This window comes from Pollicipes pollicipes, unplaced genomic scaffold (assembly GCF_011947565.3).
Source record: "Pollicipes pollicipes isolate AB1234 unplaced genomic scaffold, Ppol_2.1 Scaffold_4002;HRSCAF=4701_pilon_pilon_pilon, whole genome shotgun sequence".
Lineage (NCBI taxonomy): Eukaryota > Metazoa > Arthropoda > Thecostraca > Pollicipedomorpha > Pollicipedidae > Pollicipes > Pollicipes pollicipes.
The window spans coordinates 29,744,303-29,814,804 of record NW_023596420.1 but is presented as its reverse complement, the minus strand read 5'-3'; the positions used below and the strand labels follow the sequence as shown (position 1 = coordinate 29,814,804).

Below are 70,502 nucleotides of genomic sequence, written 5' to 3'. Positions count from 1 at the left end.
CGCCTCCAAATTAGACTTCGCTTATCACGGTGAAGGAGAATGCGCCGGTGCGGCTCATTAAACACGCGCTCGGGTGGGGGTCAAATTGACCCCTCGAGGTTTTTCCCCGGAATGGTTTCCTAACGGCGCGATGTTAGCCGCACCAAATACTGATGACTGTAGACAATCGAATAGCAAACCGTGCGGTGACAAAAAATGACTCTTACCTTGTAAGGTCGCTGACCTACGGCAGGTCAAACTCAGGCCATGCATTCGGCGAAGTCAATTTCTAGGGAATCGTCCAACCTGATGGAGCAACGGAGTGTTAGATGGAGCCATACATCTCTTTAATGCTTTCTTAAGCAGCATAACAACTGAATGACCGAATTCTATTGACCTAGGGTCAGGTATGAAGGTCAAACCAAGGTCAAAACAGACCTGTTTTATTATTCTAGGACTTAATGTATGGGGTTGTTTCTGGTTCTCATTTCCAATGTATTGATAACAGGAACAGCATCAGACATCTTCCACGGACTTCTTAAAGCTCAGAATAGGTCACTGGCATAAAATGACCCGAGTCAAGATTTCGTATTCAAGAACATATTGCCTAGAGTAATCTTTGTCGCTTATTCAAATGCAAAAGTCAAAGCAGTCTTCTATGATTTTGGTCACCACGACCCTCGAAAGGTCTGACAAGGTCACTGACCTTAAATAAACATGTGGCCTTTTGCTTAGAGCAGGTATCTGGGGTGTGGGGACAATTTGAAAACCAATTTGGAATTTGACCTTTTTTGACTTTATTTGACCTGAAGGTCATGACCTATGGAGCTCAAAATTTAACCTAGGTGAGTTCACGTACAGGGTAACACACCGTGTGAATTTTGTGTCTACAGCCCTCTTAGGAGTCAAATTGACCGTCCTACCCGAGCGAAGAGTATCCAACCGGCCATCCGGGCGCGTGTTAACATATATCAAACTCTGAGTCAAAGGTGCAACACTAATCGACCGCAAAGGGTGACATGCATGCAAAATGTTTTGAGCTATGCCGAGGAAACCTGAAAGACCGACATCCTGAAAACCGAAAACCAGGGAGCCAATAAAACTTCACGAGCATGTAACATTTTCTGACGTCGCTACAATCCAGTACAAGAAATCGCTGTTCGCAGTGCTTTGATAGCAATTGCCAAAACCGCATTCCATTCAAGTTTACAAACTAAGATGCCACAACTATTTGAAAGCCAGGTTGGATTGTTGGAATCATACAAATGATAAAATGACACTGAGAGGAATATATATATATATATATATATATATATATATATGTATATATATATATATATATATATATATATATGTGTGTGTGTGTGTGTGTTGTGTGTGTGTGTGTGTGTGTGTGTGTGTGTGTGTGTGTGGTGTGTGTGTGTGTGTGTGTGTGTGTGTGTGTGTGTGTGTGTGTGTGTGTGTGTGGGTGTGTGGTGTGTGTGTGTGTGTGTGTGTGTGTGTGTGTGTGTGTGTGTGTGTGTGTGTGTGTGTGTGTTGCACTGCTATCGCCGTAATCACCCCATTTCGCGCAAGACGTTTTGCTGGCGTGTATTTTCAAGGGATGTTTTTCGACCTTCTTTTTACTGATGTATATTTTCCAGATATGCCTTTGGACCTTGCTCAAACCCCAGGGCCGGCCCGACCTCCGATCCGGGCGATTACGCATGTGTCAACGTTTGACCACTGGCTAAAACGAAAATCTTAAACATATATAAGACGGTGAGCTGTTCCAACCAAGAGTACCCGCGAGGCATAGCTGGGCGCAAAATAGCCTTGATACTGATGCACCCTTAAACATTAAATACCAACACAAGCGTGATGCAGGGGCTAATCGTGGTGATGTATGTCTTTCTTAAGCCCCAAAATGGCTTTTACTCACAAACTGCAAGGAATGAAAAGTGACTGTCCGTAGTTTGACTTCACCTGACATGTGAGGTTACTGGAGATCTTGAAGAAACAAGAGATGCGCTACCTGGATTTCACAAGCGATGCATACGATTTTCGATCCTTTTCAATATCCGACGCCAATAAATGCATGGGTTTTAGAAATATAAATGGGACTGTTTGTAAAAATATGCGCCATTCAACCGCTCTAGTTTGGCTAAAAACTTTACCAATCCTTAGGTAAGATGTTGCATTTTTAGTGTCATGTTAATGCAAGGCTACATCATCTGTTTGTGTTACAATGTGCATGGCTCACATTTGCAGCCCACTGGGCAAGGTTCAAAGGGCAAAGATCACATGACACGAACCCTTGCCATTAAGGAATGTGGCGGCTCCTTTCGTGTTTAATGACTGGGATAGGTTTTTATGGTTTTAGGAGGAGCGCCCAATACAAAAAGATGGTTGCTGCTAAAAATTAGCTTCTGATGAGGTAACGATAATGGCAGGGCGGTAGTCACGAACGCTTCATTTGCACAGCCCGATGAGTAACTTACTCCATTATTTTTAAAACATCTCACTTGCTGTTGTCTCGCATGGTCTGACGTAAGGTAGTGCTGTGATTTAGCCTTTCGTTCTGGTAGCCGGGGTCAACGGCGCGTGTCAAATATTTAAATGATGCGAGGGTAAAACTCTCTTCATCGGCAGGGACGGGCAGAGAAAGGCTTCTCGAACGGGGCGAGGGCACACGAAACATCCGCTGTTTGTAATTACGGCCATCATTTAACCCCACAGGGATCCGATCATAGCCATCAGCCAGGAAATGATGTAAACGCTATATGGGGCTGTAAAACGTAGCGTTTCTGTCCCAATTACGTGCCAGGGACCGGTACCAGCGAGTTTAAAATAAAATGATTACCCAGCTTGTCGCTGATATCCTACTTCACGGAACCTGAGGGATGTAGGAAGATCATGTGCCGCACTTGCTATAGCATTGCAATTTCTGTCTATAATAGCCTGGTCTGAAATCCACCAATATGAGCGTGCAGCTTTCCAGCAGCATTGCCAGGGATGCGCAAGCATGTCACATCAACATCTCTGCTTTTGGGGCTCAAAGCGGGGACCGAGACCGGGGTTGCCGTGCCGCAGCATTGTGCGGCACGTAAAACCCTCCCTGGTCCTGTCTGGCAAAAGTACGGGGGCAAAATGAGCAGCGGCGCATGACGGTGCAGTCTGAGTGATGGGTTTAGGTTGTACGCAACGAACTAGGCTTGGCAGACACCCTGTACCCAGTGTTACCAATACGAACCATGTAAAGCAGATCTAAACAGTAAAGGAAAGAGCATGACAGTGATCTTCGCTGTGTTTGTACAAATAGTAGGATCCGAAAAAGCAAACGCATCGTAAGCATCAGTGACTTACGCCATTTACGCCTACAATAATTTCAAGTCTGCTCGGAGGACTGCGTTGCAAATGACTTTCGAGAGTCTGCTCGGGGGACTTTGCGTTGTAAATATGTCATAAGACATCAGAACTCTGGCGCCCAGAAAGTGCGAAGTAAGCAATACATAGGATGTGCTGACTCACAGATGCCGAAAGCCTTCAGAAGACCTCGTGAGGGCTTTAAAGCGGTGGCATGGTAAGTGTTTAACGGTAAAACCTTGTGGTCGTTTGGATTAAGCTGGAACTTAGTCTTCCCCCCCCCTCTCCCTCTCTCTCTCTCTCTCTCTCTCTCTCTCTCTCTCTCTCTCTCTCTCTCTCTCTCTCTCTCTCTCTCTCTCTCTCTCTCTCTCTCTCTCTCTCTCTCTCTCTCTCTCTCTCTCTCTCTCTCTCTCTCTCTCTCTCTCTCTCTCTGCCCTATCTCCCCCTTCTTCATCTGATCTCTCCTCCTATATCGCACCCTCTCTCCTCTTCTCTCTCCGCCTCTTTTCCTCCGACTTTCCCACACCTGCTTCAGCCGGGCCGGTCTTCTCTGTCATCGTGGCCGCCTCTCCACAATAGTCCACGCTGTCTGAACCATGACGTCGACGGTGACCGGCCGGCGCCCGCTGCAGCCCGGCGCCAGACGTCGCTGGCTGGAGTGTCAGTCCCCGCCGGGCCACCTGGGTGCGCTCGTGGTACTGCGGCCACGGCGCCGCCGAGTGAACAAGGAGCATGTGCGGGACGCGCGCGCTCCGACAGGCCCGGCCGCCGGCCGCCGGAGCGGCGCTGCGGTCTGTCGTCGGGTTTGTCTGAACTGGCTGGTTTGGACTGCGGCTCGGCGCTCCTTTCGTCGCGGCGGACGACTGAGCGCGGCTGCCAGTCCGCCGCGGGTACAGTATCGAGTGATGAGGTCAAGAGCCCGGACGTCGAACGGACTCTCAATGGTGGTTGTGTCAAAGTTGGTATGAGTAAGCGCCTACGCTCGTGAGCAGCGACAGCTCCGCCGCGGGTACAGTATCGAGTGATGAGGTCAAGAGCCCGGACGTCGAACGGACTCTCAATGGTGGTTGTGTCAAAGTTGATATGAGTAAGCGCCTAAGCTCGTGAGCAGCGACAGCGCATGATATCTCTGTGCGAGGTTTTGCTATGAATGTTTATTCACAAATATCCGTAAATACACCAGTGTGAAAACCCAGGAGCATTTATTTTCCAATTTTCATAAAAATGGAGATAGCTTTCCTACATCAAAACTGCGCTTTTTCGTTATATTCCCATCTCACCAATGCGTAAAAGGTGGTTATGAGTAGCATAAAACGTGAAGCTGTGAAGCGGCCAGTAATATAAAGGTTATTGTAAGGCAGAATCGGCTATTCGAAATACTTAGATTGTTGTTTTGAGGGGGCCAAGCATTTAAATTTGGCACCTGAGGCCATTTCGAATATTGCACAATTACGCATTGGAACAGATCACTTTCAAAACCATGATTTGCACTGCGAAGCCACTCAGATATTTGTGCGAATTTAAAAACTCATCTGTCAGCCAGCGTAGCGTCTCTGTAAATGGCACCCACCACTGACCAGCGCGGTTTTGCTGCGTGCTGAGCAGGCACGTATAGCCACATCCGAAGCTGTTGGTGGTTATGCTACAAAGTCCTGCTGCGTCTGTCGCTAAGCCAGTGCTGAGTGGTCCAATTTCCACTCCACGGCCTTGATGACGTGCCAGGGTCGGTTTCCCACGCTGCTTTGCAGTGGCCGTCTGCACCTGCCGTGTTCGCCCTCGTGATTGCAGCGCGCTCGTTTCGCTTTGGACTGCCGGCGGTTTACCCGTTGCAGCACCGCCGCTGCCGCCGCTGCCCACACTGGCACAGGTTCACATGAGACGCGTGCGTCGGACACACATACTGCGTTTAGGTCCGGGGTGCAGCCCCACCTCGCAGTAATGACGAACGGTGAGAAATATTTCACGGTAATAGTTTGTAATGTGTGTTGGAACGGCCCAGCGCTCTGCAATGATGGATCGTAATGCGGCGTAATTATTGACTGCACGGAGATAAACTAAACGCATAATATCAGCTCGCGGTCGAAACCCAACACATACTCTTTAGGCGCACAGGGCCTTGCCGAAGGCTTTTGCGTTCTTGGAGATGACTCCGTGGCGAATGATTAGTTGCATGTTCCCCATCCCAATTTGTCGTGGCCGTGGAAAAGTGCGTTAAACGGCGAGCTCGCACGACAGATGGATAACTATCGATCGGAGAGGTACCATCCCGTGATGATCCATCTTATCCAAGAACAATGAAATTAACTTGACGGTACCCGTGCGAGGTCTGGGCGTGCGATGTGCTATCCTCAAATCCACAACATGTTTGGAATTAAGTGCAGTGTCCAATGTTCAGTTTATGGGACATGTACTGGGTGAGGTTGACTGGTGTATCACGGAAGCCAAATAAAACTGCACGACGCAGAAATCGAGAAAACTCACAGTTGTTTCCAGAAATCATGGGAATCACGCCACCCAATAACAAAAACTTCGGAATTATCAACTTCTTCGCGCTTTTTTCCGTGATCCGGGATGCTTGGCAGTCGCAATGGCAGTCATGTTTCCATATCGTCGTGAAAATGAAAAGCCGTGAAAACATCTCTTAAGGACGGAAATCCCATCGTAAATGTCTGGATTTTCCGGGACGGTCACATCTAGTGGAGCTCGGGCTTACGATGCATTAAGTCATTTGCCGGAGATCAACCCGAGGAATGTCATCACAAACTCAAGCTAAGCTCTTTGCGTTGTGAGCGCAGCTTTCCTAATAGAAGCATTTCCGATAAGAGGTGTATTGGAAATAACTGAAATGCAACTTTCAAATGCGTGTTTATTTTGTAACAAAGATTGAAAAATGCTTTGTTTATTAAAATGGCAGCCATCACTTTTCACACAAATGTGCTGTAAACAGTAGACGGTTGCACCGTTATACAAAATCGCGCACCGTACCCGGGCCTCAATCAACCAGATCCAGATGTTTTCATCGTTGCAGGAATGCACCCGTAATTGTACGCGTATATGCACACAATTTTTTGTAATTCCGTTAGTGAACATTGGAGAAAAGTCCTACCATGCTGAGGACAGCGGTATTTTCGTCATGGGTAATAATGGATGATGTGCCAATTGTTTTAATTGCATATTGTTTACATTTTTTAATTTTTAGGTTGTTTTAACTTTAGTAGTAGATTGTTTTTGCACCTGCGCAGGCTTTCCGCACAAGCACAAAACTACGAATATGTTGCGAAACGGAGTTTGTCCTTGCTTGACACATCCTGATGAGTGAACCATAAGAGGCGGTGCAAATTCATCGAATTAAAAAGGTAGGTCGCACGAGGCGTCCGTACTTTTTGGTTTTTGTCGAGGATATTTTAGATCAACTGAGACAAAATCGGCTGCGCCGCCGCACGACTCTCCCGTGCACTGCGGCAGATGACGACGTTGAAAAGGTTGGCAAAGTTTGATGTCGAGCTGGTCTTGCACGTGCCTCGGAGGCCTTCAGGTAAACAGCACGCTGGTCGACTGGGCGGACTGCAGGGGCGCTGTCCGTGTTGAGATGGATTGAATAGTCAGATGTTGCGCGCCACTGCGGTCCTCCACCTCGCCTTTCTCGAAAGTGCAACATGCTTGTGAAGGTAGAACGTAAACGTACGCGTAAGCGTACATAATTTGCATGGAACATGGGGATGTGTAGTGTAGCTTCTTTCGATTAAACCAAGTTGTGTGACATAAATGTAAATGCATCCTGACATTATTGCAACAAATTTGAAAGCCCCCGTCAAACCGCTGTCTGCTGGATCAACCCGCGTCAATTGTATTGTGTCAAGTGGTGAGTTCGTGTCGGCTTAATATTGGGCGGCCGGTGAGCATGATGAAGCGCTTAGAAATACATGCAGCGGACGACACAACATTTTTGTTTCAAACTAATAAATGTGATTGAGAGCTATGCAAATTAGTCAAAGCTATTTGTTTTTGCCTGCCTGGCCCGGTCAGTGACCAACACAGTACCAATTAATACGCGTAGACAACTGGCGGTGGGACTATGTCAATCCAGGCCGAAGTCCTGACACGGACGGATTTATTGGCCAGATCTCAATCAAATGCGGCCTGCGTCCGACCACTTAGAGTGGTGGCTAGCAAATTGGATAAATTTGTGGCGGCATCTTTCTTGTGTATTCGATTTAGAAGATTTGTAGAAACTAATGCCGTCAGTCAGCAGCCTAATGAACGCCGATGAAGGCATAGATACCGCAATCCGGGCTATTCCTCACAGACGCCACAGCAATAGGAGATCACTGGCAGGTGATCAGGGAGCAAACCGGACTGGTTCAAAAGTACGGAAGAAAAACTTCCGAAAACGATGGATGTATAACGGCGTTCCCTTGAGGCGAAAGTACGTGAATCGTCGAGGAGTGTTAGCCTATGTAAACAGTTCTTTGTAGAGTGGCGAAAAGAAACCATCCCAACAGCTGCATGAGAAGGACCGTTATAATATCAGCAACTGATGATTACGAGAATACAAAAATGATCCAATGTCGGTAAAATGAATGATTCCGTTCCAGCGAATACAGCTTGCAAGGCAAGAATGAGCGCAATGGCCACACCAACAGCTTGGCGCACTATACCACTCATTTTGGCTTTAAACAAAGAACACAAGGAGAAATAGAATAAGCTTGTTATTTCTTCAAAACCCGCTGGGACGACTTGCACAATGCGTGACGGGAAGCATAATAACGAAGGTGAGAGTTATTAATCCCCATGTTGTGCGCACCGACTCTGTTACCTAAGCCCAAGGTAGCAGAGTCGGATGCCCTGAAGATTTACCCAAATGGTTCTGATGAATGAATGTGTTGGAGGTGCGGCTTCTTGAGAGTATAAGCTGCAGAGGTACACTGCTGTGACAGCATGCTCCACTCACTCGTGGTATTCAAGTGCCCAGCCATGCATCTCGGCCTACTGGAGTTGGCATTCAATATAGATCCAGAAACATGCTGGTTGATATCATAACTGGAATTTACTTCTGCTGTTCGTTTTGATTAAGACATGTTGCCGAAGTATACATCTATATCTCTATTCTCCTGGTTTTACTCCGAGTAATAAGGTTATAATACCGTCTTATCTACGTGCATTATGTTCCTCGTAAATGCACTTGACAACTTACACAATGTCGATAATGTTTGCTTAGCTAAGTGAGCAGATCGAAGCGCGTGGGTGCTCCCTGCTCGTCGTTTGATGTGGTCATCAGACAAAGGATGGAGAGAACCTTTGCGTGTAAGAATTTCTTATCAAATCCGTCCGATATGGACAGATTGGGGCTGTGTCCATATCCACCCTCTGGCTGCAACCCATTCCTAATCAGCTGGACCCACCCAGTACCTGTCAGTTTGTATTTTTCCAGCACTTTTGTCATGAATTACGGCAGCGTTTGTCGAACATAGACATCCAGACTTGCTGTTGTGGGTTGATAAATGAAAACAATATTGTGAACGCAGGTAATCATGATTGAACAGCGCGATAAGCACGGCTGCGTACTGACATTCTGTAAATGCTTTATCCATACCACTAGCAAAGCTCGTAATTTTCTCAAAATATGCACCGACCAAGCCCATTGACCCGTTCCATATGTGCACACATGGTTTTAACCAACCCGTAGAGAGCTCTATTGCGAAGTCTCCTCGTGCTTGGTCGCCTTCTCCACAGATGCTTATTGTCCCTAGTACTTTCAGATAACAAGCTTGTGTGAGCCAATTATCATCTCAATGCGAAGGAGACTTCAAGTTGGAGAGGAACCATCAGCGTAATGTAATACAACATTTTGCTGAGAGACATTGTACTGAAAATACGTGCAGGTCAGCCTCGTTGCAGCAAAGCCCGCAAGGCCGCTTTGAGTCACTTCGCTTTCAAAGAGACTTCAGGGGGGCTGAAAATGACCAATGCACTGCTTGCACACAAAGGAGGGACACCAGTGAGTGGGCGATCATCAGCGCGTTGTTGCAGAATGCTGATCCGACAGATGCCGTCAGTGCCGCTTGACATGTTTGTAGGCGCTGAATGCATTTGCCATCCAGACGTGCTCACCGCTGAGGCCAGACGAGATGACCCATCCCAGCGCCAGCACTTATCACGCCGGTCACGTGACATATGGCTACGAACGGTGACAGGCTGGGTGAGGCTTTCAATACACTCTGATTGGCCAAAGAGCTGATTGCGTGGGCTGATCCCGATGTGATTCGTACAGCAGCCGTTTGTGATGTTAATACGAGCCGAACCCTCGCCGGCGCGGCGATTGCGCCGCACCTCGCAGCATCGCGCACCACGTGCCGAGTGTGCGTACTCGCGCGACGAGTGCCACGTTCGTCTCCCGGAGCGGTGGGGTGGAGGCCCGCGCGGGCTGTGCGACGGTATCAGAAGGCTTGGGGATGGGGCTTGTGGAAGGCAAAGAAAAGCATTGGCAGGAAGGTTCGGCGGGAGGAACGACAAATGCAAAAAGTCTCGAAGAAATGTATGGTGGGGGGGGGGGAGGGGGGACATGAGCGAAGGAGGTGCGGCAGTTTGTGCTGATGACGTGTGCACGGAACCAAAGCAGCATCTCAGTTACAAATGGCGCTACGGAACAAAACACAAACACTACTTAAACTGGCAACAGCAATGCATACGCACATCCACACGTGAGTACCACGTAAATCTACGGAAACATCAAACGCGTGATACAAGGGCGGGTAAGGATGAAAAACCAAGGCATCCTACTCCCCTGCACGCTAATTAGCTCTTGTCTCATAAAAGTCAGCTGTCATAAATGATTTTGGAGGGCAGGCTGAAACTATCTGATGGATCCTTACTAGGTGTCATGTCTCCGATTTAAAAATGCCGCTGAAGGGTGGAAGAGCTATTAGATCTCGCCGACTCGTAGCTTGTTGAGACTATGTGCTTATCATGGCTCTCACAGAAAAGGGTGAGGAAATAGCTGTCTCCTATGCGATCGCCATTTAAGATGTTTACTGTAGCGCTTTGTTTGAACTGAGTTATTTGGCTGGTGGACCCGACTCGCAGCTTGCTGAGACTATGTGCTTATGGTTCTGACCGAAAAGGGTGAGGAAATAACTGTCTCCGATGCGATCGCCATTTAAGATGTTCACTGTAGCGCTTTGTTTGAAATGAGTTATTTGGCTGCTGGACCCGGCAGTGGATGAGCTATGCAATATTTTGAACGGCTTCTTGAGCTTAGCATTCGTGTTTCTACAGATATACCACGATTGGCATTGCGCCCCGAACACTTGATAGATGCATTGTACATACACACGCGTGGAATAAGTTAACTGTTTTTTTTTTCAAAAGCAGCACCATGACCACGCAACCATCAGCGACATTTCGACGGGGATCTCGTGCAGAGTCCTGCAATCTTTAGGCTATGTCAGGGGAAGAGACGCGCCGTTGTAAAACTCGGCGCCGCATTTAGGCCATTTTCATCTGGTTGCAGCTTCATGTGGCTCGTCTTGAGCAAGGTGTCGGGATGCAAATGATACGCGCTGCATTGATATCTTATTCCAAAAACAGCTGTATGGTGGTCGCATTAAAAAGCCGATGCGTCAATGACGCTGCCTAAGCGGACGGTTCTTCTGCTGTGTGGATGGAGTCGATCATCAGCTTGCTTCATGAAGCTCCCCTCGCAAATATGAAATTTATGTCAAAACGTGTTCATGGGAGTATGCATTGAACGAAAGCGCTACTTCCTTCGAATCCTTTACTTGAGAGCTTTATCTTCACAGGCACTTGGTATTTGATGACCTTCGCGCGGCGCATTGGCGCCCCCCTCCCCCCCAAACACACTGTTTTATGCCGATTCCACGCCCGACGCACTGCAGCATAAATTCAAGGAGACAAAGCAGTACATCATTACAGTGTCGGTTGCGGTTTGCCTCTCAGGTCTTGTCCATGAGAAACAGGTTTTGGTCGACTCTGTGTTGTCTGAAATATATGCACGGAGTAACGCTTGCACAGACTAGAGCATGCTATCGTTTACTCGCAAAGAGGAAGTCGAGACCACATGCGGTTATTTGGTGGTCCCATATAACCCTGCTCCTCATGACGCTGCACTTGCGATTTTCATACAAGACGATGACATTGGCGAGCAGCGAGAGGTGCTACCAGCAAATCCTCAGTCGGCTTTCATGACCTGACCCGAAGCCACTTTGACCCGGTATAACCCAACCACCACCACATGAGGGATGGTGTGACGAAATGTTAGACATTTTACCTGATGTGACCTTAGCCTTGAGCTACCCAAGGGCATCAGCATTGTTGACTTTTGATAACGTGCATGACGTAAACGCTTCTCACCTTCTTGAGAGGTTCCAGTACACGGAAAGCATGGAACGTCGATTTTCAACATTTTTGCCGATCAGAACTATGAAAACGAGGCACAAAATAATTATTCTATAACGGTAGAAAGTCAACACTTGGAGGGCAGTTGCATGCATGGTCAATGGTAGACAAATCAAGGCTTAATTTCGAAAGCTTAGTTGCAGCGCTTTGAATGGTTCGACCTATATCTCTAAAAATCCGCGGTGGAAATACATCAACCAGTGTGCCGGCCGGAGTTCAGTGGAATCCTTCAGCACGATAGGTATGCATCAATAGGTTAAACATGACCGTACATAATATGCTTATAATTGTTCGCTTCTTCCTCACGCCCATCCCCCCCCCCCCCTGAAGAATGTGAAAACGGCAATAAAGTAACGATTTAACCCCATGCATCATAAGCTGAACGACCTTAGTCATTGAACAAGTTAACATGGCGTATGTAAGAGACGTATGACGCATGACAGAGACACACCTGACGCATGATATGATGTGTGGAAGAGGCATATATGATACATGAAAGATGCACACATGACGAATGATAAGAGACACATGTGACGCACGAAATAGACATAGAGCTGTGTCTAGCTCGAACTCTATGGTTGGATTATAGACAGACCATAGCTCTATGGTTGGACTACGATGTTGACACATTAAACACACACTTGAAATACATAGTTGGCCAAGCGCTGACGCATTATTTATTTCTGCTTCAGAATCTATCCATTCAAAATCCAGTGCGGGGTATGTACGCAATGCTCCAAATAAGGCAACCTGCACTTGCGTGTCGTCATAGATTATTATGTCTTGTTAGACAAGTAAACCGAACAAATAATACCTGAACCAGAACCAGGTTCTGATATAAAACCAGAACCATTTGCCCTAACCTGAGCAAATGGAGCGCGATGAAGTTTCAAATCAATATCCGTGTTTGTGTCTCACAACAGGAAAATGCCGCAGACAAAGGCAGCTTAAAAAGTGCAATTTTCTGTCTAGTTGCCCGAAGCGCCCTCGTGATGCAATCTATTAACGCCAGCTATAAATCTCGTACAGAACAGTACGGTGATTTAGACAGTTCTCCTTCATCACAAAATTCGCCAGCAATCGACGAACAATTCTCCGGACCATTTGCTGTGAGCTATATTGCACGAAATCAAAACTATTGCCTGACTGAAATGAGTAACGGCCTCTCTTGCATCGACGTAGCGCCAACTTGCAGTAAGTACTCCAAAGAAAGGCGTGCGTCATTGCTCGAATTATTGCAGAGTGCACGGATATGACATGTTTACCACAGTCGCATTTGACCGTTGCATTCGAAGCACTCCTAAACCCAAATATCACCATTATTATCATCATCATGACAAATTTACGCACGCAGTGTGAGATGCAGCTGACAGGACACGGAAATTCTTATTCTTACCTAGCGTAGCTTAGCGCACGAACCTCACAGGGTAATTGAGGTAATATTTTCATCAGAAGCTTGCTTACCTGGTGCGTGAAAGGCATGGTAAGTACAATGGAAGGTTGCAACTTCCAAAATGTCGTATTTCGTCCTCCTCCGCACACTAAATGTGCAATTGCACGTGCTCCGTTCAAGCTGAGTGGGCATGCGGCCGAAAAATACCGATGATCGTCTGTTGTAACTTATGAAAGTTATGCTGTATACAATGTGTGCGCACATAACCAAAACATCGAGACATTTACATCGTGTATCAATTTTGGCCTGAAGCAATAACATGCAATGGCGTGGACCATGTTCTAATAAGATGCGCACTCGTACTCAACTTTCAGGTACTAAAATATTACTGTCTCAGCTTACGACGTCATGTAAAGGAAAGGTGAAACATTCACATTAACTAACGCTGTCCTGTGCGTCGTGATACCAGAACCGCATTGCGCGGTTTTAAACCTACCTCCAGTTGATCAAGAAAATTACCTCCGCACTAACAGGGCTGTGCACCAACTTAAATAGAAAAGTGATTTGCCCTTGACCCCTTCCCCGCCCCCAGTGGCGTAGCCAAGGGGAAGGGTGCTCATGGGTTTTTAGCCCCTTCCCGTCAAGTTAGTGCGCGTTCTTTATCGCATCTCTACTGAACATAATTCCGGAATCTGGCGACCAGATGACTGTTTTGTGGCAAATTCCAGAGACACTACGATGGGCATCGACATGTAAAGACCAACAGCCGTAATTTGGTAGCAAGTCTAGTGGATAGCTGAGCGAATCTGGACGGAACGTAGCGGAAGCAAATGCGGAAGGCACCAAGACAGGCTAACATGAATAGCTCATTAATACGCTAGGTGCTGTACCTTTTAGCGTTTGTGGGGTCTGGTGGTCTACTTGCAGTGCGTAAAAATGGTTAATGAGCCTGTGACCCGCGCGTAAAAAATAGACATCTGCCCCCATCCCCCCGCCGCAAATCATGGTAAACGCATTTCGTCGCAAATTCTGGTTGCAATGCTGCCCCCTCCCCGTACCCTTCTTTTACACCACTGTTGATCGGGATAAAATGTGTTCGTTTCTTGTTTGCATCTACGTCTTGGATAAAATTTGCGATAGGTTAAGTTATAACTGATTGTGGTGAAAATACATGTGACAAATTTCCGACAAGATAAGAATGCTAAGCATCGTGCATCATCACAGTTTTCTATGGACACGGTGAGTGTTCCATGATAACCTGTGGCTAGAAATCAAAATGAGCCGAACACCTTCACAAACACTACTACCTCTGCTGTCCTTCAGCGTCTGAAGCTCATTGGGACACGGACACACACCTATCCTCCCACTCCCCCTGCGGCATGCTGCTGACATCAACATTTCCTACCGGGCACGCATCCGGCGATCAGCACACGGTCCCTGAGCTTGCATCGACCTGCCGTGACCGCCCTGTCGCGGCGCGCCATCGGAGCCCATGAATACTCCACCGGCGTGGGAAGCGAACGCTCCCAGCTGCGGGCGACGCCGGCGCCGCCGGCTCGTCAGCCCCAGTGACCTCGTCACGTCCGTGGGGCTCGTGTGACGCGACCCTCGGCACCAGCGCCTGTGGGTGTCGCGGCGGCTCGCGACCGGGACCCTCAACTCGGCGCCGGACCGCACCACCAGCGGTGACGAGTCGGTTGAAGGGCGCGTCGGCTGGTGTTAGGATGATACGCTTGAGAACAGGATCGGCGGCAAGCCGACCGGTAAGAACCTGCTTCAGCTGTTGCCACCGTGGGCGCCGTGTTGACTTCATAACTGCCGCGGTGACGGTGCTTTGGTGATAAAGTTGTATCTGCTGTTGCGTAGAGCGCTCCTGCGTGGGTAACGCTTTCTTGATGCTGTTTAAATACTACGGGCCACAGAATTTCTTATCGATGTTGTGTTGGGCGTCACCTGGTAGGCCAGCAGTCGCTACTCACCTGCTGGGCTTTCAATATATCTAGAGGCAAACGCGTGCCTTTCTGCGTCTTGTACGTGTGACATGTCTGACCGGCTGTGACTCTTGTTCATTTGTGTCCTACTCGTATCATAACATTCATGTCATAATAATCAAAATGTAACTCATGAATCGCGTCTGAGGCTTGCAAAGAAAAAAGGCTGACAGCTGTTTTTATCCCTTTTAGCCGATGAAATTCATCAAACGAGGCAGCTGTGCCGCAGTGCTCCTGATCGCAGGAGCAGCTGTCATCTCTCACCTATTCGCCACCACACCAGTATCGGACTTAGGTAAGCATTGTCGACGTATACACAGCCTGCGATAAGGACCTATCTGAGGTCATCAGCATTCTGGCCGCAGTTGTTGGTACTTCGTGGTACCGAACAGAAATATTAAAGGGATCCATCCTTTAAGTCCCGGTCACCGAAGCTATAGTGCCATTTTCCGGTCGGTGTAGGTTGAGTGCCTTTGGAAGAAACAATTAACGTATCAATTATTAACGCCATTCGAGGGAGGCGATGGCAGTGTCATTAAAAGCATGAGTGTACCGATGCAACCAGGGCATTTTATCATGGGTGCCCTCTTTTTCATGGTCGGTCCAGCGACAACGAACAGGCCCCTTGTCTCTTCCGCTTGTTCGACATGATTGTTGAGGCTCTGGTGTCACAGCGCTGAATTCAAACCTTTCACAGCCGCAACCTGCCGTAATCCGCGGAACACGTCCGGCCAAAATCGCAAATGAAATCATTGACTTCCCCGCATATCGCAAAGTCCTGTTTAAGCTGGGAGTAGATGGAGGAGGTCATGTTGATGTATGATCAGCCACAGAAACATATCACGCATGTAGATGGTTGGCTCTGCTCAGGGCACCCCGGTCACAGCAGTGAACGGAGTCAAAGATGAGCCCCAGGTCACGCTAGTGCAACAGTACCTTTCAGCCAGGTCGCGCCGAAAGATTGTCTGAAAGCCTATCTGCGACGAAAAGCGCTGTTTGCTGTCAAATTTGTAACAGACGTACGTAGGAAATTATAGAATGCTCTGCTGACTATATGTCGCTGACAAAAGTTATCTGCAAGATGTTCACGCTAGTGATGACGCTAAGACCTGTAGCGCGCTACACGTTGTGCCGTCAGTGCTGGTTTCCAGGTGCCACACAGGGACCGTTTAATTGATCAAGGATGACATCACGCCTGACATTGCAGGATCGGTGATGCCCACAACGATATGGAAGAAGCCGAAATATAAGCAGCTGCGGGAACCAGCGAGCAGTTGGCGTCTAAGAAAGATCCCACTGGTCATGCATCACGAGATGAGGAAGTTCCAGAGGCTAAAACGACCGGAGCCCAAGGCTGACTCGAACTCAAGCCGACACCACGAAAGCGGTACAGAATGGAGCACAGGGAAGAAACAGAACCAGATGCAGCTCCCATCAGTCCAGCAGCCTCACATCACGCAGGAGTACGAGCGGCGACAAAGGCCACCCACGGACACGGTCAGTTCTGACCTCACAGAGGCTTACGCTGACGAAGATGACGCCCGCTCAGGGGCGAGTTCAGCTGGCGAGGAGGCCCCGCCCGACGCGCCTTTTGGTGTTACTAGCATGGACTCGCGCCAGCCAGGGCTGACCGAACAGGAGCCGACCTCAGCTTACAACGGTCCGATACCAGACCGAGATGCGGACGGACCCGCCCACACACCCCCGGCGGATGTTTCGGGAGCCCGCGCAGGGTCCGTCGCGGCGGAAAGTCGAAAAGTGGACTGCACGGAAGTCAGGAGGGGACAGCGTGCATTCGAAGCAGGTGGGTGTCGTGGACAGCGGGGATGACGCACCGGGCAGGCAACGTCCGAAGAAACAAAATACTTCAAAAGGGAAAAGACGGAAACCTAAAAAGAGCAAGAAGAAAGCGTTTAATCCTTGGGAAATGCTTCAGAAATCTGGAATAGGGAAGCACGATGCTGGGTTTGAGCCTGGAGTTGTCGAACACGCATTACATGCAGGGGAAGCTGCATATGAAAATGGAGACAACGTCGGGCGCGATATCGTTGTCAGGAAGGTGCCCGTCAACCCAGTCGGAACCGAACCTGAGTCAAAAGCAGGATATAAGCCGGAGGCGGGAGGTGGACTAGTAACAGGGGCTGGGTTAGGATTCGGAGGCGGACCAGAAGCTGAAGATGAACCAGAATCTACAGGAGGGCCGAGAGCAGGGGCTGGATTAGGAGGTGGACCAGGAGGAATAAGTGTTTCAGGAACCGGTGAGGAGCTCACAGTGTCGAAGGAGCGGCAGATAGCACCCGCAGATGAGTACGTGATCAAGCAGCTGGTGGCTCGCGTGCATGCAGACGTTGGCGCCGAGCTGCGGCTTCGCCGGCCTGCCGACGACGCCGGCGCGCGTCTCGCGCCCTCTGGTCCTGCTACTCGTCTCCACCTGGCGCAGTGGCTCCACCTACCTGGCCGAGCTGCTGGCCAGCCACCCGGGCGTATTCTACCACCACGAGCCTCTGCTGGCGCGCGGCGCACAGCGCCCAACTCCCGGTTCGCAAGCCAGCTGGCAGGCGGCGCGCGTGCTGAGTCGGCTCGCCGATTGCGACTACCGCCGCCTGCCGCTCTACGCGCGCCTGGTGGCCGATGACGCCGCCGTGCTGGCGCGAAACCAGCGGTTGTGGCGCGCCTGCCGTCGGCTGCCGCGGCCGCAGCTCTGCCAGCAGGACCTGCGCCTGGTAGGTCGCGCCTGCCGTGCCTTCCCCGTCCACCTGGTGAAGACGCTGCGCCTGGAGCTGGCCGCCACGCGCTGGCTGCTTGCCAACACCGCGCGCGACGTGCGCGTCGTCTGGCTGTACCGCGATCCGCGCGCTGTCGTGCACGCTCGCGCTGAGCACGTCGACCAGTGCTCGGGCGCGTGCGTCGACCCGCGCGCCATCTGCGCTGACTTAGCCGCCGACGACAGCGCCGCCACGAGGCTGGCGCGCGACTTTCCCAGCCGCTTCGTGGCGCTGCGCTACGAAGACTTGGCGGCGCGAACCGCGGCGCGAGGCGCGCGCGCTCTTCCAGCGCCTGGGGCTGCGCTACACGGACCTGACGGAGCGCTTCGTGCACGAGAGCGCCGCCCGCGGGGACGACGCCACGTCGGGGTCAAGCCGCTCTCTGGGCGCGACGGCGCGTGCCTGGCTGGCGGAGGCGAGACTGGCGCAGGTGCTGCGCGTGCAGGCTGCTTGCTCAGAGGTGATCCGCGAGCTCCGTTACAGGCCGCTAGCGCCTGGCGACACGACGACAGACTTTGAGCCGTGTGAGACCGATGCCAAGAAGTACGGCTAGGAGCTCCGGCCGGAATGCTAGTCACATGATCGCTGGCGGAAATGGCGGGGTAGTCAGTGTGTCAACGGCCCCGTCCGTTGAAACATATCTTATCGATATTTTGCCATTGGGTAATGCTTGATCGGGTTATTATGTCACACCACGTTTCCCCAGAATTATTTGCCGGTGCCCTTACTGTTTTGGTGTAGACAAGCGCTTGCGCGCTTGCTTCGCTGCGCACAATGACAGCACGTAGAACATTTAATTATCTATTATTTGCAGTTAAAGTCACGGTTCTAGCTGATCCAGGGGCCTAGATACCGCGCAAAACGTGAAAAAAAACCCGGAAGCTGGCGGCGATTTCTGGCGGCCGCCGGCGGGAGAGAGCGTATTGCGGCTGCGCTCTCTGAAGCACAGTCGAACCTATTCCACGGGATCGGTGATTGATCGTGGGATGTGGCCGGTGATTTTCGCCACTTCCATCAACTGTCCGCCTTTGAATGACGGCAGTACGCACTGCCGTTGCATTAAACGACATTGTATTGTATCGTACAGTGAAAAACGGTCGGTAGCGGCCAAATAAGTTTTCCTGGCTCGCGCACACGTGACGACACCATCTATACCACGTGATTGTCCGTTCGATTCCCCATCAATGCATGCTTCTCTGGAGTCCGCCCCGTGCCCTGGGTGCAGAGATGTGGCACAAAATATGTAAAACTGGGGAAAAGAGTAAAGATATAAACCTTAAATAAAAATCGCGCCGGTGTGAGCGGTGTAGCACATGCGGTGTGGTGTGGCGCGCGCGGAACACCGCCCGCCTTGCCGCTGGCCGGCAGGAGGCGTGGCAGCAACTCGCCGCCCGCCAGGCAATGCTGCACTACGTCAGAGGCACGTTTGTGGCGCCGCCCGAGCTGCAGCTGCGCCAGGTGGAGGTCATCTGCGCCCACTGCGGCGCGCTGCGCTGGCGACAGGAGTCGCCCTGCACTTGCTGTCACGGCGGCAGGCGGCTCCTCCGTTCCATCCGCCGCCGCCTCCAGCCCTGCGCGAGCTGTTTGGGGTCGCCGCATATTGGGCGCCGGCATCTGGCAATTTGTCCTGCAATTTGCAGTGCAACGGCGCGTTGCACAAACTCGCGATGCGACTGAAAGGGTTGATGCGTCAGCTGTGAATGGTGGGAAACAAAATCCACGCCCGTGCGCGCACGGCGACCATAACGCACAGCGCGCCGCCGACCGCCATGCCTAAGCCGAGATCGCTCCCGCGGACAACCCCTTCGCCGGTCCTCTGCCGGACAGACTCAAGGCCATGTAACAAGGTATGGAAATCCGGGGATTTTTCTGGCACTTTCCCTTCACTACTACAGTGACGTCACAAAGTCGCAGCGGCATCACCGCTCCGCCTGCATAATCTGCGCGTTTGCTACACCGGTGTACCTACTAAGAAATGCATCTGGTGATCGCTACAGGGCGCTTCAAGAAGTACTATGACGAAATACAAAAGGGGATTTTTTTGCCACGCTGGGTGTATAACAGCGAACATCGGTCTAGGAACCGGGAGCCTGTGTGCGATGGCACTCTCACTTGCTGAGGATGCCAAATATTGAGTCTATGGTGATTTATTAAAGTTTGCCAGCCTACAGCTGCTTAAATGCAGGCTGGCGAGCCTGCGCAAGGCCCAGCCACAGCCAAAGGAGGAACTGACCGGCACCAGAATCATTTATCCGAACTGTCGCGCTGAACCTCAGCACTATACATCATGACGCGCCGGGTTGTACTGGTGTGTGATGGAGGCAGGTTGAGACGACGGAAGTGGTATGCTGCCTGGCAGAACATAAGACATTGTAGACATTGCACATTGCGTCAACTATGCCGCGAAGCCTCCGAAGGTCGTGACGCGTGGCGTTAATCAAGAAAATATTCGTCACGCCATGCAACCAATTCATCGAACACAAGTATGACTCGTAATTCCCCGTATTTTACTGAAACGATTATTGCGCCCAGCATACACTTCATTGTGCACATTTGACGAGGACACAAAGCAAACAGGGAGTGGTGGTGGTGGAGAACAAGTATAGATTTTTTAGCTTAAATCTAGAGTTATGCGACATGATAACCAGTCTGAAACAACCCAAACGTTTATCGGCGAAGGAACCGTCTATGCCTCAGACAGACGCACAAACAATGCAAGACAAAGAAGGCAAGAGGATGCTCACTTAAGGTCGCTTACGTGAGCTTACAAAAGCGCAATGATGTTTACTGCGCGCTGTCCACCTGCTGTGGCACCTATATGGTTGCGCGCCTGGTGGCAACCCGCTCAGCCGTAGCCTGATTAAGCCCTCTGATGCGCAGATGGATGTGCGTTGTCACCAGCTTCTGAGCAATCCACTTGTCCAGCGCAGAACTTTCTCAGCAGGAGCTTTGTGAGGAGGTCGACGATACCAATGTCTCGGTGCACGCCTGGCCCATCACTAGCTGGAACACGATCTCGAAAGCCTCGACAACGCTCGTCCAGGCCGGTAACGGTACTATTCAAGTCTTACGTGTTCTGTCTGCCCAGACCAGACACGAGCGCTGCGAGACGGCAACTGTATTAACCCGCGAGGCGAGCGGGCGGCGCCGACCCCGGCGGGCGGCGCCCCAGGCAGTACACCGCCAGTCGGGGCAGCGGCGTACCAAGGTGCAGCAGCACTGGTGGCGCGAGCAGGGGCGGCCTCAGGCGCACGCCAGTAACATCATGATACGGGTACCATCACACCACCTTGGCTAATCGCGTGTATCAGCTGTCTGGCACACGGCTGGGTGGTGCTTCTCGGGTCGACAGCCCCACACTTGGATGGAGGTGTTTGCACCTGGCCGCCACGAAGCCGGCAACGAGGGTCAGCGCCCCGTGCTGGATGTTGACCTCGTCCATCTCGTCGCCGCGGCGGGGGTCATTTTCGGTCCTCTCGCCGTCACCGCCATGGATCTTGTCTTCGCCCGACTCGTTGACCCCGTCGTCCTCGCCGAATTCGTTCAGGGCGGGCCCTGGACGCCTCGCGTCTGTTTGCTGGTAGGCGGCCTCCACGTCGTCCGCATGCCCTGCCATGTCCACCACAGCTGGATCTTAGATCTGCGACACAACGAAACACAGTCATTTCCACGCACCTAACAGCCGCATTAATCAGACCCTATTGCAAGTTAACAGTGTCGTTTCTCAGTGCGACAACAAAACGTGTTGGACCTGGACATGCCATTTCTTTCGTTGTCGCGTGCTTGTTTTGATACACAGCCACATATCTTGGTGGTTCAGCGTGACATAATCCGAGCAGGTAAGAGGAACGGTCATGGCCCCGTTTCATGGTCCCATTTCAGTGCATCGGCAGTCCCAGGGGGGGGGGGGGGGGGGTGGCGCCGCCATTACTGTTTTCCGACGCAAAAATTACGAGAACAGCGCGGCCCGCCGAGCCCCCCCCCCCCCCTTCCCATCCATTCGTCTCTGCTCGTGAGGCTGAGGATCTATGGTTTAGGCACAGCAGCAGTTTTTTACCATGACATTACTGTATGTAATCCCGAACTGTGGTGAACAGGTAAATAGCTTTTGTCTGAAATCTCAGACACTAGCGTGAACAGTGACACGAAGAGTCCAAAAGTGGTTCATCAGTAACAGGACTCGCATATAGGCGGGCGAACATGTACGGCACGCAGCTGAAAGAACTGTTTAAGGCACCGGGGCAAACTAATATTGGTAGCTCATTGATGCGCTAGGTACTGTGCCTATTAGCGGTTGTGGGGTTTGTTAGTCAGTTCACAGTGCATAGAGGTGGTGTCAATGGTGTCACACAAGACGTGGTCACAATGGGGCTGGTACTCGCTCGTGCAAACTTGCCCTCCCCCCCCCCCGTCGCAAACCCTGGCTACGCCTCTGACACCACCCCCTTCGCCCGTGTAGCATAGATGGCTGTGCCGCCTGTGTGGTAGTCAGGCTCCACTTTGTAAACAAGATTATGTTTGGAAAGTCTCGTTTGAATCTCGTACTGTAGTATACAAACTGCACAGAGCGGCATAGATTCTGCATGCATTGGACTGTACATCGGGTTGAAAGATTTCTGCATAAAACAGACTGTAATTTTCCTTTTAAGCATACGCATACTTACCTCGGCGTGCCGACGATGTCCAGTTGCATAGAAGGAGCTGCGCTTGTCGAAGGCATGGCTTAACATCGGGTGCGGGACTGGTCTTAACCGGATGGCCAGGATCAGTCATGATCTTGAAAATGATCAGATCAGATTAACGCATTCTCGATGTTTATAGTTCAAGAGTAACGGTGCACTCATGTTTTCAGGACAGTTGGATCGTTTTTTTGGGAATGTACAAAATTAAAGTGTCTTTATTGCGCCGTTTAACATTCTTGCAAGAGGCCGCCTCACAGGATGGCATCTTGCTGCCAAACAACCGCCTTTGATGCTCACTCTTGCCCAATGCTCGCACACCACTTCGAATATTTCCCGCTCGCGACATAATAGCGCGCACCGAGGCCACATGACAATGGAGACTTGACGCCACGCCTCACGGTAATAGGCGAGACCGACCACAGCATTTCCGCGTGACCACTGCTTTCCAAGCGACGCAGCCGACGTTGCCATGCAAAGCCGCCGCTCAAGCCAGCGCGACTTTGTGACGTCACCGCCTAACGCTAGGGAGCTGCCCGGTCGACCAAACGCCCGACCTGCGATAATGGCCGCGCGGACAGACCGAAGGTAATTCAGAGTACTCGTTCTTAACTATGAAGTTTGGCTAAATGAACAAAGTCGAAAGCCCGCTGCGCGAAGGGCCATTTTAACCCTTAACGCCTATGGCCTACGCCGGGAGCCGGGACAGGAACTTAACGGCGTCTCGGCGAAAAAGCGTCATGCAACCACTTAGTCTAGGCTCATTTGCGAGCGACATTTTTAAAATGCGATAAAAAAGGGTGCACCAGACAGGAAGAATCGGCCGACACGCTGATGTAGTTTTCAATGCTAGATCACGGATAGTTATGACGGTAGCGGCTTGCATTCGGCGCCGGTTTTTAAAACTTGGCATCCTCCAATCTGTTCTGCAAGTTGCAACGCAGCGGTGCGTTGCAGAAACTCGCAATGCACGCTGAAAATGCAGCCACTTCAATTGTGAATGTTGGGAAACAATATTCAGGGCTCTACATTCTTTCCGTGCCGAGACATAAAGGTGAATGTAAAACCGCGTCAAAAACGGCCCATTTCATCTTGTGAACACGTGTGCACCTGCCACGCGTGACGCGGCGCCAAAAACGCACACGATTGCGCTGGCCCATTCCATACTCTATCGCACCGTGCAAGTTGCATGTCGCTGCGATCGTTGGTTGCCGGGACACGGTTCCGGGAAGCGAGGCGTGTCGGGCCGTCGGCCGGAATCGCGAAATTGACGTCGCTTGTGTTAAGCCCATGGGAATTTTGCATTCTTTTTTCACTCAGCACGCGCTCATTTTTGCGAAATGCAGAATTTTGACGCGACTCTGTCAAGCGCAGCCGGCGGATTTCGGTCATGTGCAAATTTCATGCAAAAAAGTCTGACCGCTTGGCCTGCAGGTGAACCAACGGACACACACACATTCGCGCTCACTGTTCCTTTAGTGATATAGTTGATGATTGATGATATATTGATGAGCGTTGTTCAGAGCCGATGTTTCTTTTTACTGAGGTTGCCTTAGATGTGAAACTCACGGCAAGCGACAACGCTGAAGCCCTTAAAGCGAGAAGTTTTGTGAGCTAAGAGCTCTGATGTTGAGTTATCGACAGGTGCGTGTTTTCCCAAAATTAGTTAGGCGGGGGGCTGAATTGTCAAAATAGACTCCACCTGCTCCCTTCTCCCCAACAAACGCCAACAACTGGCCTTTTCCCTTTTCCCATTCTTTTCACAAAGCTGGGGGACTGTATATTAAGTGGAGGCTCAGCCCATCACCCCCAAATGAATAGGAAGCTACACCCCTGCCTATCGACTTCCATTTTACCTGAAGTTGCAGGCTAAACCGCGCTTTTTATGGATATATTTGCACGATCAGTGCTAGCTGCTATACACCGACTTATTTTTCCGTCCGCGGGCAAGAGGACCAGCACACTTGATATCATGTCTCATGCGTTTCCAATGTCGCGTGCGTTTTCCACACAGTGCGTTTCTCGGGCGTTTCTTGAGCACTATGTGTCGAACATTGGCAATACGCTGCTGGAAATAAATGAATTAATGACAGCAGCAATACAAAAGGAAACTGCGATCATACAGACCGTTGCATGAAGCCGAGCTACGCGTGATATGGATGAGACAACCGTGCATGTCAACGAGCAGACATTCCGCCGTTTTTGCTCGCACCGCTGTGCCAGGTCAAGTTACGATTTGCCTCGTTTATCAGGCCCTGTTGTCCGTTTCCAACCAAACGTACGCTGGTGTTAACTAAGCCGCAATTTCAAGGTCGCGGCGGAAGCCGCTTTAGACTTGTGTTAAGGCTCAGACCAATGTAGCTAAACAGGGCGTACGCAGGATTTCGCCATGGGAGGGCGGCGGCACAACTCAAAAATGTGCACTAAAATAAAGTCTAGCGCCCGCAATCGAGCGCAATGCTTGCGCGCAGTGCGGGCTTGCGAAGCAAGCACACCAGCACTTGGCTTGCGCACAAGGTGGGTTTGCGTAGCAAGCATACAGGCCCTTATACAGAATAATGGCCTTAACTTTTGGTATGCTAGATGCCTAGGAGGCACATAATTACGTCATTATTACTATAATGTAAACTTTGTACTAAATGGTACGCTATGGGTACCTAATGCTTTTGTCATGCTAACGTTTTCCTTATGTCATGCGTGAACTCCAAAAGTTGAGGCGTGTTTTTCCCGACGATGGCAAGTGCATTTTTTGCATGATCATGGCTGTTGTGGTTATACAATACGATCAGTGATAGTGGTAGTCATAAGTGATCTGTTGCTAAGGTTTGATAAGATGATTTTCTCCGAATTAGATACAATTCTACACGCTGCTGGAAAAAAATGGTTATTTGCAATAAAAACATTTCCTCGATCAAAAACATAAGCATTCGAAATATAACCCGAGCAGTACACTTTGTATGCATACATCAACCACAGATGCCACGACGGTACCAGATGCATATATCAGTCACAGGTGTCCCAACGGCACCAGAGGCCTACACCAGTCACAGATGCAACAACGGCACCAGATCCATACATCAGTCACAGATGTCACGACGGCACCAGATCCATACACCAGTCACAGATGCCACTACGGCATCAGATGCACACATCAGTCGCAAATGCCACGACGGCATCAGATGCATACATCAGTTACAGATGCCACGACGGCATCAGATGCATACATCAGTCACAGATGCCACGACGGCACCAGATGCATACATCAGTCACAGATGCCACGACGGCATCAGGTGCATACATCAGTCACAGATGCCACGACGGCACCAGATCCAAACATTAGTCACAGATGCCACGACGGCATCAGATGCATACATCAGTCACAGATGCCACGACGGCACCACATGATTTTATTTGACGAATGATTTGTGTGAAACGGAGTGGGCTCGAGTCCTGGCGCACGGGTCATGACCATGCGGCCATTGTCCATTCTTGGCACGAACGTAACAGTGCTTATGTTCAGTTCTGAAATTGTTATCCTTGGACGCCTGGAATCTCCTTGACTTGTTAATCTCTGGTAACTTACAACTTAGATTATATTCAATCCTTGGTAATTCCAATTAAATCTCTGGTAACTTTCATTACAGAGCTACGGTGTGTGATAAGCCATACGATCGACCCCGGTACATATGACGACTTGGCCTTCCAAACGTCCTGTAACCTCCAACGCTAGCGCTCAATGACCATGAAGTTCTGAGCACGCAAAATGCTCTGAGTGGAAATTATCAGATGTATATATTGGGCCGTAGTAAAGGGAACATATTACGGTCCCAGATCTAGAATATTTTCTCACCCTTCGTAACGAAGATGGTTGCTTTGCGCACGCGAAAACACGTTTGATAGGCTGACAATCTACTGAGCTCTGCTTTGGTCCCGGAAATTTGACCGAACACGCCGACAGTCTGCCAAGTAAAATGCGTCAAAATACTGTGCGGGTGGATCCTGGGATCACGCTGGCCACATTCAATTAGACTCTCACCCGTGTTACTTGCATGGCTTTCTTTCCTATAGTTTTACGCGTTGGGGAGTTGCATACGTGATGGGTTAACATAAACACGACTCACGGTGCTTCCCGGTCGATTGGCAGTGTCGCCATGAGTCAGATAAAGATCATCTCAGTTAATGATTGGTAGAAAGTGTACTGGCCGACGCGGTGCATTCGATTCCATACCATTTTCGAGCCGGACTGCCGACATCTTCCATCGACGCGACTCCCGACACCTTTTTTAGCATAAATGTGGCGAATCTGTTCTCCTCTGACGCCTGCCGAGCTATGAACATGGTTTCGACACGTCTTTCGGCAATTTTTGGCAAGCATTTTTCCGCGTTTCTCGTGTTAAGCCGGTGGGGCACGTTTGGAGGTTCCTCGCGCGTTGCAGCACTCGCACGGACACGGCAATGTGATACAACCGATGGACCCACCACTCTGAAACTTCGACACAATTTCAGTACCGGGATTAAGACAGTGACATCAAAGCAGCCGTTGCAAGCCGTTACACTGGTTGCGTGAATTTCATTGCTTTTTTTACGCAGAGCAGACCAGCACAAGTCAAAATTCGCCTTGTACCAACACTTAGCAGGCACGTTGCGTGATCGTGTTTATAAGAAGAGGTAAGAAAACGCATCGCTTATGCGAATCGATTTCTGGTGCCTGAGATGGGACTGATTAACAATTGAATCCACCCTCCAGTGAAAGCGAACCCAAAAAGGTCGCGAGGCCCTGCTCAACTGGCATGCCTAGCACAACTATATGGCATCAGAGCCAAGCTGCATGCTTACAGGTTTCCTACGAATAAAGTTACACATTCGTTCGGCTGCTGTTCACAATGCATTCAAAGCTTCAGAGAAATGTTGCTTAACATAATATATTCATGATGATGTCAGACTTGAAGCCTGAGAGAAATGCTGCTTAACATAGTATATTGGCGATCACGTCAGACAGCTGATGTTTTCTAGCAGTGCATGTATGTATGCCTGCATTCCAGCGGTACATGATATGAACGTCTATCAGCCCTGTTTGTGCAGCACAGTCTTATGGCCAGTACGGTTACAACAGACACAGCCATGCGCATCACTGCTGTGGGCAATCTGCGTCTTAAGGAATGATCATTTCAGTTGGCACATTGGCAACGCCTTGTGAGAGCAAGTCCGGTCATGCCATCCCACTTGCGGGAGCAGTTCCACGCAGTTCTCGCCATTTGGGTCCTCGCCCTTGTAGTTGTCCGGCTGTCCGTTGTCCCAGAAGCCCTCGCCGGCAGAAAGCAGCTTGCCGTCTGCCCCTGCGAAGCTGCGTCCATACACATTCAGGGTGAATCCTAGCCAGACCTCTGCGTCGCCGGCCAGCGCCGTCACGCACATGTTTTCTGGGCGCGTGCGCGGCTCTGCTAGACCGGCTTGCAGCGCCATGCAACGACGCGCCGCCTGGGCTTGGGTGGCGGCCGTGTCGAGCAGCGAGTAGCAGTGGCCGGCGCAGGGCAGCCAGTCGTCCGGGCAGCGGGGGCCGCGGGCGGTGTCGCAGCCCAGGCTCGGGCGGCAGTGCTCCCGCAGAGCCTCAACCACCACGTCCTGCAGGTACTGACGCAGAGTACCGCTCGGGTACAGATCGGCGCCCGACACCGGGAGAGCGAGCAGGCTCACCAGAGCCGCCCACCACAGCCAGGCTGATAGCGTTGGCTCGGGGCCGCCGAGAGCCAACAGCCGGCCACGCCGCACAGGTCTGCAGCTGCTCCGGCCGGGCAGAGACATTGTCCGTCACTGCCGGACGCTGGCAGCCGGGCCGCGGACGGGTGGCGTTGAGCAAGCAGACGGTGCTCGGCCACGGGCGGGGCCAGGGACCGCGGTTAGGAGGGCCTGCACCGCGCCGGCGGGAGCGCTAGAACTGGACGGATGCAGCTGTACTGAGCTGTTTGTTTCTTCAGTCTGTGAATCATGCAAAGGCGGATTGGTCTGCCAAGAGTCCCAAAACATAGATCGCACAAAACACGAATGACAGCGTGACGCCACAAGCCAGTGACCCGGTGTCGCCTCAACCCACCGTCGCCTTAACACACTTGGTGTCGCCTGAACCAGCCATCTAATTAAACAGGCGACTCGATTCGGTGCCATCTGGTAGCTGTCGGTGTCTAGTCACTGACCTGGGGTTGGGGCTGCTGCGGAGTTTGTGGCGCACCGGTGCATGTGCCCTCCGTCCCCCAAGCCGGGACCCTCAGTGTGACCTCCATCTACCCCTTTGGGCTCTTCAAGCTCCCCAGTCTTCCAATCAGCCCTTTGCTGTCCTCTTCGGGTCCTCTCGAACACTGTCCCTAGCCGACTTGGCCCCTTGCCAACGCAGGACTCCCTGTTAGACGCTGTGAGCCTGCCCTTCAGGTGCGGTGTCGTCACGGGGTGGGACGGACCGTACCGAGCACTGCGGCCCGCAGGGATCCCAACGCCGGAATTCCACGATCTGGCTGTTGGATCAGGGCTTACGCAACAAGCGGCACTAATCGTGGGTACTGGTCCTAGGTAGATGTTCGGACAAGAGGAAATAATGAAAAGATAAAAATAGTATACTCAACCATTTTGCATCACATTCGCGAAAAACCCTCGCCGAGATATCCATGCAATCGCCATGCGGTCCAACGCTGAATGGAACGCCACACTGCAGACCCCACGGAGCCCCGCTGTGATCAGTCCTTGGCAATCGCAAGCCAAAAAAGGAAGAATGCGACGCTGATATTTCGTGACTCATCGTGACCCGACTTGAAGTGATCTCGCGAAAATATGTTCTAGCGAGGCATGGTCGCCAAGAGCAGCATGGCTGCCGATTTGAAAAGTGCGAGGAAACGCAGTTACTGTTTCGTGTGTTGTATGTGAATGTGCTGTAAGACGTGACCTTAGAAAATACGCTCAAGTTCATACTTTACTTGACCTAGAACGTCAACCAGCTGGGACATATTCATGGCATGGGTATGAAATGAAGGTTGAGTAACTCCTTTACACCATGTTCGCGTGCACCCGTTACATTTTTGTGATAAGGTATTCGTAAGTAAACTAGTCCTATCTTAGTCATACTTGTCTTTGTCGACAACCGAACAGTTTTTAGCTTGATGCACCGCCCCAAAAGTTATAGATGTTACGCAGTTTTGGTTCTAATGAACTCAGAAGTAAGAATGAACGAAATGAATGGTAAAAGTTACTCCGCCTAAAATGTATACACTGGCACCGGGGAGGGAGACGTACCGCTCGTGTTCTGAAACTGCACGGCATCATTACATTCGCATTAGGTCCTGCTGCCAATTCCGAGGAGATTGCAGGCTCTGCTGCTTCTAAGGAGCCGGGGCTATCCAATTCGTAGGGCCTCCCATCTCCTCTTAGCTGCAGTGCTGGAAAACTTGACGTTTCCTGGTATGGTGTATACCAGGAAATAACGTCCTCCAGGATTGTGGCCAGGTAAGATGAAATATTTTTCACTCTATCATGATGCGACAAAAAGCCTTTTTTGGAAAATCTCATTGTATTTCCTGTTTCAGGGTAAAATGAAACCAGAAGGTGCAACAGCTTGAGACTTGCTGCTTCCGTCATGAGTCACGTATTGATATCAGCGAGAGCACAAATCTTGCACCTACCAGACTGCCCAATAGCAAGCAGCCTGTTACCACATAGGTATATGATAAATCATGTATGGAAATGTTAAAAATAAAGTGTGTGAATGTTGAATGGAGTGGCCTTTGAACGATACTGGGAAATGAAAAACGAGTAGCAGGATCGTATCGGTCTGTAGATTAGCACAGCTCACACTTCTTGCGCCTCACGCAACGCGGTCTACGCGGCCGTTAACTCAACATCAGAACTTTGAAGGAATAATTCAGAAGACCGGTAGCTAAAGACTTTTCTTTGCTATCTAAATGACGCACTTTATTTGTATTATTTTCGGACTCATCCAGCTACCAGAATTTCATTCCCATGCAGTGTTTTGCACCAAAGTTCGTTATGGCGTTTGGCAAGTGATTGTATACCGAACACATGGCGCAGAAGCAAAATTCAAATAAGCTAAAGTTGAATAGCTATGCCCTTTTCCAGGGAAAAAAACTCAAAGCGATATCCAAGGTCTATCCTTAGCTTTTCCTGCTTTTGGTTGGCGGCCAAGTGACGTCAATATGGAATTTTGCTACCAAAAAATATTTAAAAAAAACATGCGGACTAGGGCAGCAAGTCTGTTGCTGGGTTTTTGGAACTGTTCCGCTGCAACTTCAATCAGTCTTGCATGTATGCTGAAGAGAGTCCATTCACTTGTGTCATGTGTGCTGGGGGCTGAAGGTGCCTCTCCAAATAATAATCAGCCGTTTGGTTGTGCTCTACGGGTGATAACATGCTCTCGCGACAAGCGAGCGTTAAACGAGGGCCACACTGTGTCACTTCCGCCTGCTGTTATAAAGGAAACGCTGCCAGGGCTGATCCACAGTAGTCACGCAGGAGGTCGCGTGACATTCTTTTCAGTCGTTGTAAACATGCATATCTCTCCCGGATACACGTTTGTATCATGGTTATTGTATATAGGATAACCTACCCCAGCTTGCCTTTTTCCTCAGCTCGTCCACTGTTACATCCCACTCGGTGTGCATACATATTACCGACCGCTAAAGACGCGCTTCGCGGATGTCCGTGTATTTCTTACGACTTCCTGTCAGCCAGTGTCATACAGCCGAACATCCGCACGGTTGAACTTCTGCTGAAGTAGGCTGCTGCATCGGCCCCGCACTTGGCTGACGCTCTGCGTGCGCCAAAGCGTCACCGTGCGCCTACTCCGGCACGAGTACGTTCCGGCTTTTTCTGCCGCGCTGCTCCGACTACCGCTCCATTGCTCCTCCGACTTCCGTGTGTCCCCCGGGTCAGTTGAACCCCAGGCAGCCGCCGTCCACCCTGATCGTGCCTGGTGGGCAGGTGTTGTCGCTGGACACGGCGAAGCAGCAGTTGGAGCCACAGCGCTGCAGCCCGGCCGCGCAGCCCGGCGGCACCACGTTCGGCTGAGGCAGCTCCGTCTCCGTCTCCTCAGTAGGCCGCGGAGTGGTGGTGTGTGGCCACGGGATGGCGATCCCGTACTGCCGACTGATGTCAGAGATGCTACTGAGCACCTGGGCTGCGGACGGGACGGACGCGTGGAAGGGGGAGAACCTGCGCGCTGCGGGCAGCGGCGCGCTGTACGTAGGACTTAGCACCTGGAACGGGGAGAATAAGTGCTCAGGCGTCAAGGTCGGCAGCGCTCCGTCATTGTGTCATTGTCATTATTGTCATCAACATACGAACGTTTGTGTAGCCATAGCCGTACGTTTTTGCCCCGAACATAGGGAATGAAAACAGAGCATTACGAGGACCCGCAGTGCCGCACCAGGCATCTCGCTTTGAGGCTTTAACGAAGCATTTCGCAGCTCAGGTCAGCTCAGGTCATTTAGCGTCGCTAACTCTCTCGCTGATTTTCGCGAAGGCGGCAAAACTATTAATCTGGAGCCAGATACGAAGCCCCTGCCTTGGAGACATGCCATTCTGTAATAAGGCAGGCACCCCCTTAACCGAGCTACACCCTTGCACAGGCTACACCTTTTCACGAGCTACACCTTTATACGAGCTACGCCTTTGCACCACAGCATTCAATCAGAAACTGCGCCGCTACTGTCTGGTGAAGTTTGGGTTTAACGTTTTTTGAACACTATTTCATATGTAACAATGAGCAGTAAAGTCAATGCCGCCGCTCACTCTTGTCTATAGCAGCGTCTTACTTATGAACTTTGTCACTCGACGTCTTTGTCAAATGTTGTGACCTTAAAAAATGGTTTTCAATCCGCCATGCAGATTTACCGCATTGGTGTAGCTGTACACTGTGACTGCATAAAAAATAAGCATGTCATGGGATACTTTGGGTTTTCTGCTTATGCTTATGATGCTTATGCTAATCTTCCCTGCCACCGCAGGGAAGAATGCATCTAAAAATTTGGAAGCTGCTTGATGTCGTATGTAAGAAGGGTATATTTTCGAGTTACAAAGTATTTTCCAGTTACTACTGTAAAGTACAAAAAAAAATGGTGTTAATGCCCGCGGAGGCTTTTGTACTCAAATATACTCTGGTGTTCATGAAGCATGAATCTGAACGCAAAAACAGCATACATTCGCGCCAATCGGTGGTCTGGTGCCTGGAAGGTCCCTGATTGATTCAGAACAAGAAATATGAATACCGTTTGCTCCCGTTCAGGACGAACCACTCACCGGAATTCGACTATCTGATGGGAGGAGAGAGGGTTAAGACGAGAGAGAGAGAGAGAGAGAGGGAGGTAGAGTGTGTATGGGAGAGAGGGGGAAAAGGAGAGAGGGGGAGAGAGTGACGGGGGAGAGAGAGAGGGAGAGGGAGAGGAAGAGAGTGACGGGGAGAGAGAGAGGAAGAGGGAGAGAGAGAGAGAGAGAGAGAGAGAGGGAGAGAGAGGAAGAGGGAGAGGGAGAACGAGAGAGAGAGAGAGAGGGGGAGGGAGGGAGAGAGAGAGCTGCGTGCAGCCGGTGGTGCGAATTGGATTGGACTATGAGCACATGTACGATTTTGTCTTTGTAGACGCAAGCAGACGGCTGTTTGCCTCCCAAAGACTGTTACCGCCATCTTGGCAGCTGGGGCGTCTACCAATAAAATATTTGTCACCATGAGAACAGGATGCATCCTTCCTAGCTGCGCATTTCTTTGGGTGTGTGTTTGTCCCAGCCCCTCCCTCCTCCGGCCTCCCTATTTTCCCCCGATCCGCGGTACATGCCACACAATACCTTACCTTCGTTTGCGTGCGAGCCATTTTCACGCACGTGTCTCACGCGCGTCGGATGAAAGTCAAAGAAGGTGACGTCAGAAGAAAAAGTGTGACTCTTAAAACATGCTCAATGGTGCTCACATTGGGACCCAAGACCCCCGTCCGCGTCACAATATAAGTTAGACCTAACGTCAAAACGATCTGTTAAATACTCTGAAGTATTCAGGTTTATAAGAAAGGTGTAATCAATGGCCACCCGGATAGTTCACAGATGGAACAATGAAATTCGTGCGAGGTATTCGAATATGCGGCCAAAATATTGTTGGGCTCCTAATCTCTAAAGAAATGTCCAGCGTGACAAGACGGGAGCTGGAACGTTATCCAGCTCCCATCCAGCTTATCCAGAAGAAGTTTATGCTTTTGCATCCCTTGGGGGACGGCCAGAGGTGAGCAAAAGTGAGGAAAAAAATCGGCGAGAACGGAAGCTAAGGAAACCTTTCAATGAGACCCGGGCGGAAGCTCGACGGTAACAGTTTCCGTTTTTTTGCCCATACTAAACGCATTGCCACCGATCAGCCGTCTTTCACGGCGAAAAGCATCACCGCAGTAGTCGCCAGTATGACTGATGTTTTATCGTGGGGTCTGATGCCATGAATGGGTGATTCTCGACTGATATGGCCATGCCGTTGACTACCGGAGGTTGCGTCGCTCGTGTTGTAAGACCACGATTTCTACCACCACACCAGTGGGTAGAGACCTCCTTCCTACCTTAGAGGGTAAGATTCCCGTTACCCAATTCACCAGCTATCCATTGGGGTCTGCCAATATGCACTCGCTACCCATTCCGAATCAGTTGTACCCATCACGTGCACAGTTTGCAGTTCGTTAGTACTTTGGTTCCAGATTATGGAGAAGTTTATAGTTCGACCCACCGCGGTGTCCGCCCTTACTGCCAGGATGATAGGCAGGCGATGCCATATGGCCTCAGCAGCTGAGAGCGTTGTAAAGCCCCAGTGACGACGACGACGGGGAAGCTTATAGTCAAACGTACCTTTTGCGTTACAATTGCAGACGTAGTGTAGGTAGAACTGTTTATGAGTCAAGGAGACGTGAGCGGTAACGCTGTATCAGATTTCTTGACGTTTCTACCCGACCCTTGTAAACATCTGAACCATATCCTTACCCATGCCGTAACCGTACCCGTACCCATGGTTACCTGTAATTCTCCCAAATATCTACCCACGTCAGCCTGGCACCCACTCGATATCGGTACCCATTAGTGTACCCAGCCGGGTAAGTTTTCTGACAAGAGGGGCATATTCGGTGACGATACCTCGCCTTGGCCAAAGTCAGCTTACGCCACCAGGTGACATACATGTGGCGGAACCAGCTCACCTGCAAGAGAATGCAGACGGTGCAGACTGGGGTGATCATCGCGGCTGACTGGCGAGTGATTGTGCGCAAGCACTGTAGGCGGCAAACAGGTCTGGCCACTGGAAAACCCCGCAGAGTAATCCGCTAAACCCTTCCGTGTAATCTGTTAATGCGCTGGAAATCCCCACGTGGCGGGCGCGTCTGCGAACTGCAGGTGCAGAGCCTACACGCGCTTCTGTTCTGACCGCTAAGTGTCCGATACTTGGACGTAGCGAGCTGCACGGGGCCCGGCACGCGAGGGGTGGCATCCGCGCGCGTGGTTCAGTGACGCCCAGTGCGGGCGGTGGGCAGAGATGATCGTATGGCTGGATAGTGCGCGGCCGCGTGACTCTTGTGGGCTGTATCCGCTCCAAGGCTAGCCCGCTGCCTGGCCCTGAGGTGCCGCGCACGCCTGCTGTGACCAGCCGATAAGCCGACTGAGCCCCTTCCCGACGATGATCCTGTATGGCACGCGCTACCGGGACCAGCGGGAAGGGCGGGCCCCCGAAGTCTCCGAAGGAGCGCCCTCTTCTCCATACATTTTATATTTACATATTTTTATAGAATGGGCAAGGGGCATTTTCAACATGTGCGCTCCTCGGCCAGGCGCAAAACAGTGCAGTGTCATACACCGTGTGTGCTACGAGGTGTGTGCAATGCGTCGGTTTGGATGTCACGATTCGACGCCGTGTCAACAAGCAGTTCGGGACAGACTAGCCAAGCTTTTTAGACCCGCACTAGCAATGTTTTAAAGGAGAGGGTTGTCAACTTCCATTGTTGACATTTCTTCCATTGAGTGTGCTGATTGTGTTGAGTCACGAAATGCATGCCAGTTTTTCTCAAAAATGTAATGGCCTTCTCTGTTTTGGCATAATTTGAATGACAATGGGAGATAACTGTTGGAAGCCACCAATAGATATATTGTGTCAGAAAACTTTCCCTGTAGCCTCCAGGGTACCTTTTACGCGTCACCAAATGCATTGACACGGTCATACTTTATAATCAAGGACACACTTTCGCGCCCAGCCAACTGGCATCTATTAGGTCAAACAATCAGCCGTTTCACAAACACAACCTCAGGTGCTTACCACATGCTAGAGTAGGGAGTCTGAGCCACTCGGACACGACTGCGGGAGCCGGTATAGATATAGATATGTGAGTCATTTATACCCCAATGACTGACCGCTGAATCAGAAGCTTGTAACGACTGAGAAATACACGGACGACGCCCGGGGAGGTTCGAGTCCGTGTTTGACCTTGAAGGATGACCCTGAGAGGTGAGGACTTTTTGGTAGACGCCAGTTCTTTTTGTGGTGATCATTCTGATGTTCTGAGCTTTAAGATCTGCCGATAATTTTTGGGCGAAATCGAGTTTCCCGTCGTTTTGAGTCTACGTTTGGCCTTGAAAGGTGATCTTGAGAGGTCAGGGCTTTTCAACGGACGCTAGTCCTTTCTATGGTGAATATTCTCACATTTGCAAGCTCAGAATCGGCCGATCATTTTTGGGTGATATGGAGTACCCCGTCCTTTAAGTCCGCGTTTGACCTTGAAGGATGACCTTGAGAGGTCAGGAGATTTTGTCGGACATTAGTTCTTTCTGTGCTGAATGTTTTCGTGTTCAAGTTTTAAATCGGCCGGCAATTTTTGGGTGATATTGAGTTCTCCGTCCTTTGAGCCCGCGTTTGTTTTTGAAGGGTGACCTTGAGAGGTCAGGACTCTTGACGAACGCTAGCTCTTATGCTTGTGAATGTTTTAACGCTTATAATTTTCAAATCGGCCGATAATTGCCGGGTGATATCGAGCTTCCCGTTTTTTTGATCAAGCTTTTGACCTCGAAGATCACATGATATTGCAAAAATAAGGGTAATTTTCATTTCTTTCCTGCCACAATCGAACTTCAGACCTTTTTCAGAGAAATCGGAACTCGTCACTGAATAAATCGCTGAACAAATCGCAACTTCGCGCATATCGTTCCTGCCAGGGTGGGAGGCTGGCAGTGCCATATAACCCCAGCAGCTGAGTGCGTCATAAAGGCCAAGTGACACGCCCGTAATCTCGTGGAGCAAGGACAGCGATAGCTTGGGCTGTAGTTTTCGTTAAACCGAACGGCATTGACCACTTAACCACTGACCATTGCAAGTAACGCCAGGGGGCGGGCGCCGAGCGCGCAACAATAGCGATAGTGAAGTGATGTTTCTGAATGTCTTTGAAAATTAATTCGTACAGTTTTAAGATCACACTGGAAATCTTTGTTGCCATTTACAGGTTAACCTCTGGGCGGATTGACAGTTGCGGCAACACGACAAATAGAAATTTGACCTTTACTCTTCCAGTTCCACAACCAGATTCCAGCAATACCTTGCGGTGCTGTAATGATCGTTGCGTTATTGTCACCAATCTAAAAACCGCACAAGTGAAATATACGTTCGGAATATCTCTGAATGCATGGTTTGGTGGCCAAAAGTGTTTAAAACTACTTATTTCAGATGCGTCACTTAACCTGTTGGCCTAATAGCCTAATGTCAACTGCAGTCTGTCAACTGCAATCTCCCGACGCTGCGCGGCCTAGGGAGATTGCAACACCCGTCGTCGAGTTTTTTTTGTTGTTTCTAAGATATGCGAGGGCTCGTGCTCAAAACTACTCTTCTCGATTTGTATCACTTACGAATTCTGATTGAATGTTGAAGATATCCAGACAAATATGGCCTGACCATGTTAATGCCAATTGTTGACCCATTTTGAACTCCACTCTACATTCGCGGAATCCTTGATATTTCTGTACAACCCTGATAAAAATTCTGGCAAAGTTTCTGAGCTCCATCGACTTAAACAGAGTCCACTGGATCACTGGAAAACGAAAAGCGCTGGCGATTTACTTCATGCACTTATTTAACGCGTGGTTTTCAGTTTGTCATCTATAAACTTATCAGAATTGATATTGCGGTAGCGTGTGGCCTATATTCCAGTTATAAAAGGTAGAAATGTGATATATATATATATATATATATATATATATATTTATATATACATAATCTAAGGAAGACATGTTCTCCATAACAAATTGGTCATGTTCGGCGATTGGAGGGGGGGGGGGGCGCTTTTACTATCAGGGGGCCCTTTGTCAACAATGTGCCCCCCCCCCCCCTCCTTTCCAAGGCTCTAGCTGCCCCCCTGGGTTAAAGTCATTCCCCCAACCGAGCGCGTGTTCATAGAATGTTCCACATTTGAAGATAATGAACTAGGCCTCAGATGTGATGAAATAAGCTTACTTGTAACTTGTGGTATACTTTTAAGCGGAAAAGACTTCTCTGGACAACATAATTTCTCTGTTTGGTCAATATGTTACTCAATACGCCATCGTTTGATTGCGCGATGAAACGTCTGTATGAAATCACTCTTTTGTAGTTCTTCAATCTTCCACAGCAGTGCTGGATGTGTGATGAACTAAATATTGTTAAGTGCTCGTATTTTGATCCTTTCTCGTGGTTTTGCTGCGTACTTATCCGTGGTTCTCACGTGTTTACTTGTGTTCACACACTCGGTTATAGAGATTTTATTAAAGTATTCAATGACAAGTATTAATTCCATCGTAAATAGTCAGAACGTTCAACTTCTTGTTGTATGTGCGACAAGACGCATTTCGTGCTAGAATCTTGAACGACTCGACAATAATATTTTTTCTTCACCATTCGGCTTTACATGCAGCTTGAAAGCTGCATGTAAAGCCGAATGGCAGGATTTGAATGACGTTATTATGGCGTCATGAATGCTTGGGTAACCTTGAAACAGCCTGCACATTTTCGCAGGCGTACATCTGAAAAGACTAGAATGTTTTAGGTCTTAAGAAGGGCATGTCTGTGAATCGCACCGAATGATCTTCAAAATGCCCATTTCAGTCCAATGCCCCATACAAATGTAAGGCGTCAGAGTGCGCCTATGCGCTAGCCGGCGAATGATTGCGCAGTCTGGCGAGCGCCGCTTTAAGGCGCCCGCGTTCCCCTTCCGCCCAGGCGCCTCGTGCGAGGGACGCGGCCGCGGGGGCCAGGAGAGGAGGTAGTAACAAGGAGAAGATTCTCAGAGCCGCCGGCGCGAGGACGTACATGCCGGCGGGACGTACTATGACGAGGGCCTGCGACGAGTGTCAAATGCACAGAAGTGACTGGACGTACCTTGTGTGCCAGTGAGCCAGAGGCGAGACACCGGAACAGCGTAACTTACCTTGGTGGCAGCGGTGCAGCCCATACCTTACACCAATTCGAACTCACGCTTCTCGTCGATCTTGCTATCCACGCTCAATCCGGCTACGTTCTACCACTATGGAGCTTAGCTACTCCGCCAAGTCTTGTGGTGACTACTGCCGATGAAGCGTTATAACCTGTTCCAGTCCGTCCGCCGTCGCTGGTGATGTTAACCATTATTAATCATGGCAATGTCAACAGTTGGGCCTAACGGCGGCTGAGTAGACGGCGCTTACTAATGCTTGCCTCACGGTAGCTATCGCCATCGGTCTACTTCACTGCGCGTGAAGCGGTCCTGTATTGTGACCACCTCCAACAGAAACAGACCCCTCTCAGACGTGAGGCGTAAACCGTAAACCTCAGTAAACCGACAGCGCAACCTGTTCCCAGGACCTGCCCGCCGCCTTTCCGACACCGCCTCATCACTACTACCCGGACAGGGACGGCAGACCAGTCGCTGCAGAGTCAATAAGGAGACAACCCTCTGCCCAGGGCCCGATGGCAACTCCCAAGATCCACACCCCTTTCTACTGTGCACGGAACGGCCGAAACAGTCATGAGTGTGGCGTCTTGCACTCATCATTGTTGAGTAACATGACTTAATCGTACAACTGTCTTGTTCTCATTTTTGGACTTCAACATTTGGTGATCGTTTTGTTGATCTTACGGTTCTATTTTAGCTAGGTGGTACGTATTTGTCTGAAATCGGGCGCGAAAGAACTCTGTATTGTTTTGTCACAATCCAATAAAGCTTCCTTCAGCATCCAAATCCCAGTTCCCGATTCAGTGGTGTCGGCCAATCGGTGTCTGCGTTCATCGCTGACCCCAAGTCTTTCGCGGCTCTGATTCTGATGACAACGCCAAAAATGAGACGTTTCTAGGTCGGGCCAACGTCACGTCACCACTAACCCTCCGTAACCTGGCGTGAACCAATGAGTCACCATCAAGTCCGAGTTCCCATTCGAATGCGTCCAGGTCCCGGATCCCAATGTCTGTAGAACAAAAGTCTTCAAACGGTCATCGCGAACAGCGGAGCGCCCGAGTCGGACGGCCTCCAGATCGATTTAGCCCATGACTGCCATAGCTTGGTGCATAGCAAGAATTCATGGTGTATTTGCATTGTTTGTGTTAACATGTTGTTTAGGTTAATTGCAATGACGTCCTGGATATCATTTAAGGGCCCCCTGACTCTGCACGTTAAGTTAGGTTCGTGGGATGTGTTCATTATGGCATGGATTTTTTCATTATGTCATGATTGAATTATTCAACTAGGAGGGCCTTCTTCTTTTAAGAAGGGTGTAGTGCAAGGTGTCAGAGAACACCTGTGTGCGAGCCAGTGAACGTTTGCGCAGTTTGACGAGCGATGCTTTGAGGCGCCCGCGTTCCCCTCCGGCCCCAGGAGCCCCGCGTGAGGGACGCGGCCGTGAGGACCAGGAGAGGAGGTAGTAACAAGAAGATTCTGAGAGCCGCCGGCGCGAGGACGTACGTGCCGGCGGGACGTATTGTGACGAGTGTCAAGTGTAGAATTTACTTTGGACGTACTGTGTGTGCCAGTGAGCCGGAGGCGAGACACCGGAACAGCAGAACTTACACAAATGTGAAACGTCCCTCAGTCTAAGATTGGATTGAATGGGAGAAAGAGAGATTGAGAATAAGCCGCTGTCCCTGTTCTGTGACAGCCAGCTTCCCAGCCTATGTAACCAGGGCATATTTTAAAATATCCTCATGGGGCCATATATAATATGCAACCATGTGCGCTTGCGTGGAAGCACAAGGCTGCATGCAGATAATTGACCAGTGTATTGGCAGCAGTATACGCATACGCGATCACTTTCGTGAGAGACATACACACATACAGAAGATCTGGTGCAACTGGCGCCGGCTCATAACATCAGAAGGCGATGCCAGCCTACAGACAGCATGTGCATTCTGACGGAAGTACAAGAGCAGCATGCAATTAGCCTGTATTGTCCAGGCTGCGGCCGTACATAGCGAGAAAATCAGAAGTTTGCCTTCCAGGGTACAGACAGGCACTCGGTTGACGCGTGCCATCAATGTTGACATTTCTGTTTTCTGTCTGCTGCTTCCTCCAGCAACTTCTTACAGGATCCCAGGGCCCTCATAATAGGAATATGCCTAGGGTCACACTGCATGGTTCATGCAGATATTTTCACCGCTGCTGTACATGCACTGTCAAGAACAGTCAACACTTATAATTGTCCTTCCAATTACCGGCATGTGAGCCTTCTCGCCTTCTCGTTTTTCAAATGGTGTATTTTTGTCTGGTACGATGCACCACCTTATGATGAGTTCGGCCTCCTTTTTTCCTAACAAAGGGGTCTCTCTCCACAGTGGCGAACTTTCGCTCAACGAAGCTGTCGTCTGGCACCAGCTATCGTGTTCTCGCGAAGTGAGGTGAAGCCAAACGCTCAGGTAGTCGTCCCCCCGCGCCCGAGACATGAACCACGCTCACGTGGAGCGTGTTCCCTGTTCCGACGGCTGTCCGGGTTCCCCGTGACCAGCGCGGTCGCCAGCACACTGCCTTGACGAGCATTCGCTTGTACTCTTCCTTCATTTTCGGGCAGAGCAGAGCCAGGGCCCAGCCATCCGTCATCATGCTGATCAGTCGTAAAAAGGTGGTGACTTGGTGCACGGCTGGTATGTGCGCCAGCTCCAGAGCCTGAATCAAGTTCACAACCGAGTTTGGAAGGATGAAGAGTAAAAACATCAAAGACATAATGGCAATCGCAAAGTAACCCTGATGCTTGTACAGGTTTTGCCTTGCTTGATTATTCACAGCCGCGCGCTCTCGCTCGATTCGTCTTCTCTGACGCAAGCCAACGCACCCGACCCACACGTTGATACACAAGCTGGACAAATAGATTAAGATGACAAAGAAGGACATGGTTATGCGAAACAACGGTGGAATGCACTGCCAGTGGTCGCAGAGGTCTATCGCGCCGACTCCCAGCCAACCGCGAAGCGTCATGCCAAAGACCGAGAGGAGCGCAGCGGTGAGCCAGGAGGCGGCGACCAGCAGCAGTTGCCGCCGATCCGTGACGATGTCGAAGTAGCGCATGCCGTGGACGACCGTGACGTACCTCTCCAGACTCAGCATCAGGAACGAGACGACCGTGGACGTGGCGATCGAAGCCCTGGAGAACACGAGTACCAGGCAGACCCAGCCGGGCGGCAGCGCGTGCAGCAGCCGCAGCGAGCCCAGCAGGGTCGAGATGGCGCCCACGGTCATCTCGGCGGCGGCCATGCTGGCCAGCAGCTGGTACATGCACGCCTCGCGGAGCTGCCGCCGCCGGAGAATGGCCACCACGGGCACCGCCGAGCTGGTGAACACGATGAAGCCGATGATGGCCTCTGCTGCGGCGGACATTGTGCCGAGTCGAGGAGCGACGGACGAGTGGCGCGTGCCCGGCGTCGGCTAATCAACTGGCTGCTGCGCGGGCGTCCCGTCGCTGGGGCAACGCGATGTTGGTGCACTCGCATTTGACGCACACTCTTCGGGATGCCCCCAGCTGTCTCACATGTCAATGTCCGTCTAGTGATGACAGCGTGCAGTGATTGCTTGGCTAATAGGGTCGTTACCGAGCACCGTTTCCTGCGAAGACCTTGGCCTCAACGCTCCAGTAGTCCAGTCCCACTTCGGTGAGTTTCGGCCGAAATTTTAGCGCGTCACTTACTGGATCAACAGGTTCCAAATGAACATTATAGACTATCATTATATACTATATAATAGCATAAATGTAATATAATGCTAATCGCGCCATTTCTCGGACGCGAACCCGTACTTGAGACACGCGGCGGGTTAACGACCCCCGCGCTCCTCCAACTCAGCCATCCCGGCCATCGTATCTATACCGCAAACTGAACGAGCTCAACTCGGAATCCGCTCACCAGGCTTATCTTGAAGTCAATGTAGGGAGAGGCGGGCTTTTAAAAACGGAAGTTCTTGATTTTGACATAACAGTCAAGCGAAGAGAGACTGTAACATGAAACTCGTAGAAAGTATCTTCAAATACACACCTCACGTGATAACCATATGCGTCGTAGGTCGTCCAGGGCAGCGCCACAGTGGCGTAGAAAGCTTGATCGGTGCTGTTCCTGCCGTTTGCTACGCTGTCGTGTTGTTACGCGACGCCGAAAGGTCCAAATGGGACGACAGGCTGATGTCAAGGATTTGTGCCTCAGTACACGTGCCGTGCCAATGCAGCATGTTCCTGTCTGATTCGACCGACAGGTCAGCTGGAATCGGCATTTGCGAACTTCGCTGACATCGTCCCAGCCGGGAAAGGAAATATCAAGGTTAGTTACGTTTAAGCCATCGATTTCTTCCTCACGAGATAAGCGAACGTTTTAACGTAACTTACACATAACCTTGGTGCCGATCTACTTTGTGTACTATCGGAATCTAACATGATGCAGCAAATATCTGGAGTTATTTCAAGTGGGAAGTGCGGGAAAGTCGCATGATCGATGCGGTCTAATATAAGCTTTGATCTCGTAAGTTGTTGAGTACATTTGCGAGGAGCATTATGCAAACAGATGAGACAGTAGTAACAGCCGTATTCCTCCTAGAAACCAGAAGCATGGACACACACACACACACACGCACACACACACACACACACACACACACACACACACACACACACACACACACACACACACACACACACACACACGCAGATATATATATATATATATATATATATATATATATATATATATATATATATATATATATATGGATGCGTTGACAGCGATATGCGAGAGGCGAGAGAAAGGCACCTGCACAAAACGCGATGCGATAGATTTATGCGTTTTAACGCATCGATCCCGCCACTCTCCTGGTTGTACCGAGAATAAGGCTACTACTACCGTCTTAGCTACAAGCCTTGAGCTCGACTTCGCCCGCTGAGTCTGTTGCAAATGCTTGTATGTGGACCTTTGCTTCGATCATTTCCCAAGATACGTCAGAGCAAAAAACAGATCGTTTTCGGACGGACGTGTATGTCGGGACTCTCAGCACGTACGAGGCGTGGTACAATACAGCATGGCAACTTCGCATCCTGTTTGTGTTCATTTATATGACCTTAAAAGAGCGAAAGAATACATAATTTAACTTTGTGGTCCTCCGCGTTTACCCCTCGAGGCCCAATCGTTCGCTCAAGGAAATAATGATGCAAAGCCGTATGCTAGCTATTTCAGATCACAGCATAATGCAAAGAATCCCTCCGGCCAAACTTAATACAAATTGTAGCGCTTTGCAACCAAAACCTGTGTCTTGCTTTTGCACACGAGACTGTCCAAAGGGGCCACTTATCCTGCAATCAATAAAATGATCGCCAGCGACATAACTACTTCTAAAATCAGGCAATCAATGCGCATCCTGTTGAGGCCACTGGTACGGAATTTCCACAGCAGCAGCAGCATTACTATCTCACAAAGGCTGCAGCAGGCCCCCGTTGGCCTCCACACGCCGTGGAGCCCATCGAAGCGGGCAACAGCTCCCCACGCCCACCCGCAGCTCCTTACTGCCCAGTATGACCACGACAACCGGGACGTTCCAGCAGGGCCGCTGAGTCTCACGCCACATTCAGCGCGCCGTCCGCACCAGGCCCAGCGTCGACACACTCCCGCCATTGCCAGTCGCTGTGCGGGAGTCGCGCCGCGCACGCGCCACGCGCCGTGACATCACGGCGTCCGGGACGGGACGACACACGTCACCGCTTCGGCTCACATCTCCCCGAAGAGATAAGGTTTTCGGCACATCCGCGGTCACCGCTCACGTGACCACCACGTTCCGGATGTGGCCGAACACCTTAGAAGGCGGGCTCCCTGCAACACAGAGAGCAATGTCAGCGCTGGTAATACCCATGAAAAGCTGCGCGCGGAACACAAGCCAGCCGGCAATACACGGCGCACAGAAAAATAGATATAACTGGAGGGTTGTACCAAGCGTGCATCAACGGCCTCATGATTTGCATCAGGCTCTGCTAAAGTATACATATTACCCTTCAGCAAAATCTGGCAACCACATCACTCTGACAAACCCTGGAAAGTGGCAACTCTTTAGCCCTGACAAATTCTGGCAACTAACTTTATCATATTGTGCGCAATGGAGCGCCAATGTATAAAGCGTGAAAAATGCTGGGTAGGAAGTAGACAAAAGTTGCAAACGTAAGAACTTGTACATCACGCGGAACGCATCCCACAGCTTGTAGTGCCCAATGCATTCCATCTTAACCTGGCGGGGCGAAATTACGTGAGCTGTTCAGCGCATTAGCGAGGAACATTATTCACATAGATAGGACAGTAGTAACTTTTAATCTTGTTCTCCGGAGAAAACCAGGAGAGTGGAGATATAGTTGGTTTGATATTTCGGCAACATGCTTTCATCGAAACAATAACTATTGCTTCAATACCATGCTATATAGCATCCAATAATGAATATAAAAATATAGCAGCTATTGTTTCGATACTATGTAAATTCTTCCACTATTGTTTTGATCAAGGCATGTTGCCAAAATACCAACCCGACTATATCTCCATTCTCCTGGTTTTCTCCGAGGAATAAGGCTAACACTACTGTCTTGTCTATGGCTGGGCGGAATGTTACAGCAAAACACCAGCTCCACACGCGGCGCCCACCGACACGCCGTTGGGTGTCGTCATCCCCCCCCCCCCTCCCTGCTCCCGCCCACTCCCGTTCTCGCCCCCACCCCGCCCCACCCCCACTCACCCAGAATCAGCTCACACAGCGCGCGCCGCGCGGCAGCCGTGTTGGCGAAGGCGCCCAGGATGTGCACGCGGTGGTCGGCCACGACGATGCGCGTGCGCGTCTGGTTCTCGATGGTGAACTTGGTCTTGCCGTTCTTGCCGGCCAGGCGGCCGATGGCGCGTGACAGGTGGTCCCCCTTGAGGTGCTTCACTGCGGGCACACGGCGGACAGGCCGTTACACGCTGGCCTCTAACAGGCACGGGCTAGGAACTAACGCGAACGGGCCGTGCACACATCATGGAAAACGCACAAGACGGACGGCTCTGAAGAGCATAAGTGGCGTGATTTAATGCCGCAATAGTTTGGGGGAAAACATAGAAATTGACAAACCTCTTAATGACAACGAAGTTCTCACGTAGCAAGCACAAAGCATGATCCTTGCCTTGCCAATCACATAGCACGCAACTCTTAAGTAATTCTGGCCAGTTTAATCACCCACTACATCCTGCACTGCTGAGCCCAACCCGATCAGCCCATCGCAGCCTAGCGCGCTCTGGCTGACGAGCTCCAGAACTCGCCTCCGTCACACTATCCACTTCCGTTACTTTCATACCATCTATCCCACTCCTATTACTTGCAAACACATCCCCTCGCTGTTTGATGTCACCCCAACTCCCTTTGATGAATGCCTCACGTGTCGTATTAAGTTCGCGGCACACCGCACAGTTCGTGTCACATGAAGCTCAAGGCATAATTACGCTCAAATAGCGCCAGGCATCCGCGTCACATGCGGGCAGAAAACATACCCTGATCACTGCAGGGAATTTTTTGCAAATAGGCAAGCGTCCAATGTCGCAGCAGGATTGCCGGTAACTTGGTTTTGGGAAGCTGTGTGGAACGAGTGCGGGAGCCGGGACGGCAACAGAACCATTGGCCAGATCAATGACCATATAAAAAGATCGTTACTCAGCAAGGACTTTGAACTCCACGAAAAAAAAACAGGAGCTAAAGGCCTGTCTTTCTCATATCAGGTACACCACGTGGGCAACGAGCTTGCACATGACTGAAGCACCAATTCTATACCCTTCGGCATTACACCCCACTGGCATGCAAGCCTGTAGGTCTCCATTAACTCGTTCTCTAAACCATGTAAAACACAGCTGGGCGAACCCGGCTATAGAAGCCGCGCACGCAGGCGCCCCAAAGCAGTCACCCGGCCCGAGGATGCCAACGGCGCCTGGCCGGGACGCGGGCGGCGCGCTCGCGAGTCCCCGTACCATCCTGGACGTCGAACGAGTCGATGAAGATGTCGTCGAGCCGCAGCAGTGCTAGCGCGTCGTCCACCTCGAAGCCCAGGATGAAGGCGCGCACGAAGTCGGCCGCCTTCTGCAGGTGGCTCACGTCTGTAGTCTCCTTGCAAGTCTGCAACAGCCGGGCGGGGCTAGAGAGCGGGAGGGGGGGGGGGGGGGGCAGGCAGCGGCCGCGCGGGGCTCGACAGCGGCCGGGCGGGGCTCGACCGCGGCCGGGCGGGGCTCGACAGCGGCCGGGCGGGGCTCGAGAGCGGCCCGGCGGGGCTCAAGAGCAGCCGGATGGGGCTCGGGAGCGGCCGGGCGGGGCTCGACAGCGGCCGGGCGGGGCTCGAGAGCAGCCGGACGGGGCTCAAGAGCGGCCGGGCGGCGCCCCATGTAAGTTGCAAATGTACATGATCAATGCCGTAAAAAGATTCAGATCGTGCGCATCGGTTGCAGAGCTTCAGCACAGACTGTGGCGTCTGTCATTAGTCTTGCGTCACCGTCCCGGTGCCAATCACAAACAACGCCTGACTCCGGCGGCCGGCAGATACACGGGAGTGACTCACATCACAGACAAAAAAAACTACCTGGCTTCGGGGTGGGGCCGATGGAGTCGCGCAAAGCTCGGCACCACGGGGTGCTGCTGACGCCACAAGAACGCGTTTGGAGAGGGAACCGCCGTCGATGAGCCATGACGCAGACATGTGCCTGGATCCCAAGTGTGGATCCAGGATCCCGAAGGGTTCCGTGTTAATAACGCGTTATGAGCACTAGAAGACCCATAACCAGACTGACGTGCTCACAAACTGCGCCATTACTGGTCATACTATCCAAAATTGCGCTATATTCATTCACTGCAATTCTTCCCTAAGCTTGGGCACTTGCACATGGCCGATGGCTAGCTGTAGAAGCGATTGCTAATATTCAGCTGCCTGCGGAAAAACAGGTAAAAACGTGGTGATACCGCACATAACTTACAAGGCGTGACCGACCCAGGCCAACTACACCCACAGGATGGACATTGCATCCTTTTAGTCTACGAGAATGAAGCTAGGTCGTTTTCGTGCGTAGCCTGCACTCGTGGCAGTTCATCGCCCGCGGGCTGCAGGGTGGAGAGACTCTCCACGGGCAGGCTGCAGGGGGAGGGGAGGCTGACCACGCGCAGATGCACGCGCTAAAAACACTGATCAAGCCCAGCTCTCAGTTAGCCGATACTCTGTCTCAAGTTACCAGTCCAATGATGAGGTGCAACTACGGGCGACATCCAAGTGGCAGGTTTCCGGTCGGGCGGTGCCCTAGTGACAGGCCTCCGGCCGGGCGGTGCCCTAGCGACAGGCCTCCGGCCGGGCTGTACCGTAGTGATAGGCCTCCCACCGGGCGGTACCCTAGTGACAGGCCTCCGGCTGGGCGGTACCCTAATGACAGGCCTCCGGCCGGGCGGTGCCCTAGTGACAGGCCTCCGGCCGGGCAGTACCCTAGTGATAGGCCTCCCACCGGGTGGGGGCGGTACCCTAGTGACAGGCTTCCGGCCGGGCAGTGCCCTAGTGACAGGCCTCCGGCCGGGCGGTACCCTAGTGACAGGCCTCCAACCGGGCGGTACACTAGTGACAAGTGCTGTGCCCTGTCGTCCGCAAGGCATAATTGTACGCTATGTCCGTAAGTACACATACGAACCCGTATTTCGACGTTTCTGATCTTCAGGTTAAACCTGATTTGCAGGTTCAGCTGCTCCACAACAGGCGTGAAAATTTTCATCCAGTTTTCCTTCAGAGGCGTGTACCTGAATAAAAAAAAACAGCACAGAGTTAAACACTAGCTAGCGGGTGACACAGTACCAAGGGATGTATGGATAACTCCTATGGACTGAACAATAAATAGGTTTGTAAGGCCTACTGAAATATAACTTCGCCCCACCCCGTAGTTTAACCAGTCAAAGCGCCTGACCCCCAGCCCGACTGTGGCGGGGCGAGGGCTCGAGTCACGGCGCACGCTCGCCCCTTACCACCGACTGGGATGGCTTGCATCAGGTGGAAGCCACTGCTGTTAGCCATCTACAGCTGGTCGGATGACGTAAGATGGTGCGGCGGGGCGAGTTGTGCCATGCACAGTGGCATGTTTAGCTCTCTCCATAAAATTATGTTGAACTGGAGTTTCAAGATCCAATTATGGGGTCATGGTTCACACAAGCACTGCTTGGGAGAGTTCTGGTTTATGAATGGATCCCATTTAAGTGGTCTGGACTAAGTTCATAAAACCTGTGGCATGTTGGCATTCAGTTATCTTGAACAACAAGCATATCCAATAAAGAAATATTAATGGCAATCACTGAAGTTAACACCACAAGACCAACCTATGGGCAGGTACTGGTATTTTGCGCACTTCCACTCCATTTTGCAACTTTTCCCTCTTCACAGGTGGGAAATATGGCCGTCCCGCTGTGGCTGAAGCTGCTTCTCCAGCCTGTTCATCATCCATCTTCTCAGTATTATTTCTCTTCCTTTTCTTTCCTTTCCCTGCTTTCTTCCATTCTTCATCCTGGTCCATGGTGGCATCCTGAGCACTCAGAGTATCCTCTGAGACAGCAGCCATTCTGCAATGAAAATGCTACATTGATGCTTTTAAACTGAAACTGTTGAGTGTCTCATATTGTTCACTAACCCAAAAGATCTCCAATGTGTATGTCTGTACAAACCTGAACAAGTTTCATGAGAATGGACATTCCAGGCATGCGTGTGAAGTGTGGACACTCATTGCTTTTAGACAGACCTGAGATCTGAGTCATATCATTGCTTGAGTGTACACTGAGACCCCTAGCAGTAAAATGGCAATGTTGACATCTATGGGCTTGTGTAATTTTCATACTTCTAACACAGCTTTGAGATTCCTTGGCATTCTCAATCAGGGTCAAATTTGATGTTAACTGATACAATTAAGTGTGGAAAAAAAGGCACAAGGTAACTTACTTGTATGTCACCTGCTCCATAGGTATTCCATCCTGTACCTCAAGCTTTTCAATGACTTGATATGATACTTCCCTCCCCCCACCCCACCCTCACTACTAACAAAATCCTGCAGATGTTCAAGATGTGTGGAGACTATCCAATGTCTGGTAGCAGTAAGCATGCAATGCATGCTGAGCTAAGGAAATTAAAAAAGAGTAATGGATTCCTTTTGTGCATACTCTATTACAAAATAACACATCCTTTGAGGAAATCAAAGAAAATTATCCTTTTGGTGGGAATACAGAGCAACTAGTGCAGTGGCAATCAAACTAACTGCACTGGTCAATTATATGTCACCAGCAGGTCCATGTGCTATAAGCTCCTCCAAAATAAATCATCTCAGCATTAACCTATCTCCTGTCATCAGCATATTAAAGTCGCATATCCTTTTGCAACAGAGTTTAGCCTACAAGGAATTGATGCTGTGAAGCAAGAAGTATGGTACCTATTCATGGTCTGCACCCCTGCAAATCCGAGTGCACTAGTGACTACAATGCTGCGGTTTTCCTTGTGATTTAAAGCATCCCCAATCTTATCAATACTGACTTGAATCAAGGAACAAGAGGTAGATATCTAGCTGCACGCTAGGTACCCACCTGCCCAACCTACAGCTGTCTGTAAATTCGCACGTGCTAAGGAAGCGAGACCGCGAAATCCTCTGATGACCATAACCCACACATGGCCAGGGTAGCGCTCCCTCTAAACCACCAGTGCATCAGAGTTTGAGACTTACATTGAGCCCGCTCGATGTCCAGGAAATGTAAACGACCAATTCCAGAAGCAGATTGGCAGGTATCTGGGCACTCCGGCTACATAACACGTATGACCCAAGTGTCTCACGCCCGCACGTGCTGATTTATTGTCCCATGTAGTTCGAAAACGTCTCAAATCTGCATGCATGTTCCATGTGCTCAATACATTCTAGTAAGGTCACATCAACCGCTTTTCCGTGTTTTCATTAGCTAATGGCTTTAAGCTGGGGATTTTATTAGCTGAAAATAACGACAATTCGAATTGTTCAAAGTGTCTAAACAGGCGTAACACCAAACAGCGGTGGTTGTTCCTGCGTACAATTTTGCGATTTGGGTGGTCGTTTGGGTTGTAAGTGAATTTGTCCTTTTGGAGGTAAGTGCAACAGTGCGTGTGGATTGTCTTTGTACTCATTTTGGCTCGACATGCATCCAATTTAATTAGATTCTCTATGTGTTGTACATATCAACAACGTTGGCGTGCATTGCGTCTGCAAAATTCGTCTGCGTTTAATGCGACATAGTAAATCCCCTGATACAGGCATTTGTTGATGTGGTGTCCAGGGAATATTCAGCATTTTGACATGGATGGCATCATTATTTTTGCTCTCAAGTAGTCTTAAGTACAATACACCATTAGTGAATGTGATGCACATATGTAAAACATAAAAGGCCTACATCATCAGCTACATTGCACCGCCCACTTCAGTGCATGCCTGATGCTGACAGGCTGCAAAAATCCATGCAGTTATGACAAGCTTTTTATCATTGAGGTTGTAGCAAGTTTAATCGTTAATGTTTTTGACAGAATGAGTAGTGATGAAAGCATGTGATGATAAATCATTCTGAAGCAACTTATTCAGTGTTCAGAAATGGGGTATGGATGTCATCATGTTCTCACAGGGGAGATGGGCCTTAGAGATTAGACTTATGATCAAGCTTCTGTTTTTGTAATATTACAGCTTAGGCATTGGGTTTCAGGCTAGCAGTGCTGTGTTAGTTGCAAGTCCTGCATCTGTCTTTGAGTTTGCTAATGAGCAGCCTGGCTTTGGAATGAACATCAAGGCAAAGGCCAAGAAAACACAATTGAAGGGCAAGGGAGTTACTGCCAAGATAATGCCTTCAACCAAGAAGGAAATGAAGAGAAAGAGCAAGTTCAATGAAACACTGCCTGCCAAGGAGGAAAAGGAAAAACAGACAAATGGTGATGAAATGTGTCATACCAGAAAGAGAAAAAAGTTGAAAACTAGCCACAAACTTGATAATGATGGTGAAATGACTCCAACCAAAATGGCAAAGAAGATAAAAACTAAGAGCGAAGGCAGTGATGCCAGTGAGATGTCTCCACCCAAGACAAAAAAGATCATGAAAGGAACATCTGACATCCCAGATAACCCAGCCAGTCCAGAGCACTCTCTTACAAGTGTTTTGGCCGATGGTAAGAAGAGAAAACCAATGCGCAAGAAAAAGCAGTACAACAAGGAAGCTATTGAGAAAATGAAGGCCCGCCAGGTGGCCAGGCGGGAGAAGGCACAGAAACAGACGCCGGCAGCGAAGCCCGATGCCAAGCGACGGCGGGCCAAGCTGCCTGTTCGTCTGGAGGCAGTTAACTTGACGTTCGCCGAGGACGACACCATGACCGAGTTCGACGGCGTGTGGGTGCCACGCGAGGAGACGGGCCGGCTCCAGTCGGCGCGCGAGGACCTGGAGAAGCGTGGCCTGGCGCCGGAGAAGGTGCACCGGCGCATGAAGCAGCTGGTGCGCCGCGAGCACCGGCGCCTCAAACTGCGCCTCATCGGTGCGCTGGCCAAGACGGAGCGAGCGGCGCGCGAGCGGGCGCAGTTCCTGGCGGCGCGCAACACGCCGCGCGCGCGCCGCCGTCTGCCCGGCCGCGCCTGCGGCCTCCGGCTGCAGGAGGGAGACCGGCTGGCGCGTTTCGACGGCTTCTGGGTGGGCGCTGAGGCGGTGGCTAAGCTGGAGCAGCTGCGGGAGCGGCTGGCGGCCGAGGGCCGGCCCGAGGCCGAGGCGCGCCGCCTGCTGCGCCACGCTCGCCGCGCCGAGGAGCGCCGCGTCAAGAGTGCTGGCCGGCTGCTGTGCGCGCGCTGCGGCGGCCGCGGCCACCTGGGCTCCGACTGTACGGCGCCGGCCGTCCAGGCCGCCGCCGGCACCGTCTGCTTCCGCTGCGGCGCCGCCGGCCACCGGCTCTCCGACTGTCCGAGGAAAGGGGACGTGGCCGGCCTGCCGTTCGCCACGTGCTTCCTGTGCCAGCAGAAGGGCCACATGTCCCGCGACTGTCCGCAGGGCGCCGCCGACGCCGGCCGGCGGCCCGGCCGCACGTCGCCGGTCGGCGGTGGAGCCGGAGCAAAGGCGTGCTCGTGGCGCGGGCTGACCCATGACGCGGAGGAGGCGGACGAGGCCGCCCCCGCCAAGGTCGCCTCTGTGAAGAAGGCCGCCCCCGTGAAAGCGAAAACACCGGCGAAAAAGAAAGAGAGCAGTGGCGGGCATGTCCGCTTTGATTTCGACTGATGTCCTATTTAAGTGAAGATGTTCGCTGTCGTTGGGATGGAGTGTGGCGGAATTGCGGGCCATGGTATGCTTTAGTGCTGTTTAAAGCGATACGCTCGAAGAGATCTTGTGATGCGTTGGGTATCCTGATGTGGCTGCGGAAGACGGCTAGAAATATAAGTTCGCTGTCGAGTTTCAGGGGTGAGTTGCATGGCGCGACGGTTCTTAGTGTTACAAAACACCGCTCATAGTGTACTGGACACCAAAACAGGATAAAGGACGTGCTGTAGATATTTTCACTTGTATTCGTTACAAATGACCACAACGCGATGACAATATTTTTATAGTGGCTCCGGACCAAAAATGCGTCCGGCCGCATGAGCAGCATCACGCCGCCGTGTCCTGCCGCGGCGAGCCGACAGCGCCGTCCGCGGATCCTCAACGGCGTCGGCGCGGCGGGCGACACTAGCTCCCCTGGCGGCTCTGGATGGCGTCCAGCACGCGCTGCAGGGCAGCCTCTGCCTCGCCGTGCAGCGGCCGCAGCTGCTCGGTCACCTGGCCGGTCAGGTCACTCTGGGCCGCCTGCGGAGGCGGGACCGCTGGTGACCGAGGCGGGGGGACACGGGCCGCCATGTCGGCCGGTCGGTCAGGCCGGCACGGTGTGCCGTCCGCCACGCTCCCAGCACAGCCGCCTCTTGTTTACCTGCGAGGGTGCCTCACATGCGTTGAAAAGGCACGACAGACCTGCTCAGAATGACTGACTATGACTGAACTGATGATTATGACTGAATGACTCAACGTTAGCAACGGAACCTTTACCGAAATGCGTCATCCTGATGGAAAGCTTTCGGCTTGCTTCACGGGAAATGCCTATTAATTAATCAAAACAAATGGCGCACCTTAAACGTCAGGTTAAAACAGCTGTAAAAAGCAATAAAGCTACGTGGCGCTACGTGCTCCTTTGCGCACAGCGGGCTATGACTCACGGCAACTGTCAACAGCTCATGACCAGAAGCCTGAGTCAGAAGTAACCAGGTGACCGACCTTGACTTTCGTCAGCGTGCCGCGCGCTGCCAGCTTCACCGAGGACAGGGTCTGGAGCACGTGACCGCCGGGCTGGGTCACTTCGGCCCAGTCTAGCGCCGCATCAGCCAGCTGCGGATGGCGGGCAGTGTCAAACTGCGGCGGGTACGGCGTCATCCCTTCATTGGCTCTCTGATCCGATGCGATAGTGTCATGCGCTTGCCTCATATCACGTTATAAGGACGTGACCTCACATGAAGCCTTGCCCAGCTCAGCGTGGACAAAATCGGCCAACATGGGACATCGCACTGCCATGACGATCACGCCGACCAACACCTAGCGGGCCTTCCTACTTCGGGAATTAAAATCGCGCGCACCGTGACTTGGCCAAATCCCGCAAGACACGTCTTAAGGCACCCGCTCCGATACCAGTCATTTCAACCTGATGTCTCCAGGGCACGAGGCTTCCCGTGCAGACAACCAGGAGGCGCCACAGCCAGTCATCTCACCTTGACGACGATCTGCAGCATCTGCCTGGCCAGCTCTGGCTGTTTCTCGGCGGCCGGCCGCTGCGCCAGGCAGCGGTGAGCCTTCTGGTAGTACTGCATCGTGCGGTGGCGCGCCTCGTCAGAGCGCTCGCCGGCCGACAGGTCGCCGTATAGACTCCAGAGGTCGGCATCGGTCGTGATCTGCAGAAAGAGGAAGAGACAGCGTCAGCGGCGCGGCGGGGTGAAGAGACAGCGTCAGCGGCGCGGCGGGGCGATGAGACAGCGTCAGCGGCGCGGCGGGGTGATGAGACAGCGTCAGCGGCGCGGCGGGGTGACCAGACAGCATCAGGGGCGCGACGGCGCGACGCGGCCGACATTCGCAACCACGGCACAGCTCAGAAGGCAGCACCGTCACAGGCTGCCGCCCGAGCCGGGCGGACCCACGTGAGGTCGCGCCGGTCCCAGCCCTCCTTCGCCGCGCGTGGGCAGCGACCGCGACCGACTCACCGCTGCCGTGAGGCGGCCGAAGAGCGCGGCCACGCGGCGGCGCAGGCGGCCAGCGCCCAAGCCGTGCCGGTCGACCGTGTCCCCAATAACGGCCCCCACCAGCAGACGCAGCACCTCGGCGTCCACGTGACGCTCCCGTACGTCCGCCAGCCGGCCGTAGGCGTTCACCGCCTGCCGGGGTGTCCGAGACGGCCGTTATGGTGCGGAGTCAGGGACAGGTCAAACTCACGGTGACCAGCTGTCAATAGGACACGATTTGAACGCGACAGAAACACCGGCCGAACTGCCCAATTTGCACTATTTGAGCACACTAATGAAAACAAAGCCAGAAGGCAATCCCAACATTTCAAACATATTGCATCACAACTACAGCAATGGGAGTCGCACAATGTCTGAACAGAAAGGGAAAACGTACCTCCTCAAACTCGCCTATATCAACACTGACGACCAGAAAGTTCTCCCAGATTTTCCAGTTGTCGAAGCTGAACTTGAGCGCCTCCTGCAGTGTTTTCCAAGCGCGGTCCTTTTGGCCTAGTTTGATGTACGCGTGTGCGATGTTGTTCCACGCCTCAAAGTTCTGGAATAGTCGAGATGGGAACACATTAAACCGACGTAGCAGTGGCGACCAATGCACTCAATTACTGCTTTAGCAGAAACATGTTATCTGTTCCATAAAACTAATAATGCTACAGTTGAACTGAGCGTGCCCTAAGTGTGCTGGAAATAACAGCTCAACAAACCGCCCACGGTATACTGGAACAACAGCAAGAAGGAGTTCTTCCTGACGGCGGTAGAAACGCATCAATAGCTCGAGCTTCTCACGTCTGGCTCCAGGTAGCAGCACTGTCGGTAGGCCCGCGCACACGTCTTCCAATCTTCGGTCTCGAGCGCAGCATACGCCAGGCGAGACCAGACGTCAAACTGGAGGCTGTTCATCTCCACGGCTCTCAGCAGAAACGGTATGCAGCGCGAGTACTGGAAGAAAACAACGTACATTAAGAAGATGGCACACAATGTGTCCCATTAATGTGCGTTCTGATGTGAGGTCGGCATATTCGAGTGTTTAGTCAGCCAGTAAGTGCGTGGGTTTTAACAGCGCGTCAACTGCAATGCTTATTTGCGCCATACTCGAGTATGCTACCCAAAGTAAGTGCGTCAGTCGGATAAGCAGTGCATTCATGTTATCAACAAGAATGGAGGAGTAGATCAGTTTATAACCGACTGACTTACATGCTCCATACCCATCCACTGCAGTTACCAGCCCACAGATCATCACTGCATAATTACAATGAGCGGAGACTGGAAATGAAACATAACAGCACACCTGCTTCATTGCAATGTCGTGTACCTGTCCCTGCTCCTCTTTAACTTTAACTTTAGCATCACATCCCCAGCAACACAAGAGAGGGGCTCGCAGCGCACCTGTTTGCGGTGGTAGTAGTGCAAGCCCTCGGAGCGGAGCGCGCGCACCGACTGATGGCCAGACATCTCCCAGGCGCGCTGGTAGCATGTGACGTCATCAGTAGCGTCACCCAGCAGGCAGAGCAGCTTGGGCGTCTCTCCGCTCAGCTCGATACGCTGGCGGATCACCTCCTCCGCCTGGCGGTGCAGACAGCCACGACTTCACGCGGATGGGCATGACGTCATGTGAAGGGGGACGACGTCATATGAAGGGGCATAACGTTACATGATGGAGCATGGCGTCACGTGAAGGGGGACGACGTCATATGAAGGGGCATAACGTTACATGATGGAGCATGGCGTTACGTGAAGGGGAGAAGGGCACTGATTGGTCTACTCTTTTTCCAAAATATTCTGCTGCCTCAAATTCAATGTGGCTGTTTTAGAGCTTACCAACTTTTATGATAGCAAAAATAATCACTCCTACAGATTCTAGCTTTTCTGTTCGAAACTATCTTCTACGCATAGCCTATGCATATCATGACGTGTACACACGACCTTAAGACTAGCACGTAATCTAGATTCTGATCCAGCGTGAACACAGCAGGCTGGACAAAAGCACACAAGTTAACGCTATACTTACACCGACAGCAAAACGGATTAACTACGGTTCGAAAAATTATCGATAAAATTCAAGATACGTGAATTGCGCGGATTGCTCAGCAACGCACATCAACCCTGATTTTGTTACGTAAGACGCAGCTTTCAGCGCTCGAGACGTCTCTTTCCGGGAGCACGCACCCTCTGGCGCTGCTGCAGCAAGTGGTAGCACTTGATGGCCTCCTCCCAGAGCTGGAGCCGCTCGTACACCTCCAGCGCCGCTTTGGTCACGCCCAAGGCCAGGTAGCGGGCGGCCAGCTCGCCCTGTCGAAGTCAGTCACTGTCAGAGGTCGCCCCCACGGCAGCTGGGGTCAGCGGTCACACCACGGGAGCCGGGATCAGAGCTCACGCCACGGGAGCCAGGTCAGAGGTCACATTGCGAGAGCCAGGATCAGATGTCACACCACGGGCTCAGGGCGACAGAAATCCTAGAAACCTATCTGGCGTTGGAACCAGTCAGCGCTTTCCACGGGCGTAATGGACCATTACTCTACATCAACGAAAGGTTCACAAAATAAGGATGCACCACCTTAAGACGGTACAGTATGTTTACTATATCACACTCTTCAAAACATCGGCTGCGTTATTTTCAAGAACGAGCGCCGCTGCGAACGAACCAGTCGTCTCCCATGGAAGACGGCCGCACCGACCCACCTCCATCTCCCAGCGGGTAGGCACGAGACTGCAGAAGAACAGCTGCAGCCGGTGGACGGCCGACGGCGCCGCCTCCGTCACGGCGTCCACCAGCGTCTGCGTCTGTGTCATGGCCCGCTCCACGGTGCGCCGCTCGCCAGACTCAAGCCGACTGCGCTGCAGACGGCACCCGTCTGAACACGCTGGTCTGGACACACTCGTCTGAACATGCTCGTCTGGACACGCCCGTCCGAACACGCCCGTCCGAACACGCCCGTCTGAACACGCTCGTCTGGACACGCTCGTCTGGACACACTCGTCTGAACACGCTCGTCTGGACACGCTTGTCTGAACACGCTCGTCTGAACACGCCCACCTGGACACGCTCGTCTGAACACGCTCGTTTGAACACGTCCGTCTGGACACGCTCGTCTGAACACGCTCGTTTGAACACGTCCGTTTGGACACGCTCGTCCGAACACGCTCTTCTAAACACGGCGCCGGCAGTGATCCCACACGGCGGGCGCCAGGCACCTGACCTGGCGCCACCGTCCCCCAGCACGCGCACAACGCTCGTGCGCAGGCAGGTTGAAGGCCGTCCGAGCAGGTCGAGTGCCTTGGTGCGTAATGCTTAACGTAGACGACCACAGCAGGTCCGAAAATACGGCAAACGGTCACAGCAACAAGTGATGACACGTGAAAATGTTCCGTATTCATCCACCACCAACTGCTCGTCAGCTGCTGCTACTTGAGTGCGCACGCCCCGCAATTAACTTAAACCCGCACGCCGTCGGCGGCGTTAAACGGCGGCGTTACCTGCAGCAGGGCCGACAGCTGGACGGCCCAGAGGTGCGGCTGCCGCGTCACCGCCGCCAGCAGCACCAGCAGCTGCTCGTCCCGGATCGCGTCTCGGCCCTGCGCCCGCTGCTCCTGGAAACTGCGCGGCGAGCGACGGCCGTCAGGCTGAGGGGCGGTGTCGCGCGCGCAGCACAGACAGGCTGAACCCCGCCCGGTGACGCGGCGGGAGCGACGGCCGTCAGGCTGAGGCGCGGTGTCGCGCGCGCAGCACAGACAGGCTGAACCCCGCCCAGCGACGACGACCGTCAGGCTGAGGTGCGGCGTCATGTGCGCAGCACAGACAGGCTGAACCCCACCAAGTGAGCAGGTGGTGAACCACGCCCAGTTATCAGGATGAATCACGCCCAGTGAGCAGGCTGAAAAACGCCCAGTGAGCAGGCTGAACCACATCCAGTGATTAGGCTGAATCCCGCCCTGTGATCAGGCTGAACCCGCTCAGTGACCAGGCTGAATCCCGCCCAGAGACCAGGCTGAACCCCGTCAAGTGAGCAGGCGGACGACATGTGTTGGGCTCCAGCTCTTGAAAAGCGCGAAACAGATACGAAACGAAACAGTTCTGAACATAGAAAGCGCGTTCTACCCGTGCTGTACTGATGTGATGGTGATGATGATTCGGGCTTTGGGGCGCGATTTGGGGCGTGCCGTATTTATGTGAGCAACACTTAACAGCCGACGGTCGCCGCATGTGATGAGCCAGCATTATCTGCGCCGAGCAGCGCTGTGTACCAACTGTTACCCCGGCACCTGTCTAGGCACGACTCCCGGTCGGTGGAAGCCCAGCCCTGCTCCCCATACTCCCACTCACAACTTGCTGAGAATGACTGCCTGTCGGAGCGGCGAGGCGGCCGCCTCCAGCGCCGCGTCCTCGTACTGCACACGCTCGCGACGCGTGTCGTCGCCGAGCCGCAGGTCACGAGGCAGCTCGGCGCAGCCCGGCGGCTCGGAGGCGTCCTCGGGCGGCCGCGGCGGTCCCGGCGCGTCCTCGGACGGCCGCGGCGGTCCCGGCGTGTCCTCCGGCGCCGGGAGCGGGCTGTCGCCGGCGGGCGACAGGCCGTCCTCGGCCACCCGCAGTGCCAGCTGCGGCCGCGCCTCCTGGAAGTACGTCCGCCGACCCAGCGCTCCTGGCCACGGGGAGGGTCGGGGTTAGACGCCCGAGAGCCAGACTCGCTCCGGGTCGCAGGCGCCACGTACGCACAGTGCGCTTCCAGTAGTCGAGACGCCATGCACGGGGCCACTCCACCTATGATGGCACCTCTGCGCGATGCACGCAGTTGGACCAGACCTCACTTGCATGTGAACCAAAGACGATCCTGTTCAAGTATCCAACACGCTTATCTAGCGTCCGATACTAGGACGTCAGCATAAGTCGGCACCTCCAACGAATCCGAGCATCTCCGGCGCGCTACCGGAGGAATGGGGGACAAGGCGCGCGCCGCCACCCATCAGCCGCATCATCACTCACCGACCAGCTCCAGACTGATGCCGAGTCGGCGCTGGGCGGTGGCCAGATGCTGCGCCGCCTCCGTCACGTGGTGGTGGTAGCTGTACACGCCGGCTACCGTCAGATGGTGCTCGACGGCCACCTGGGACGAAGCGGCGTCAGCGGAGTGAGGAGAGAACCCACTGGGGACGCGGCGGCGACCAGTGACCTGGGTCCGGTGCGGTCCGGTCCGGTCCGGTCCGGTCCGGTCCGGTCCGGTCCGGTCCGGTCCGGTCCGGTCCGGCCGGGTGGAGCAGACCACGAACGTGAGCAGCCGGGAGCAACAGCGCGTCTTTGGCCTTGAAACCAAATGTGTGGATGGGAGGACCACTTTTATCTCCAACGCCGATCACTTTGAAGAGCAGAGGTCGCCATCGAGAAATTATTACCCAGTTATCAGTCATCGCTGGTGCGTCGCTGGTGCCAGGAGGGTCCGCCAGCGGCCTGACCCAGAGCCAACAGACCGTGTAGCCAAGCGCCGGTGCGCCCCCTTCACCTGTGTCGAGCTCTCCAGCAGGCGGAGCGTGTTCTCAGACAGTCGGATGTCCTTGAGGAAGAGGTCGAAGAGGTGGGGCGACGCCTCGTCTAGTACCTGCTGGTGCAGGAATCCGTAGCGGATCCTCCACAGCGGGAAAGACTGAAACACGCCACGGACACTCAACACGACGTGACAGCAAACGGCCTCAACATAGGCCGGCTATAACAGACATATACCCAGTGTAATGCATATGTGTCGGCATGGTCTAGCATTGCTCCGGGGGTACAGGAACATATATCCGGCTGGAAAAGACGGTTGCTGTCCTAAAGCATGAAACCATATGAACCACAATCGCAGCCGCCTTACGCGCCCGGTAAACACGGATCAGTGAGGAACACCATGGTGGAGAGACTGCATTGGAGTTCGGGAACTGGGACGATTGCGGCAATAAAAGGGTCCGACGATACTCAGCGCACGACGTCGGTACGTACCGGGAATGAGCTGAGATGATTCTGACAGCCCTCGAAGACGACCCGCGCGATACCGAGCGCCTCCGGGCACCGCATCAGCTGGTAACACTCGCTCCCGTCCACAGCAAGACAAGCCAGACACCTGCAATACAACCGCAGCAGCTGCACATAACTTATTGAGCTGAGATGATCCTGATACCGCGCGCCTCCGGGTACCGCGTCAGCCGGTAGCATTCGCTCCCGTCCACAGCAAGACAAACCAGACACCTGCAACACAGCTACAGTAGCTGCACATAACCTATTTTGGGCAGGGAACGCCTGAAATGTGCGCTTGGGCGTGGACCAGCCTTAATGGACAGGGCAGTCTCAATGGACTATTATATGCGCTACTGTCTGCTCTGTTTGGCTGCGGTACCTCAGAGCCAAAACATAGCTAGTGCGACCATAAGGACACACTGGCCCTAAGCAGTCAGGCCAGTAACACCGAGCGCAGCCCGTGCACATGTCCCTCCGCTGGCGGTCCACGAGCGCCCGCGGCCGGCGCCGGCCTCCTCAGCGGGGTGCACTGACCTGGCCCGCTCCTGCTCCGAGCCCGTGACGGGCAGCACGTCCGCCCAGTCCAGCTCCGGGCCTGTCCAGTTGGCCTGGGCGAACAGGCACAGCGCCGCCACGGCCCCCAGCAGCAGCAGCTCCCTGACGACGTACGACCGTCAGGCGAACGGACGGCCAGCGACAGGCTGTTGTTGGCATTGTCATTGGGGCTTTGTGGCGTGCTCTGCTGCTCAGGCTACATGGCGTTGCCTGTCTCTCACCATGGCAGGAAGGGTGGGCACCATGGGGAATCAAACCCTGCACCCTTGGTTTCCCAGAGCAGCCAACAGGCGACAACTGATCATGTGTGTATGAGTGTGTGCAGGTGTGGGTGTGTGTGAATGTTGTACATTGTATAGATGTCATGGAAAATGGCTGCATTTGCCAATCTTCCACAGCATAAAGGCACAATTGAAAATTTGATGTGTGTAGTGTAGACAAGCTTTCAAAGCATGCCTCACTTTATTTGCTCTTACCCTGAATCACTGCTGGCACTATTCAGTGAGGCAGATACATGGGCTGCAATGGCCTCCAGGTCCCACGACTTCCACAACTCTGTTGCATCTAGGCTGAGCACCCTTCTGATGTCTTCTAAATTCAAGACATCTTTGAAATGTCCTTGGAGAATGTGATGCAGAGGTGTGTCATCCAGTTCTGTGGCATTGAAGGATATGGTTATTGCTTTCCTGTTTTCAAGTATGCAGAGGGTGGCAGAACATAGTGAGTGGTATAAATGACATGAGACAAAGAGCTTACTTTCAAGCATTATGACTAAGCTTTTGCAGAAAACATGTTTTGAGATGTTCTGATTGATCATGGATTCTAATGCAAGGCTCTTTTGTATTATGGCATGAGGCAGTTGTACTTGGCTAGTGCACATCTCAACAAAAAGCAACAGGTCCACAGCAGGCCCTTCATCCAAAAAGGTATTGACCATGTGAGACTTTGCCATATGACACAAGAACATGACAGCATGGACTGAGAAGATTCATGTACTGCAGCAAGGCTACATGAATTAGTATATCAGCCTGATAGCTAGCCTCAGGGGTGATAACAAAAACCTTTAAAATGGTCAGGCAAAAGACCTTCCATTCAAAAACTGCAACTGCTTTTGGCAGGAACTGATGTCACCCTTGCCTTCTCAGGTAGCACAAGTAAATACATTTCACAAATTAGGCAAGAAAACTACCCATTTTGACCAGTTTGATTCTACACCTTCCCACTCACAAGACATGCATGATTAAGAATGATTTATCACAATATGCCAGGACAATAATACATACCCAGTCTGTTATCAGACTGCTTGCAGTGCCTCAGGGACACAAGTTCTTTTTCTTTCTCCAAATGCATTACTGCCATCAACCAAGGCTTTGTACTCAAATGTATACAGGCATCTAAAGTATCTCTTCAGTTGCGCCAGATGCCTGACAAATAAACATCACATTTGAAACATGCATGTTATATACAAGTATGTGCACGGTCGTATCAAACACTATAGGCACTCCACAAACCACCCAATATGTTAATCAGATTCTTGGCATTTATTGCTATGGGTCTATGTATTGGCCAAGTTTCACGTGTAAAATGGAAACAAGTACATTGAATCAGACACAGACAGACATCTTTATAACTATTTAATCATAATTTGTCATGATTCAAAAATCATGTTGACTGATTTATGCATGATCTCCAATTTTTTCCACTTCTATTTTAAACAATTACAGAAGCATCAGTCAATAAGCATTAAGACCCAAGTATTGTCATAGTCCTTGCAATGTAAATTACAAGTCAACTACATTAAGCTTCTGCAACAGCATGGGTACAATTTAAGTCCAGCGACACTTTGCCTAGCCTGAAAAACTTACAAATGAACAGCTAATGCCTGTATGCATAAATATGTACACAATAACTACAACTGGAGCTACAAAATCGGTAAAAACATCCGAGAGCCAGGAGTCCATGGTTTATAAAATTAAACCCTCGAATTACCCAACCGTGGCACAGACACAAGTTAAACACGACCACCACCACCAAGGACGTCAAAATTGCGCCGCTAATTGAACTAGAGGGAGAGCAACACCACGCCGACCCCCGGACCACGGGCACCGTGATTTGAGTCCAAGCTTGAGCTTCGTCTTGTCTTGGATTGGGGCGCATAGTAGCCGTCGTATTGATGCATGCTGTTGTTGTCACATCTGCGGTATTATACGAACACTATATAGCTTCCAAATCCCTAGTGATAAAGGTAAATAAGAGGAAGGGTAAGGGAAAATAATACCAAACATCGACAAATTTTAGAGTGCAGGCAGGTGGAAACGGGGCTCACGACTCCCTTAGGTTCTGAGGGGCCCGAAGGGTAACTCGGGACCTACGATTAAGGGTCCGGAGTGCCGACCGGGGGTCATATTCAGAGGCCCTGCTCGAAGGGGTGGGCACTTCAATGTCATTCAGAGCATAGGCGCAGGGGCGCTTCAAAAAGTGGGTGGGTGGGGGGGGGGGCAAGCTCAGAGCATACTTCGGGAACTTTTTCTGGAAAACAAGCTCGATGACTGGGGGGCGGGGGTAGAAATGGAGGTAACTGCTGTTTATTCAAATGTAATGACTGATATTCTAGACCTGCATCTAGAGTTGTTTCTCACTGGTGCACACTCTTGCCTATCCGACTCATCTATGTCATTCGGCGAATAACACTATCCAGCTTCCCAAGATTATTCGTCCCTTTCAATATTGTCTTTCCTGGGGACGCGAAATTCCACGAGGGGGTAGGTATTTTGGGTTATTGAGAAGGCATCTGTCTACGCAGGGCAGATACAAAAATATGGCCTAAGCAAAGGCTGGTGGGAATTTTGAAAGCGAGTCGATGGCTCACCGTACAACAGATTTGCATTCGCATTCATTTCGCTGGCTGCTTTTTAAGAAATAAGACTCGTCGCGGCATTTTAGGCGGCAACGAATTCGGAAGTTTGAAACTGCCAAAAACCATGTGACAAAAGCCATAAAACTGGAGATTCTCCTTTGAGAACCAAGCCACGGAATGAAGGTCCTTCTGTCATACATTCCTTGTCTGAGCCCTGCTCCCGTCCGCCTTCGGTGACCACTGTCCTGGCCCGGCTGTCTCTGAATGACTGACCGCGGAATAATGGTATGGCTGCTTTGTTTAGCATTTCTGGATCAGCATTGCCACCACTTGGGATGCAAAATATGCGTTGAACACCTGCAACAGTACCTTTTTACCGCATTATCTTCCCTTACACCACACCAAACCAGAAAAAATGGCTCCGGGAAGCTGCTTTCCTTATGTATGAATGGGCGCAACGGACATTTAATTGCCCGCCACTCAACGAAGACGACTGGATCTGCTTTTGCGTGTGGGCAGGGGGTAGCCAGAGTCTTGCTTAGAGGAACGAAGGGCTGACAAAAAACCCTCTTATGGTGATCGCCCCCCCTCCCCCTCCCAAAAATCCCCTGATATAGTTAACTTGTTACCAAAAGATGCGGTTTTCTTGGTTTCATTGCTATTTTTGCGTTGTAACCAGAACAGAAACCAGAAGCTACCGTGAGATCAATTATGTTTATATTTTTAAGGCCAATGTACCATAGAAATCAGGCGTTTAACGACCGCATGGAATAGATCACAGGCGTCTTTAATTTACAATGGTTTAGTGGACTCTTTCTAAACCGGCAGAATTTAGAAGCTTTTTCATAATGTTTTATCTGCGTTCTACAGACATTGAGGACATCGCAAAGGTAGGCTGTAGATCGATATGTTTGATCGAAATTTGAGGGTGAAAATTTTGATTGTAGATCGAGTGGTCAACAATGCATATTGACATCGCCAAGCCATGGTTGTCTGGAAATGTTAAACATTCAGTCAGAATCGATCAGTGATGCAAATTACATAGCGTGGTTTTCAATATGCGCGCTTGCAAATCTTATCAACAAAAACCTCGACGTCAGGCGTTGCAGTCTCCATAGTCCACGGAGCGAGGTTAGCACAGTGGTTAATTTTTCGCCGTGGCCCACCGGTGGACAAAAATGATAACGGTTCCGAAATAGTTACCTTCAAACACTTAAATATATTAGTAATAAAAGAAACGTGGCATAATTTTGAGCATGCGTGCTCGCAAAATTTGTTTTAAAAACCACGACGTCAGGCGTTGCAGTCTCCGTTGGCCGCGCATCGTCGGCTCAGTGGCTAATAGTGAGTCGTGGTCAGCGGGTGGATAAAAATTATGACGCTTCTGAAAGAAGAACATTTGAACGCTTCAGGACATCGAACTTACATCCACAAGGCAGTCCGGGTGCATATTTCACGTGTGTGATTTTTAGACTGATAAGAACGGATTGGTCTTTAAAGCACCGTGAAGTGGTGCTGGAACCTGGTGGTGGAACTGAGATTAGATTAGATAGATTAGAACTGAGATTAGTAAAGGTAGATTCTTTATTGTTCGTGTTTCTGTAGCTATAAGTCTGTCTAGAAGGCAGATTAACACGGCGCCCGCCGTTTGGTGACACTTGCAGTGGCCGACGCCGTTCGGTTTTACGGAAGCTGCAACACAGACCATCGCTGTTCTTGCTCTCGAGGCTGGCGAGGCTGCGGGCGGGCATGCTCAAGCCTTTCGATGCATTTTTTCACTAATCCATTTTTTAAAAATGAACTTTTTCAAGCAAACATGGGATGACCTTGTTCGTTTTTAAAAAATTCATGTTGACCCACACTTTTCAACAATAATGAGACCCCCACTCTACTCAACAATGATGAGACCCCTTAAATCCTTCCGGGTAAGGGGTCTCTTGAGTAGAACACCAGGGTCACATTACTGGTTCCGGTCAAGGGCTGATGGACCACTCCGTCCCATCGCGAAGTGTCTTCCGACTGCCATTTTAACGACCTGGTCGATCCGGAGGCCATTGCAAGGATACAACATATGACATTGTTCGCCTCCCTGACACGGGAGGCCCTCTGACACGCGCAGTTGGCCTTTGATCAGCAAGGGAACCCTCATTGACGCAGCAATATCACTGATCGCTGAAGGTGGTCCAATAATTATCATATAGACTGCAGTGCCGTGTTTTTCTGTGTTCCTCAGAGAGATTGAGCAATTCTGAACGTATATTTGAGATGAAATGAGTCCTAAGTTTGCCTTAACATGGCTAATTCATGTTCGTCTTAAGCGTTCAAGATTCAGTCAGAATTTATTACTGATAAAAAACTATGTAATATGGCTTTGAGCGTACTCGCCCGCAAGTCATAGCAACAACAGCCCGGACGCCTGGCGTTGCAGTCTCCATAGGCCGCGCGGCGTCGGCCTGTGGCTCTGACACTAAGCGATGGCCAATAAGCAAACGAAAAAGATGACGCATATTGAGGAAGATGGCCGGTGAGCTGGGTACATCGGCATGTGCATTTGAATGTGGCGGAAAAGTAAGCTAAACACAACCTTAATCTGAAAAGTGAGGGGGGACAGTTAACACTGCTGGCCCCCACGTTGAAAAGTGGGCGAGGGCATGGTCCCCTGGCCCCCCTGTTCCTACGCCCATGATTCAGAGGGCCCTGGGCGCTGACCAGTGGTCCCCAGAGTAGATAAGGGGCATGCATGTCGGTCAGACATCACCAGGGACGTAAAGTCGGCTCTGTGTCGGCATGGGCCTGAGGGTCCATTTCCCAAGCAGGGTCAAAGCAGGAGCTATATATTTTTATTGTTCACGGCCCCAGCGTCTGTCATGAGGGTTCTGTGTTGGCAAGGGCCCGAGTCGACCAGAGGCAGTGTTCGAGAAGGCCCGAAGAGCCTGGAGGGCTCACCGAGACCGACGATTAAGGGCCCGATTAGAGGGTTTCGGGGCACGAAGTGCTGGTCGGGTCTTATCCCGATGCTCCAGCTTGCAGCGATGGCCCCGCGAATGATACTCAGGCGGCCCTTTGTACCGAACGGAGACCCCCGAATTAGTATCGGCCTATATATCGGTCAGACGCCACCAGCACCGCGCAGTTATCCCCGTGTCCATATGGTCCTGAGGGCCGCACATCCCAATCAGCGATGCAATCGGGGCCAGCGGTTTACACTGGTCGGGGCCCCTGTATATGTCAGGGGCCTGCAGTGCCCAACAGACGTTCCTGCATTCGCAAGGGACCCTAAACCAACCAAGGGCATCGTTCGATGAGGCCGAAAGAGGGGCCCGGGCGGGTCAGCGGAACAGACGATCAAGGGCTCGGCTGGAAGGCGTAAATGGCCGAAGGGCTGTCTGTAGGTCACATCAAGAATCGCGGCCCGTAGGGTCATGATCTAAAATGCTAATTAGAAGTCCTCTTGCACCGTTTGAGTACCCCTGAGCCAAGGCGGGTGTCTCGGTCGGCCAGAGACCACGAGCACCGAACAGCTGGCTCCCTGTCAGTCCGAAGCCTGGGGCCCCACTTCCCAAGCAGGAGCAAGACCGGGGGCCACGACTTACATTGGTCTTGGTCCCTGAAACAATAGTTGGGCCCCCTTGTCGGTCAGGGGCCCACAGTGCTTAACTAGGGGTAAAGTGTTGGCTAGTGGCCCGGAGTCGGTCGCAGGCTTTGTTTGAGGAGGCCCGAAGGAGGACGAAGGGCCCCTCAGGACCAAATGTCAAGGACCCGATTGGCTGCCTGTAGGTCACATTTGGTACCGTGCCCGTAGGGCCGTGGCCTCAAATATCAGTTATAGGGTCTCTTTTACCGACTGGGGACCACTGAGACAGAGTGTTTAGTCTAAAACAAAACAAGGCCATCCCATGTTTGCCTGAGATTGTTCATTCATTTCCAGAATCGATCAGTGAAACAATTACATTGAAATGTTCAAGCTCTCTGGGTAGCAGTTTCTGGAATAATAAACGGTTTTGGCCGCTGCAAATAACACCAAGCGCCTCGTGCGAGAACGGCCGTCGTGAATAATTGTTCCCAATGTCTTTCAAAACTAAGTCGCACCGCTCAGACATACGACTGGGTGTATCTCTTTTACATTTTTCAGGTTGTCCTTAGGATATGTGAACAGTTACAGCAGCACTAAAAATAGAGATTCTACCTTCACCTTTCCAGTTCCACCACCAGATTCCAGCCAGCACAATTTCGCGGTGCTGTAAATGCCAATCTGTTCTTAGGATCGATAAAAAATCGCACCGGTGAAAGACACGCCTGGACTACCTGCTAGCACGATTTGATGTCCCCATACCTTCAAAGGTATTTCTTCCAGATCGCCATCATATTCGTCCACCCACTGGCCACGGCTTAGTGTCAGCCACGGGGCCGACGCTGCGCGGGCAAGGACTGCCAGGAGATTAACTGCGACCCAAGATTACGGAAACTGCAACGCCTGACGTCGAGGTTTCGCGACTAAGATTTGCGAGTGTTCATGTTCCAAGCTACGTACATCATTAAGATCACTAACCGATTCCGACTGAATGTTGAATATTCCCGGACAAAAATGGTGTGGCCAAGGTAATGGAAATTGTTGACCCACTTTGATCTGCGATCGATATTCGTGGGTTCCCTAATTTCCCTGTAAAACACTAACAAAAATTATGTCCAAGTTTCTGAGTTCTTTCGGTTTAGAAAGAGTTTCCTGGACCATTGCAAAACGGAGAGTGCCGTTGATTTATCTCGCACAATCGTTTAATATATGATTTCTTCCGTTTATTGACTAGTAAAATTCAGTCAGAATTTATATCGCGGTAGCTTCTGTCTTCTATTCCAGCTATAGGAGAAAATAGGGAAAATGCGAATAAAATATACCCTCATTAACAAAAGGGTCATACCTGACGATTTCTTTTAATGGGGGTGGGGCCTTAATCATCAGGGGTCCTCTGCCAGCCCAGTGCCCCACCCGCTTGCAAAGACTGGCTGCTCGCCTGTGTAGTAATATGTGTGGAAAAAGAAGTACTCATAGCAGAACAGATGTTTTTTTTCAAATAAGTTGTTAAATATCATAAGAATACAATATCAGAAATAGATTACGATGCTGTGGTCAGATCTGACTGGACCGCGCCTTTGAAATGGTGCGCGTGCGCACTGTGCGTTGGCTTTAGACTGGCCTGCATTCGTGGTGTGGAATCATTCTGTTACCTCCTGACATGAACTGTAGGATGGTGATCGCAACACCTACTCCCAAAAGACTTGTTCGGCAATAGACCTGCACGCCACAGTTATGAATACCTGCGCTCAGAAGACCTATGCGCTGCGACTCACAGTTATGAATACCTGCGTTCGGAAGATCTATGCGCTGCGACCCACAGTTATGAATACCTGCGTTCGGAAGATCTATGCGCTGCGACCCACAGTTATGAATATCTGCGTTCGGAAGACCTATGCGCTGAAGACCCACAGTTACGAATACCTGCGCTCGGAAGACCTCCTCTGGAAATAACTACGTTTGGAAAGCTTTTGTTCTGCCGAGCTACTGTCATCATTTGTAAATGCGTACGCTCAGAAAACCTACTCTCGGAAGACGCACTGCTGTGAATGTCTCAACTCGGAAGATCCCGGGCTCGGAAGCCCCGATGCCGCAATACGCACGCACAGAAGTCCTTCTGCTGTCTTTGTGACGAGTAAGGGTCCTCAGTCCATCTCCGATTCTCAG

General features: G+C 51.5%; 5 protein-coding genes across 6 annotated transcripts; 2 read left to right on the top strand and 3 right to left on the bottom strand.

Moving 5' to 3' along the window:
* Positions 1–17,540: 17,540 nt before the first annotated feature.
* Positions 17,541–18,441, top strand: LOC119094363 (uncharacterized; the record flags this gene model as incomplete). The annotated part of the gene is made up of 3 exons (XM_037217428.1): positions 17,541–17,633; positions 17,823–18,140; positions 18,178–18,441. Coding segments are annotated over 3 exons (675 nt in total), but the record flags the coding sequence as incomplete, so codon positions are not given.
* A 16,564-nt stretch (positions 18,442–35,005) lies between these two features.
* LOC119094362 (alpha-2B adrenergic receptor-like) lies at positions 35,006–42,423 on the bottom strand. The gene is made up of 2 exons (XM_037217427.1): positions 42,012–42,423; positions 35,006–35,034 (listed from the first exon to the last, which is right to left on the bottom strand). The coding sequence occupies exons 1-2, from the start codon at positions 42,421–42,423 to the stop codon at positions 35,006–35,008; spliced, it is 441 nt and encodes a 146-aa protein (XP_037073322.1).
* A 1,617-nt stretch (positions 42,424–44,040) lies between these two features.
* l(1)G0004 (RNA-binding protein pno1) lies at positions 44,041–50,926 on the bottom strand. Of its 2 annotated transcripts, none has more exons than XM_037216496.1 (6): positions 50,799–50,926; positions 49,414–49,653; positions 48,738–48,843; positions 47,049–47,193; positions 45,793–45,981; positions 44,041–44,888 (listed from the first exon to the last, which is right to left on the bottom strand). In XM_037216496.1, exons 2-6 carry the CDS (start codon positions 49,650–49,652, stop codon positions 44,836–44,838), a joined length of 732 nt encoding a protein of 243 aa, XP_037072391.1. In that variant the 5' UTR covers position 49,653; positions 50,799–50,926; the 3' UTR covers positions 44,041–44,835. The 2 variants fall into 2 exon arrangements, with proteins under 2 accessions (XP_037072391.1, XP_037072392.1); XM_037216497.1 differs by lacking the exon at positions 50,799–50,926 and adding an exon at positions 50,027–50,096.
* Positions 50,927–50,958: 32 nt separating this feature from the next.
* Positions 50,959–53,566, top strand: LOC119094361 (uncharacterized). Its single transcript, XM_037217426.1, has 3 exons — positions 50,959–51,190; positions 51,796–52,764; positions 52,975–53,566. The coding sequence occupies exons 2-3, from the start codon at positions 51,868–51,870 to the stop codon at positions 53,338–53,340; spliced, it is 1,263 nt and encodes a 420-aa protein (XP_037073321.1). The 5' UTR covers positions 50,959–51,190; positions 51,796–51,867; the 3' UTR covers positions 53,341–53,566.
* A 40-nt stretch (positions 53,567–53,606) lies between these two features.
* Positions 53,607–64,059, bottom strand: LOC119094360 (tetratricopeptide repeat protein 27). The gene is made up of 19 exons (XM_037217425.1): positions 64,015–64,059; positions 63,192–63,332; positions 62,385–62,562; positions 61,888–62,010; positions 61,339–61,459; positions 60,866–61,006; positions 60,352–60,472; positions 59,898–60,010; positions 59,695–59,828; positions 58,848–58,968; positions 58,053–58,208; positions 57,540–57,662; positions 56,760–56,936; positions 56,160–56,312; positions 55,753–55,914; positions 55,338–55,508; positions 54,852–55,031; positions 54,364–54,474; positions 53,607–53,901 (listed from the first exon to the last, which is right to left on the bottom strand). The coding sequence occupies exons 2-19, from the start codon at positions 63,265–63,267 to the stop codon at positions 53,785–53,787; spliced, it is 2,478 nt and encodes an 825-aa protein (XP_037073320.1). The 5' UTR covers positions 63,268–63,332; positions 64,015–64,059; the 3' UTR covers positions 53,607–53,784.
* Between the last annotated feature and the right edge of the window lie 6,443 nt (positions 64,060–70,502).

Coding starts and splice junctions, on each gene's coding strand:
- LOC119094362 (XM_037217427.1), bottom strand. CDS start 42,423: ATGTCCGCCGCAGCAGAGGCCATCATCGGCTTCATCGTGTTCACCAGC. Junction 35,035..42,011: donor CTTTGGCATGACGCTTCGCG/GTTGGCTGGGAG, acceptor GGCCCCGTGCAG/CTCGCTACGTCCAAGTATCG.
- LOC119094361 (XM_037217426.1), top strand. CDS start 51,868: ATGAACATCAAGGCAAAGGCCAAGAAAACACAATTGAAGGGCAAGGGA. Junction 52,765..52,974: donor CGCGTTTCGACGGCTTCTGG/GTGGGCGCTGAG, acceptor GTCCAGGCCGCC/GCCGGCACCGTCTGCTTCCG.
- LOC119094360 (XM_037217425.1), bottom strand. CDS start 63,267: ATGGCAGTAATGCATTTGGAGAAAGAAAAAGAACTTGTGTCCCTGAGG. Junction 58,969..59,694: donor GCAGTCATTCTCAGCAAGTT/GTGAGTGGGAGT, acceptor CTCGCCGCGCAG/TTTCCAGGAGCAGCGGGCGC. Junction 55,915..56,159: donor GCTGCTACCTGGAGCCAGAC/GTGAGAAGCTCG, acceptor CGACTATTCCAG/AACTTTGAGGCGTGGAACAA.